At 47.4% G+C, this 72,089-nt stretch overlaps 1 protein-coding gene across 1 annotated transcript; it reads left to right on the plus strand.

Moving 5' to 3' along the window:
- The first annotated feature begins 8,116 nt into the window (after positions 1 to 8,116).
- Positions 8,117 to 53,474, plus strand: trap1 (TNF receptor-associated protein 1). The gene is made up of 18 exons (XM_068056669.1): positions 8,117 to 8,270; positions 22,858 to 23,022; positions 25,297 to 25,379; positions 25,556 to 25,696; positions 27,344 to 27,415; positions 28,348 to 28,508; positions 28,676 to 28,785; positions 29,434 to 29,507; positions 29,834 to 29,989; positions 30,732 to 30,852; positions 34,619 to 34,688; positions 35,899 to 36,046; positions 38,393 to 38,578; positions 39,511 to 39,649; positions 41,231 to 41,316; positions 45,406 to 45,551; positions 47,309 to 47,381; positions 50,236 to 53,474. The coding sequence occupies exons 1-18, from the start codon at positions 8,150 to 8,152 to the stop codon at positions 50,335 to 50,337; spliced, it is 2,154 nt and encodes a 717-aa protein (XP_067912770.1). The 5' UTR covers positions 8,117 to 8,149; the 3' UTR covers positions 50,338 to 53,474.
- Positions 53,475 to 72,089: the final 18,615 nt, after the last annotated feature.

The following is a 72,089-nucleotide window of genomic DNA, read 5'->3' on the forward strand; positions in this document are numbered from 1 at the left end:
AATTCCAAAGACTCTCTGTCTTAAATGGGCGACCCCTTATTTTTAAACAGTGACCCCTGGTTCTAGATTCTCCCACAAGGAGAATCATCCTGTCCACATCCACCCTGTCAAGACCCCTCAGGATTTTATATGTTTCAATAAAGTCGCCTCTTACTCTTCTAAACACCAGCAGATACAAGCCTAGCCTGTCCAATCTTTCCTCGTAAGACAGTCGACCCATTCCAGGTATTAGTCTGGTAAACCTTCTCTGTACTGCCTCCAACGCATTTACATCCTTCCTTCAATAAGGAGACCAATACTGTACACAGTACTCCAGACATGGTCTCACCAATGCCCTGTATAGCTGAAGCATAACCTCCCTACTTCTGTATTCAATTTTCCCCGCGATAAATGATAACATTCTATTAGCTTTCCTAATTACATGCTGTACCTGCATACTAAACTTTTGCGATTCATTCAGGGGGTAGGCGGTGGCGTAGTGGTATTATCACTGGACTAGTAACCCAGAGACCCAGGGTATTTCTCTGGGGACATGGGTTCGAATCCCACCACAACAGAAGGTGGAATTTGAATTTAATTAATAAATTTGGAATTTAAAAAAACTAGTCTAATGATGGCCATGAAACCATTGTCGATTGTTGTAAAAACCCATCTGGTCACTAATGTCCTTTAGGGAAGGAAATCTGCTGTCCTTACCTGGTCTGGCCTACATGTAACTCCAGATCCACAGCAATGTGATTAACTCTTACATGCCCTCTGAAATGGCCTAGCAAGCCACTCAATTGTAACTAACCGCTACGAAGTCAATAAAAAGGAATGAAACCGGACGGACCACCCGGCATTGACCTAGGTACCGGAAACAACAACGGCAAACCCAGCCCTGTGGACCCTGCAAAGACCTCCTTACTAACATCTGGGGGCTTGTGCCAAAGTTGGGAGAGCTGTCCAACAGACTAGTCAAGCAACAGCCTGACATAGTCATACTCATGGAATCATACCTTACAGACAACGCCCCTGACACTGCAATCACTATCCCTGGGTATGTCCTGTCCCACCGGCAGGACAGACCCAGCAGAGGTGGTGGCACAGTGGTATACAGTAGGGAGGGAGTTGCCCTGGGAGTCCTCAACAATGACTCCGGACCCCATGAAGTCTCACGGCATCAGGTCAAACATGGACAAGGTAACCTCCTACTGATTACCACCTACCGCCCTCCCTCAGCTGATGACTCAGTACTCCACCATGTTGAACACCACTTGGAGGAAGCACTGAGGGTGGCAAGGGCACAAAATGTACTCTGGGTGGGGGACTTCAACGGCCATCACCAAGAGTGGCTCAGTAGCATCTCTACTGACCGAGCTGGCCGAGTACTAAAGGACATAGCTGCTAGACTCAACCACAATCTGTAACCTCATGGCACAGCATATCCCCCACTCTACCATTACCATCAAGCCAGGAGACCAACCCTGATTCAATGAAGAGTGCAGGAGGGCATGCCAGGAGCAGCACCAGGCATACCTCAAAATGAGGTGTCAACCTGGTGAAGCTACAACACACGACTATCTGCGTGCCAAACTGCGTAAGCAGCATGCGATAGACAGAGCTAAGCGATCCCATAGCCAACGGATCAGATCTAAGCTCTGCAGTCCTGCCACATCCAGCCGTGAATGGTGATGGACAATTAAACTACTAACTGGAGGAGGTGGCTCCACAAATATCCCCATCCTCAATGATGGGGGAGCCCAGCCCATCAGTGTGAAAGATAAGGCTGAAGCATTTGCAACAATCTTCAGCCAGAAGTGCCGAGTTGATGATCCATCTTGGCCTCCTCCTGAAATCCCCAGCATTACAGATGCCAGACTTCAGCCAATTCGATTCACTCCGCGTGATATCAAGAAATGACTGAAGGCACTGGATACTGCAAAAGCTATGGGCCCTGACAATATTCCGGCAATAGTACTGAAGACCTGTGCTCCAGAACTTGCCGCACCCCTAGCCAAGCTGTTCCAGTACAGCTACAACACTGGCATCTACCCTGCAATATGGAAAATTGCCCAGGTATGTCCTGTACACAAAAAGCAGGACAAATCCAACCCGGCCAATTACTGCCCCATCAGCCTACTCTCAATCATCAGTAAAGTGATGGAAGGTGTCATCAACAGTGCCATCAAGCAGCAGTTGCTTAGCAATAACCTGCTCAGTGACGCTCAGTTTGAGTTCTGCCATGGCCACTCAGCTCTTGACCTCATTACAGCCTTGGTCCAAATGTGGACAAAAGAGCTGAACTCAAGAGGTGAGGTGAGAGTGACTGCCCTTGATATCAAGGCAGCATTTGACCGAGTATGGCATCAAGGAGCCCTAGCAAAACTGAGGTCAATGGGAATCAGGGGGAAAACCTCCGCTGGCTGGAGTCATACCTAGCGCAAAGAAAGATGGTTGTGGTTGTTGGAGGTCAATCATCTCAGCTCCAGGACATCACTGCAGGAGTTCCTCAAAGTAGTGTCCTAGGCCCAACCATCTTCAGCTGCTTCATCAATGACCTTCCTTCAATCATAAGGTCAGAAGTAGGGATGTTCGCTGATGATTGCACAATGTTCAGCACCATTCGTGACTCCTCAGATACAGAAGCAGTCCATGTAGAAATGCAGCAAGACCTGGACAATATCCAGGCTTGGGCTGATAAGTGGCAAGTAACATCCGCGCCACACAAGTGCCAGGCAATGACCATCTCCAACAAGCGAGAATCTAACTATCTCCCCTTGACATTCAACGGCATTACCATCGCTGAATCCCCCACTATCAATATCCTAGGGGCTACCATTGACCAGAAACTGAACTGAAGTAGCCATATAAATACCGTGGCTACAAGAGCAGGTCAGAGGCTAGGAATCCTGAGGCGAGTAACTCACCTCCTGACTCCCCAAAGCCTGTCCACCATCTACAAGGCACAAGTCAGAAGTGTGATGGAATACTCTCCACTTGCCTGGATGGGTGCAGCTCCAACAACACGCAAGAAGCTCGACACCATCCAGGACAAAGCTGCCCGCTTGATTGGCACCCCATCTACAAACATTCACTCCCTCCACCACAGACGCACAGTGGCAGCAGTGTGTACCATCTACAAGATGCACTGCAGCAATGCACCAAGGCTCTTTAGACAGCACCTTCCAAACCCGCGACCTCTACCAACTAGAAGGACAAGGGCAGCACATACATGGGAACACCACCACCTGCAAGTTACCCTCCAAGTCACACACCATCCTGACTTGGAACTATATCGCTGTTCCTTCACTGTCGCGTGGTCAAAATCCTTGAACTCCCTTCCTAACAGCACTGTGGGTATACCTACCCCACATGGACTGCAGCGGTTCAAGAAGGCAGCTCACCACCACCTTCTCAAGGGCAATTAGAGATGGGCAATAAATGCTGGCCTGGCCAGTGACACCCACATTCCATGAATGAATATAAAGAAAAGAAAAATGCACTTGGACCCCAAATCCCTCTGCATCTCAGAGCTCTGCAATCTCTCACTATTTAGAGAATATGCTTTTTTATTCTTTTGCCAAAATGGGCAGCACAGTGGAGCAGTGGTTAGCACCGCATCCTCACAGCTCCAGCGACCCAGGTTCAATTCTGGGTACTGCCTGTGCGGAGTTTGCAAATTCTCCCTGTGACCGCGTGGGTTTCCACCGGGTGCCCCGGTTTCCTCCCACAGCCAAAGACTTGCAGGTTGATAGGTAAATTGGCCATTGTAAATTGTCCCTAGTGTAGGTAGGTGGTAGGAGAATGGTGGGGATGTGGTAGGGAATATGGGATTAATTTAGGATTAGTATAAATGGGTGGTGTTGGTCGGCACAGACTTGGTGGGCTGAAGGGCCTCTTTCAGTGCTGTATCTCTATGACTATGAAAATGGACAATTTCCCACTTTCCCACATTATACTCCATTTGCCAGGTCTTTGCCCACTCACTTAATCTAGCTATATCCCTTTGTAGCCTCCTTAGGTTCCTTCCTATCTTTGTGTCATCAGCAAATTTAGCAACCATACCTTCGGTCCCTTCATCGAAGTCATTTATATAAATTGTAAAAAGTTGAGGCCCCAGCACAGATCCCTGTGGCACCCCACTCGTTACACCTTGCCATCAGAATATGACCCATTTATGCCTACTCTGTTTCCTGTTAGCTAGCCAATCTTCTATCCATGCCAATATGTTATCCTCTACACCACTACACCATAATCTTTTATTTTCTGCAATAACTTTTGATGTGGAACCTTACCAAATGCCTTCTGGATATCTAAGTACAATACATCCACCGGTTCCCTTTATCCACAACACATGTAACTCCCTCAAAGAACTCCAACAAATTGGTTAAACATGATTTCCCTTTCACAAAACCAGGTTGGCTCTGCCCTATTACCTTGAATTTTCTAAGTGCCCTGCTATAACATCTTTAATAATAGCTTCTAATATTTTCCCTAAGACAAATGTTAAGCTAACTGGCCTGTAGTTTCCTGCTTTCTGTCACTCTCCCTTTTTGAATAAAGGAGTTACATTCGCTATTTTCCAATCTGACAGAACCTTCCCCGAATCTAGGGAATTTTGGAAAATTAAAACTAACACATCAACGATCTCACTAGCCACTTCTTTTAACACACAAGAATGAAGTCCATCAGGACCCGGGAACTTGTCAGCCCGCAGCTCCAACAATTTGTTCAGTACCACTTCCCTGGTGATTGTAATTTTCTTGAGTTCCTCCCTCCCTTCCAGTTCCTGACTAATTCTGGGATGTTACTTGTATCCTCAATAGTGAAGACCGATGCAAGATATCTGTTCAATTCATCTGCCATCTCTTTATTATCCATTATTAATTCCCAAGATTCACTTTCTATAGGACCAACACTCACTTTGTTAACTCTTTTCTTTTTAAAATATCTACAGAACCATTTACTATCTGTCTTTATATTTCTAGCTAGCTTTCTCTCGTACTCTAATTATAACTTCCTTATCAATCTTTTCGTCATTCTTTGCTATTTTATACGTTCTGTCCAATCTTCTGACCTGCCTCCCATCTTTGCGCAATTATATACTTTTTCTTTAAGTTTGATACTATCTTTAACTGTTTTAGTTAACCACGGATGGCGGGTCCCACCCTTAGTATTTTTCTTTCTCATTGAAATGTATCTATTCTGTGTATTCTAAAATATCCCCTTAAATGGGCAAACAGCCACAATACCGTGTGACGCAGATGATGAGGCTGTTAATGGATCGATGTGGAAATGATCCCAGGTCTCCGGGTCCAAGGACATTCTGTACCATTGAATTACTCAATTGAGGAGAGATAGGGTGAGGCTAAAATATTGACAGGTGCTTTGAAGCTTTAAACTCAGTCTTATTCACAAACATTTGGACCAATTGAACTTGGTGTTTTATAGCAGAGTTTTGGATGTGCCAGAGTTTATGGAGGGCTGAAGATTTTTTTTTTATTTCCAAAATATACTTTATTCATAAAAATCTGTAAAAATTACATTCCCAAACAGTTTAAAACAGCATCAAGTCAAAAAATACAAACAGTGCAAAGATGATCAGTTTCCTTCTATACTATCATGAGTTGCCTCACAACCCTTCCATTTCATTGTCATGCCATTAACATTTTACATTTTACAGCAAAACAAAATTTTCCCGATACTGTTCGAGGGGTTTCCCATGGATCCAGCCCCTCAGTTCAGATTGGTGGGGGGACCTTACACTGTGGTCTTTCCCCATTGAGCCTTTGCTGCGGCTGCCCCAAGCTTTAGTGCGTCCCTCAGCACGTAGTCCTGGACCTTGGAATGTGCCAGTCTGCAACATTCGGTGGTGGACAACTCTTTCCGCTGGAAGACCAGCAAGTTTCGGGCAGACCAAAGGGCGTCTTTCACCGAATTGATAGTCCTCCAGCAGCAGTTGATGTTTGTTTCGGTGTGCGTCCCTGGGAACAGCCCGTAGAACACAGACTCCTGTGTTACAGAGCTGCTTGGGATGAACCTTGACAAAAACCACTGCATCTCTTTCCACACCTGCTTTGCAAAGACACATTCCAGGAGGAGGTGGGCGACCGTCTCTTCCCCACCACAGCCACTGCGGGGGCATTGTGCAGAGGGGGCGAGACTTCGGGTGTGCATGAAGGATCTGACGGGGAGGGCCCTTCTCACCACCAGCCAAGCTACGTCTTGGTGCTTGTTTGAAAGTTCTGGTGATGAGGCATTCCGCCAAATGACTTTGGCGGTCTGCTCAGGGAACCATCCGACAGGATCCACCGTCTCTTTTTCACGTAGGGCCTTGAGGACATTCCGTGCAGACCACTGCCTGCTGGACCGGTGGTCAAAGGTGTTTTCCCGCAGAAACTGCTCCATGAAGGATAGGTGGTACGGCACGGTCCAACTGCATGGAGCGTTCCATGGCAATGTGACCACGCCCATCCTTCGCAACACCGGGGACAGATAGAACCTCAGCACGTAGTGACACTTGGAGTTTGCGTACTGGAGGTCTACACACAGCTTGATGCAGCCGCACACCAAGGTGGTCATCAGAATGAGGGCCACGTTGGGTACATTTTTCCCGCCCTTATCCAGAGGTTTGAACATTGTGTCCCTCCGGACCTGGTCCATTTTAGATCCCCAGATGAAGCGGAAAATGGCTTGGGTGACCGCCACCGCGCAGGAGTGGGGTATGGGCCAGACCTGCGCCATGTACAGCAACAACGTGAGCGCCTCCAACCTGATGACCAGGTTCTTACCCACAATGGAGAGAGATCGCTGCCCCCACATGCCCAACTTTTGTTGTACCTTGGCTACTCGCTCCTCCCAGGTTTTGGTGCACGCCCCGGCCCTTCCAAACCATATCCCAGCACCTTCAGGTAATCTGACTTGACGGTGAAGGGGACAAAGGATCGGTCAGCCCAGTTCCCAAAGAACATGGCCTCGCTCTTGCTGTGGTTAACTTTGGCCCCCGAGGCCAGTTCGAACTGGTCACAGATGCTCATCAGTCTGCGCACGGACAGCAGATCCGAGCAGAAGACAGTGACGTCATCCATGTACAGGGAGTTTTTAACCTGAGTGCCTCCGCTGCCTGGGATTGTCACCCTCTTATGCTCACATCCTTCCTAATAGACTCCAGGAGTGCTGTATTGTGAGAAGTGCAGTCTTTCCGATGGGGCATTGAGTCAAAATCCCATTTGTCCTGTCAGGTGATTGTATCATGAGATAAGTATCTGAAGAGAGGTAGTGACTGCTCGGTGTACAGCCAACATCCCCTCTCGTTCCATATCAAGAGAAACAGATTTACCCATTCATTCATGTCAATGTTGGCTGTGGGCTCTTGCTATGTGTACAATGTCTTATATGTTTGCATACAAAATAATAACCTAGCCAATTATCCCTCATCCAGCATTCCTAAAGCAGATTATCTGGTCACTATTGCATTGCTGTTTGTTGTGCACAAATTTGGCTGCCGTGTGCACTGTAAAGAGCTTTGGGATGTCCTGAGGTTGTGAAAAATATCACAGAAATGCAAGTTTTTTTTTCCCAACAGTGGCTGCTCACCAAAAGGAATTCATTGCTTAAAGCATAATTTGAAATGTGTGAGAAAGGGGACACAAAAATGATTATTTGTGATTAAAGTTAGTTATTTTTTTCTTAAAGTCTATAAAGGACTGTTGGCCAAGCTTTTAAAATAACCGTTACTGCTTTTCTAACCTTTACCTTGGTTCAGGTTTATGAGTAGTTTGATCAAATCTTCCCGCATCCACCTCTTAAAAATATTTTGACAGTTTTCCTCATTAAAAATATAGAAAAAGGAGGATTTGTGTTGAATGTTTTTGCAGCTTAGTGACCTTGCGGATTCAGTGATAATAAATCTCAGTGACTCAGCTCTTTTCCTTTAGGTGAATTAAACCTTGAAGAAATGTTTTAGAAATTAAAATACTGAAAATAAAAAACAGTTCATTATAAAATGCGGGCTCAGGACCTTCACTGCAGGTTTCTTTATAATTTCTCCTCCGATTAAATTAACTTTTTCATGTCAGGTTTCCAATCAGGCGCGGAGCGGGACAGCCGGAACCGCGCCGCAGCCCAAGGAGGACCCCGTCTCCCTGACGTCACAGGCGCGACGAGCATGGCGCTGATGTTAGGAGGTCGCGGCTTCTCCGTCCTCCGGGCGGTGCAGCGGGCCCGGCGCTCACCCCGGGCCCAGGACCTGGCTCTCGAGCGGGGGTTGTGGAGCAACGCGGCACCGGGTGAGAGGGTGTGGGGGAGGAGATGCTGGGAAGGGGAGCGAGCAATAGGCGCTGAGTTAAACCTGCATTCGGAGCCGGAGGAGACCATTCGGCCCCTCGAACCTGAACAGCCATTCAGTAAAATCATGGCTGATCTGATTTTTAGCCTCAACTACTTTTCTGTCTACCCCCTATAATCATTGACTCCCTTGGCAATCGAGAATCTAGCTAACTCAGCCTTAAAAATATTCAATGACCCAGCCTCCACTGCTCTTTAGGGAAGAGTATTCCACAGACTAATGACCCTCCGAGAAAAAAACATCTCCTAAACTCTGTCTTAAATGAGAGAGCCCTTATTTTTAAACTGTGTCCCCTGGTTCTAGACTCCCCCATAAGGGGAAACATCCTCTCAGCATCCACCCTGTCAAGACCCCTCAGGATTTTGGATGTTTCAATAAGATCACCTCTCATTCTTCTAAACCCCAGTGGATACTGACCCAACCTGTCCATCCTTTCCTCATAAGATAACCCTTTCATCCCAGGAATCAGTCGAGTGAATCTTCTCTGCACCATTAAAGCAATTAAATCCTTTCTTAAGTAAGGAAACCAAAACTGTACAAAGTACTCCAGATGTGGTCTCAACAACGCTCTGTATAACTATAGCAAAACTTCCCCACTTTTATATTCCATTCCCCTTGCAATAAATGATAACATTCAATTTGCCTTCCTAATCACTTGCTGTACCTGTATGCTAACTTTTTGTGATTCATGCACCAGGACTCCCAGATCCCTCTGTACAGCAGACTTCTGGAATATGTCTCCATTTAAACAATATTCTGCTTTTCTGTTCTTCCTGCCAAAGTGGACAATTTCACATTTTCCCACATTATACTCCATTTGCCAAATTTCTGGCCACTCACTCAACCTATCAATATCCCTTCACAAACTCTTTATGCCCTCTTTACAATTTACTCTCCTACCTATCTCTGTGTCATCAGGGAATTTAGCAACCATACATCAGTCCCTTCATTTAAGTCAATGATGTAGATTGTAAATAGTTGAGGCCCAGCACTGATCTCTGTGGCACTCCACTAATTACAGCTTGCCAACCTGAAAATGCTCCATTTATTCTTACTCTCTGTTTTCTGTTACCTAACCAATCCTTTATCCATGTTACCCCCACACCATGAGCTCTTATTTTGTGTAGTAACCTTTGATGTGACACCTTATTAGAAATCCAAGTACACCACATCTACAGGTTCCCCTTTACCCACCTTGCCTGTTACTTCCTCAAAGAACTCTAATAAATTAGTCAGGCATGATTTCCCTGTCACAAAACCATGTTGACTGTGCCTGATCACATTAAGAGTTTCTAAGTGCCTTGCTATAACCACTTTAATAGATTCTAGCATTTTTCCTATGACAGATGTTAGGCTAACTGGCCTGTAGTTTCCTGCTTTCTGTTCCCTCTTTTCTTGAATAGAGGAGTTACATTTGCTATTTTCCAATCTGATGGGACCTTTCCAGAATTTAGGGAATTGTGGAAAATTACAACCAATGCATTTACTATCTTAGGAGCTATTTATTTTAAGACCCTAAGATGCAGGCCATCAGGTCCTGGGGACTTGTTAGCCTTTAGTTCTAATAGTTTTCTCAGTACCCTTTCCCTTATGATTGTAATTTCTAGGTTGTTACTTGTGTCTTCTACAGTGAAGACAGACACAAAATATCTGTTCAACGCTTTTGCCATTTCCTTATTTCCCATTATTAATTCCCCAGTCACACTCTAGAGGACCAACTAAATGGGGGCAAGGGATCAAGGGAGGGAGAATGTGATAATTTAGAGAGAGAGGAGAAAGCAACGTGGTAGTAAGAATTAGAATTAGAATATTACAGCGCAGTACAGGCCCTTCGGCCCTCGATGTTGCGCCGATCATCTGACCTACACTATTCCATTTACATCCATATGTCTATCCAATGACCACTTAAATGCCCTTAAAGTTGGCGAGTCTACTACTGTTGCAGGCAGGGCGTTCCACGCCCCTACTACTCTCTGCGTAAAGAAACTACCTCTGACATCTGTCCTATATCTTTCACCCCTCAACTTAAAGCTATGTCCCCTCGTGTTTGCCATCCTCATCCGAGGAAAAAGACTCTCACTATCCACCCTATCTAACCCTCTGATTATCTTGTATGTCTCTATTAAGTCACCTCTCCTCCTCCTTCTCTCTAACGAAAACAACCCCAAGTCCCTCAGCCTTTCCTCGTAAGACCTTCCTTCCATACCAGGCAACATCCTAGTAAATCTCCTCTGCACCCTTTCCAAAGCTTCGACATCCTTCCTATAATGCGGTGACCAGAACTGCACGCAATACTCCAGGTGCGGCCTCACCAGAGTTTTGTACAGCTGCATCATGACCCCGTGGCTCTGAAACTCGATCCCCCTACTAATAAAGGCTAACACACCATATGCCTTCTTAACAGCCCTATTAACCTGGGTAGCAACTTTCAGGGATTTATGTACCTGGATACCAAGATCTCTCTGCTCATCTACACTACCAAGAATCTTCCCATTAGCCCAGTACTCTGCATTCCTGTTACTCCTTCCAAAGTGAATCACCTCACACTTCTCCGCATTAAACTCCATTTGCCATCTCTCAGCCCAGCTCTGCAGCCTATCTATGTCCCTCTGTACCCTACAACACCCTTCGACACTATCCACAACTCCACCGACCTTCGTGTCATCCGCAAATTTACTAACCCACCCTTCTACACCCTCATCCAGGTCGTTTATAAAAATGACAAACAGCAGTGGCCCCAAAACAGAACCTTGCGGTACACCACTAGTAACTAAACTCCAGGATGAACATTTGCCATCAACCACCACCCTCTGTCTTCTTTCAGCTAGCCAATTTCTGATCCAAAGCTCTAAATCACCTTCAACCCCATACTTGCGTATTTTCTGCAATAGCCTACCGTGGGGAACCTTATCAAACGCCTTACTGAAATCCATATATACCACATCCACGGCTTTACCCTCATCCACCTGTTTGGTCACCTTCTCGAAAAACTCAATAAGGTTTGTGAGGCACGACCTACCTTTCACAAAACCGTGCTGACTATCGCAAATGAACTTATTCTTTTCAAGATGATTATAAATCCTGTCTCTTATAACCTTTTCCAACATTTTACCCACAACCGAAGTAAGGCTCACAGGTCTATAATTACCAGGGCTGTCTCTACTCCCCTTCTTGAACAAGGGGACAACATTTGCTATCCTCCAGTCCTCCGGCACTACTCCTGTCGACAATGACGACTTGAAGATCAACAACAACGGCTCTGCAATCTCCTCCCTGGCTTCCCAGAGAATCCTAGGATAAATCCCATCTGGCCCAGGGGACTTATCTATTTTCACTCTTTCCAAAATTGCTAACACCTCCTCCTTGTGAATCTCAATCCCATCTAGCCTAGTAGGCTGTATCTCAGTAATCTCCTCGGCAACATTTTCTTTCTCTACTGTAAATACTGACGAAAAATATTCATTTAACGCTTCCCCTATCTCCTCTGATTCCGCACACAACTTCCCTTGATTGGCCCTGTTCTAACTCTTATCATTCGTTTATTCCTGATATACCTATAGAAAGCCTTAGGGTTTTCTTTGATCCTATCCGCCAATGACTTCTCGTGTCCTCTCCTTGCTCTTCTTAGCCCTCCCTTTAGATCCTTCCTGGCTAGCTTGTAACTCTCAAGCGCCCTAACTGAGCCTTCACGTCTCATCCTAACATAAGCCGCCCTCTTCCTCTTGACAAGCGCTTCAACTTCTTGAGTAAACCACGGCTCCCTTGCTCGACAACTTCCTCCCTGCCTGACAGGTACATACTTATCAAGGACACGCATTAGCTGCTCCTTGAATAAGCTCCACATTTCGTTTGTGCCCATCCCCTGCAGTTTCCTTCCCCATCCTACACATCCTAAATCTTGCCTAATCGCGTCATAATTTCCTTTCCCCCAGCTATAATTCTTGCCCTGCGGTATATACCTGTCCCTGCCCATCGCTAAGGTAAACCTAACCGAATTGTGATCACTATCGCCAAAGTGCTCACCTACATCTAAGTCGAACACCTGGCCGGGTTCATTACCCAGTACCAAATCCAATGTGGCATCGCCCCTGGTTGGCCTGTCCACATACTGTGTCAGAAAACCCTCCTGCACACACTGGACAAAAACAGACCCATCTAAAGTACTCGAACTATAGTATTTCCAGTCAATATTTGGAAAGTTAAAGTCCCCCATAACCACTACCCTGTTACTCTCGCTCCTGTCGAGAATCATCTTCGCTATCCTTTCCTCTACATCTCTGGAACTATTCGGAGGTCTATAGAAAACTCCCAACAGGGTGACCTCTCCTCTCCTGTTTCTAACCTCGGCCCATACTACCTCAGTAGACGAGTCCTCAAACGTCCTTTCTGCCGCAGTAATACTTTCCTTGATTAACAATGCCACACCCCCCCCTCTTTTACCCTCTTCTCTGTTCTTTCTGAAACATCTAAATCCCGGAACCTGCAACATCCATTCCTGCCCCTGCTCTACCCATGTCTCCGAAATGGCCACAACATCAGGATCCCAGGTACCAACCTATGCTGCAAGCTCACCCACCTTATTCCGGATGCTCCTGGCGTTGAAGTAGACACACTTTAAACCAAGTTCTTGCTTGCCAGTGCCCTCTTGCGTCCCTGTAACCTTATCCCCTACCTCACTACTCTCAACAGCCTGTACACTGGCACTGCAATTTAGGTTCCCATTCCCCTGCTGATTTAGTTTAAACCCCCCCGAAGAGCACTAACAAATCTCCCCCCCAGGATATTGGTACCCCTCTGGTTCAGGTGAAGACCATCCTGTTTGTAGAGGTCCCACCTACCCCAGAAAGAGCCCCAATTATCCAGGAAACCAAAACCCTCCCTCCTACACCATCCCTGCAGCCACGTGTTCAACTCCTCTCTCTCCCTATTCCTCTCTTCGCTAGCACGTGGCACAGGCAACAACCCAGAGATAACAACTCTGGTTGTTCTCGCTCTAAGCTTCCACCCTAGCTCCCTGAATTTCTGCCTTAAATCCCCATCTCTCTTCCTACCTATGTCGTTGGTGCCTATGTGGACCACGACTTGGGGGTGCTCCCCCTCCCCCTTAAGGATCCCAAAAACACGATCGGAGACATCACGTACCCTGGCACCTGGGAGGCAACACACCAACCGTGAGTCTCTCTCGTTCCCACAGAACCTCCTATCTGTTCCCCTAACTATGGAGTCCCCAATGACTAATGCTCTGCTCCTCTTCCCTTTTCCCTTCTGAGCAACAGGGACAGACTCTGTGCCAGAGACCTGCACCCCATTGCTTACCCCTGGTAAGTCGTCCCCCCCAAACAGTATCCAAAACGGTATACCTGTTGTTGAGGGAAACGGCCACAGGGGATCCCTGCACTGCCTGCTGGTTCCCTTTCCTTCCCCTGACGGTAACCCATCTACCTACTTCTTTTACCTGAGGTGTGACTGCCTCCCTATAACTCCTGTCAATAATCCCCTCCGCCTCCCGAATGATCCGAAGTTCATCCAGCTCCAGCTCCAGTTCCCTAACGCGGTCTGCGAGGAGCTGGAGTTGGGTGCACTTCCCGCAGATGCAGTCAGCAGGGACACTCTTGGCGACCCCTACCTCCCACATTCTGCAGGAGGAACATACAACTGCCTTTACCTCCATTCCCACTATTCTAGATTCCCAATAAATCTACTGAAAAACCAAACGAAAAAAAAAAGTCAAAACTTGTTCGCTTAGCAATCCGACGGACTGAAGTTTTAAATAAAAAGCTTACCTTATCAACACCCTAGAGTCCTTTTTTTTTGGTTAGAGGAGGAGGGTGGGTGGGAGACACTACACGTGTAGTGTCTCGGGTACTGCCACTGCCCAAATAAATAGTTTTCCCCTACCCAGCAGTCCCCGGTCCTCCGAAACAAAAAAGGGATTAACTTGTAACTTACTGAAATTGACCGCTCAGCTGAAAGTCCGCTCCGCACCCCGTTCTATCAAGGCTGCTCCTCGCAAAAGACAAAGATTTTAAAACTGCCCAAATAAATAGTTTTCCCCTACCCAGCAGTCCCCGGTCCTCCGAAACAAAAAAGGGATTAACTTGTAACTTACTGAAATTGACCGCTCAGCTGAAAGTCCGCTCCGCACCCCGTTCTATCAAGGCTGCTCCTCGCAAAAGACAAAGATTTTAAAACTGCCCAAATAAATAGTTTTCCCCTACCCAGCAGTCCCCGGTCCTCCGAAACAAAAAAGGGATTAACTTGTAACTTACTGAAATTGACCGCTCAGCTGAAAGTCCGCTCCGCACCCCGTTCTATCAAGGCTGCTCCTCGCAAAAGACAAAGATTTTAAAACTGCCCAAATAAATAGTTTTCCCCTACCCAGCAGTCCCCGGTCCTCCGAAACAAAAAAGGGATTAACTTGTAACTTACTGAAATTGACCGCTCAGCTGAAAGTCCGCTCCGCACCCCGTTCTATCAAGGCTGCTCCTCGCAAAAGACAAAGATTTTAAAACTGCCCAAATAAATAGTTTTCCCCTACCCAGCAGTCCCCGGTCCTCCGAAACAAAAAAGGGATTAACTTGTAACTTACTGAAATTGACCGCTCAGCTGAAAGTCCGCTCCGCACCCCGTTCTATCAAGGCTGCTCCTCGCAAAAGACAAAGATTTTAAAACTGCCCAAATAAATAGTTTTCCCCTACCCAGCAGTCCCCGGTCCTCCGAAACAAAAAAGGGATTAACTTGTAACTTACTGAAATTGACCGCTCAGCTGAAAGTCCGCTCCGCACCCCGTTCTATCAAGGCTGCTCCTCGCAAAAGACAAAGATTTTAAAACTGCCCAAATAAATAGTTTTCCCCTACCCAGCAGTCCCCGGTCCTCCGAAACAAAAAAGGGATTAACTTGTAACTTACTGAAATTGACCGCTCAGCTGAAAGTCCGCTCCGCACCCCGTTCTATCAAGGCTGCTCCTCGCAAACGACAAAGATTTTAAAACTGCCCAAATAAATAGTTTTCCCCTACCCAGCAGTCCCCGGTCCTCCGAAACAAAAAAGGGATTAACTTGTAACTTACTGAAATTGACCGCTCAGCTGAAAGTCCGCTCCGCACCCCGTTCTATCAAGGCTGCTCCTCGCAAAAGACAAAGATTTTAAAACTGCCCAAATAAATAGTTTTCCCCTACCCAGCAGTCCCCGGTCCTCCGAAACAAAAAAGGGATTAACTTGTAACTTACTGAAATTGACCGCTCAGCTGAAAGTCCGCTCCGCACCCCGTTCTATCAAGGCTGCTCCTCGCAAAAGACAAAGATTTTAAAACTGCCCAAATAAATAGTTTTCCCCTACCCAGCAGTCCCCGGTCCTCCGAAACAAAAAAGGGATTAACTTGTAACTTACTGAAATTGACCGCTCAGCTGAAAGTCCGCTCCGCACCCCGTTCTATCAAGGCTGCTCCTCGCAAAAGACAAAGATTTTAAAACTGCCCAAATAAATAGTTTTCCCCGACCCAGCAGTCCCCGGTCCTCCGAAACAAAAAAGGGATTAACTTGTAACTTACTGAAATTGACCGCTCAGCTGAAAGTCCGCTCCGCACCCCGTTCTATCAAGGCTGCTCCTCGCAAAAGACAAAGATTTTAAAACTGCCCAAATAAATAGTTTTCCCCGACCCAGCAGTCCCCGGTCCTCCGAAACAAAAAAGGGATTAACTTGTAACTTACTGAAATTGACCGCTCAGCTGAAAGTCCGCTCCGCACCCCGTTCTATCAAGGCTGCTCCTCGCAAAAGACAAAGATTTTAAAACTGCCCAAATAAATAGTTTTCCCCTACCCAGCAGTCCCCGGTCCTCCGAAACAAAAAAGGGATTAACTTGTAACTTACTGAAATTGACCGCTCAGCTGAAAGTCCGCTCCGCACCCCGTTCTATCAAGGCTGCTCCTCGCAAAAGACAAAGATTTTAAAACTGCCCAAATAAATAGTTTTCCCCTACCCAGCAGTCCCCGGTCCTCCGAAACAAAAAAGGGATTAACTTGTAACTTACTGAAATTGACCGCTCAGCTGAAAGTCCGCTCCGCACCCCGTTCTATCAAGGCTGCTCCTCGCAAAAGACAAAGATTTTAAAACTGCCCAAATAAATAGTTTTCCCCTACCCAGCAGTCCCCGGTCCTCCGAAACAAAAAAGGGATTAACTTGTAACTTACTGAAATTGACCGCTCAGCTGAAAGTCCGCTCCGCACCCCGTTCTATCAAGGCTGCTCCTCGCAAAAGACAAAGATTTTAAAACTGCCCAAATAAATAGTTTTCCCCTACCCAGCAGTCCCCGGTCCTCCGAAACAAAAAAGGGATTAACTTGTAACTTACTGAAATTGACCGCTCAGCTGAAAGTCCGCTCCGCACCCCGTTCTATCAAGGCTGCTCCTCGCAAAAGACAAAGATTTTAAAACTGCCCAAATAAATAGTTTTCCCCTACCCAGCAGTCCCCGGTCCTCCGAAACAAAAAAGGGATTAACTTGTAACTTACTGAAATTGACCGCTCAGCTGAAAGTCCGCTCCGCACCCCGTTCTATCAAGGCTGCTCCTCGCAAAAGACAAAGATTTTAAAACTGCCCAAATAAATAGTTTTCCCCTACCCAGCAGTCCCCGGTCCTCCGAAACAAAAAAGGGATTAACTTGTAACTTACTGAAATTGACCGCTCAGCTGAAAGTCCGCTCCGCACCCCGTTCTATCAAGGCTGCTCCTCGCAAAAGACAAAGATTTTAAAACTGCCCAAATAAATAGTTTTCCCCTACCCAGCAGTCCCTGGTCCTCCGAAACAAAAAAGGGATTAACTTGTAACTTACTGAAATTGACCGCTCAGCTGAAAGTCCGCTCCGCACCCCGTTCTATCAAGGCTGCTCCTCGCAAAAGACAAAGATTTTAAAACTGCCCAAATAAATAGTTTTCCCCTACCCAGCAGTCCCCGGTCCTCCGAAACAAAAAAGGGATTAACTTGTAACTTACTGAAATTGACCGCTCAGCTGAAAGTCCGCTCCGCACCCCGTTCTATCAAGGCTGCTCCTCGCAAAAGTAAGGGAATTGATAATCTGAGTGTGGCAAGAAGGGAAGATTGGAGGGAAGCAAAACTGGTGAGAGAAAGTAGAAAAGTAGTAAGCAAAATTAGAAGCCAGATGAAGTGAAGGCAAGCATCAAATAGGATCAGAATGCAGAATAATGTTAAAAAGGCAAAGTTAAGGGCACTCTATCTGAATGCACACAGCATTCGTAACAAGATAGTTGATTTGAAGGCACAAATAGAGGTAAATGGGTATGGTTTAATTGCCATTACAGAGATGTGGTTACGGGGTTGTCCTCAGTACCTTGCTCTATGGCAGCGAGGCCTGGACAACGTATGTCAGCCAAGAGCAACGTCTCAATTCATTCCATCTTCGCTGCCTCCGGAGAATACTTGGCATCAGGTGGCAGGACCGTATCTCCAACACAGAAGTCCTCGAGGCGGCCAACATCCCCAGCTTATACACACTACTGAGTCAGCGGCGCTTGAGATGGCTTGGCCATGTGAGCCGCATGGAAGATGGCAGGATCCCCAAAGACACATTGTACAGCGAGCTCGCCACTGGTATCAGACCTACCGGCCGTCCATGTCTCCGCTTTAAAGACGTCTGCAAACGCGACATGAAATCCTGTGACATTGATCACAAGTCGTGGGAGTCAGTTGCCAGCGTTCGCCAGAGCTGGCGGGCAGCCATAAAGACGGGGCTAAAGTGTGGCGAGTCAAAGAGACTTAGTAGTTGACAGGAAAAAAGACAGAGGCGCAAGGGGAGAGCCAACTGTGTAACAGCCCTGACAAACAAATTTCTCTGCAGCACCTGTGGAAGAGCCTGTCACTCTAGAATTGGCCTTTATAGCCACTCCAGGCGCTGCTTCACAAACCACTGACCACCTCCAGGCGCTTATCCATTGTCTCTCGAGATAAGGAGGCCAAAGAAGACAGCGATGTGGTTATGGGGTGAACAAGACTGGGAACTGAGTATTCAAGAATATTCGTCATTTAGGAAGGATAGGCGGAGGGGAAAAGGAGGTGGAGTAGCGCTCTTAATAAGGGACAAGATCAGTGCGTTAGTGAAAGAGGATCTTGGGATCGCAAGTGCAAGATGTAGAATCAGTTTGGATGGAGCTAAGAAACAGCAAGGGCAGCAAACATTGGTGGGAGTTGTTTATAGGCCACCAAACAGTAGTCGTAATATTGGGCATGGTATAAATTAGGAAATTAGGGGTCTGTGTAACATGGGTAATATAGTAATAATGGGCAACTTCAATTTACATGTAGACTGGGTAAACCTAATCACTAATGCTGTGGAGCTTGAATTCCTGGAGTGTGTACGAGATGGGTTTCTGGAGCAGTACGTTAAAGAAGCAACGAAGGATCAGTCTATTTTAGATTTAATATTATATAATGAGAAAGGGCTTGCTGTAAAGGAGCCTTTGGTAAATACTGACCATAATATGATAGAATTTTACTTTAACTTTGAAAGTGTTTTATTAATTCTTGGGATGTGGGCGTCACTGGCCAGGCCAGCATTTATTGCCCATCCCCAATTGCCCTTGAGAAGGTGGTGGTGAGCTGCCTTCTTGAACCACTGCAATCCTTGGGGTGTAGGTACACCCACAGTGCTGTTAGGAAGGGAGTTCCAGGACTTTGACCCAGTGACAGTGAAGGAATGGCGATATAGTTCCAAGTCAGGATGGTGTGTGACTTGGAGGGGAACTTGCAGGTGGTGGTGTTCCCATGCATCTGCTGCCTTTGTCCTTCTAGGTGGTAGAGGTCGCGGGTTTGGAAGGTGCTGTTGAAGGAGCCTTGGTGAGTTGCTGCCATGCATCTTGTAGATGGTACACACTGCTGCCACTGTGCGTGAAGTGGAGTGAATGTTGAAGGTGGTGGATGGGGTATCAGTCAAGCAGGCTGTTTTGTCCTGGATGGTGTCGAGCTTCTTGGGTGTTGTTGGAGCTGCACCCATCCAGGCAAGTGTGGAGAGTATTTCATCATACTCCTGACTTGCGCCTTGTAGATGGTGGACAGGCTTTGGGGAGACAGGAGGTGAGTTACTTGCGACAGAATTCCTTTCCTCTGACCTGCTCTTGTAGCCATGGTATTTATGTGGCTGGCCCAGTTCAGTTTCTGGTCAATGGTAACCCCCAGTATGTCGATAGTGGGGTTTCAGCGATGATAATGCCATTGAATGTCAAGGGGAGATACTTAAATGGTGCGAATGTACCTGGACCACTTATCAGCCCAAGTCTCAATGTTGTCCAGGTCTTGCTGCAGTAATATAGTTCATTCTGAAACTAGGCTCTTAAACCTGAACAAAGGAAACTATGAAGGTATGAGGGGCAAGTTTGCTATAGTGGATTGGGAAAATACACTAAATGATTTGACAGTAGTTTAGAGATACAGCACTGAAACAGGCCCTTCGGCCCACCAAGTCTGTGCCGACCATTAACCATCCATTTATACTAATCCTACACTAATCCCATATTCCTACCACATCCCCACCTGTCCCTATATTTCCCTACCACCTGCCTACACTAGGGGCAATTTATAATGGCCAGTTTACCTATCAACCAGCAAGTCTTTGGCATGTGGGAGGAAACCGGAGCACCCGGAGGAAACCCACACAGACACAGGGAGAACTTGCAAACTCCACACAGGCAGTACCCAGTAGACAGGCATTGGTTAGTGTTTAAAGAAGTATTACATGGTCGACAACAAATATACATTCCTCTAAGGCACAAAAACCCAAAAGAAACGATGAATCAACCGTGGCTAACAAAAAAAGTTAACGATAGCATTAGATCAAAGGAAGTGACTGATAAGGTTGCCAGAAAAAGTGGTAAGTCCAAGGATTGGGAGCAATTTAGAATCCAGTAAAGGAGGACCAAGAAACTTATAAAGAAAGGGAAAAGAGAATGTGAATGCAAGCTAGCGAGAAACATAAAGGTGGAGTGTAAAAGCGTCTTTAGGTATGTGAAAAAGGAACTGATCAGCAGGACAAATGTGGGTCCATTGCAGGCAGAGACAGCAGAATTTATAATGGAGAATAGGGAAATGGTGGAGAAACTAAACAATTACTTTGTGTCTGTCTTCACTGAGGAAGATACAGAAAATCTCCCAGAAATACTAGGGAACCAAGGGACTTGTGAAAATGAGGAACTGAAAGAAATTTGTATCAATAAAGAGGTAGTACTCGAAGAATTAACTGGATTGAAGGTTGATGAATCCCCTGGACCAGATGAGCTACATCCCAGAGTATTGAAGGAGGAGGCTATAGAGATAGTGGATGCATTGATGGTTATCTTTCAAAATTCTATAGATTCTGGGAAAGTTCCTGCAGATTGGAAAGTAGCAAATGTAACTCCATTATTTCAGAAAGGAGGAAGAGAGAAAATGGGGAACTACTGACCTGTTAGTTTGACATCAGTAGTCATGTGTCACCTTTGGCATGTTTCCGGCAGTTCCTGCAGCCATACTGGTGCCAAACGTCGTGTCCTGCACTCCTTTGGACCCCACCAGAAAGGCCGAGAGGGGGGTTTTGACGACTGGGCAACTCTCAACCTCCATAAATTTGCCCAGGCATGCGCCATGGAGAGGTCACTCCATAACCACTGACCACCTCCAGGCGCGTATCCATTGTCTCTCGAGATAAGGAGGCCCAAAAGAAAAGAAAGAACGAAGAAGTAGTAGGGAAATGTTAGAATCTATTATAAAGGATGTGATAACTGAACACTTAGAAATTAATGATATGATTGGGTAGAGTCAACATGGATTTATGAAAGGGAAATCATGTTTGACAAACCTATTGGAGTTTTTTTGAGGTGTTACTTGTCGCATAGATAAAGGAGAACCAGTGGATATGGTGTATTTGGATTTTCAGAAGGCTTTTGATAAGGTCCCACACAGGAGGTGTTAGTAAACAAAATTAGAGTACATGGAATTGGGGGTAATATACTGCAATGGATTGAGAATTTGTTAACAGACAGAAAATAAAGAGTAGGAATAAAGTGTCATTCTCAGGATGGCAGGTTGTTACTCATGGGGTATCGCAAGGATAGTGCTGGGGCCACAGCTGTTCACAATCTATATAAATGATTTGGATGTGGGGACCAAATGTAATATTTCCAAATTTGCTGATGACACAAAACTAGGCGGGAATGTAAGTTGTGAGGAGGATGCTAGGAGGCTTCGAGGGGATTTTGACAGGCTAAGTGAATGGGCAAGAACATGGCAGATGGAATATAATGTGAATAAGTGTGAAGTGATTCACTTTGGTAGAAAAAACAGAAAGACAGAATATTCTTAAATGTTGAGAGGTTGGGAAGTGTTGATGTCCAAAGGGACCTGGGTGTCCTTGTTCATGAGTCACTAAAAGCCAGCATGCAGGTGCAGCAAGTAATTAGGAAGGCAAAAGGTATGTTGGCCTTCATCACAAGGGGATTTGAGTACAGGAGTAAAGAAGTCTTGCTGCAATTGTACAGAGCCTTGGTGAGACCGCACCTGGAGTATTTTGTACAGTTTTGGTGGTCTCATCTAAGGAAGGATATACTTGCCAAGAATGCAACGGAGGTTCATCAAACTAATCCCTGGGATGGTGGGATTGTTTTATGAGGAAAGATTGAGGAAACTGGGCCTGTATTCTCTCGAGTTACGAAGAATGAGAAGTGATCTCATTGGAACTTACAAAATTCTTATAAGGTGTGACAGGGTGGATGTAGATAGGATGTTTCCTCTGGCTGATGAGTCTAGAACCAGGTGACACAGTCTCAGAATAAAGGGTAAGCCTTTTAAGACTGAGATGAGGAGGAATTTCTTCACTCAGAGGATGGTGAATCTTTGGAATTCTCTACCCCAGAGGGTTGTGGAAGCTCAATTATTGAGCATGTTCAAGACAGAAATCGACAGCTATCTGGATACTAATGACATCAAGAGATATGGAGATAGCACAGGAAAGTGGCATTGAGGTAGATGATCAGCCATGATCTAATTCAATGGTGGAGCAAGCTCGACGGGCTGAATGGCCTACTCCTGCTCCTGTGTTACTAACATTCACTTTAGTTATTTTCCTATTTAAATACTTGTAGAAATTCTTACTATCTGTTTTTATATTTCAGCTAACTTTCTCTCATACTCTGATTTCTGCCTCCTCATTAAAATGCAGCAAAGATTGATGAAAAAAAATTCTGTCCAATCTTCTGATCTACCACTAATCTTCACAGAATTGTACACTTATTTGAACTGAGGTTTGTGTAGTTACAGATTGGATGAGCAGTGTTTGGAATCAGCAACAAGCCAACATTACTATTTAATCTTGAAACTTGTTGCATTCTGCAGCCTTGGTTGTGGAGCTGAGCAGTCAGACAGGGTGACGGGAGGGGAAATCAAAGTTAGAATTTGTTCTGCCTGTAGCAGAGGAAGTTAATTGAGATTTCTTCATGGATAGAAATTCTCTTTTTTTTGCTAACATCTCATTTCTGGTCATTTTTGTAGGAAGAGAAACTTCCAGCCTCCGGTGTTCAGTCTTTTTGAGTCACCACCAGGTCCGTGCCCCTCTTACTGTTTCTCTCTCCTGGTGCCCTTACAGCACGCAGACAGCACAGAACCAGGAGGAGGAGTCATTACATAACATCATCACTGATTCTGAGAATGTGGAAGGTAGGTGGAATAGATGTCTCTGCAGAGTTCCAAAGCTTACAAGCTTGCCTTCTGTGACTTACAAAGTCATTTCATAGAATGGTGCAGCATAGAAGGAGGCCATTTGGCCCATCGTGCCTGTGCTGGTTCTTTGGTAGAGCTATCCAATTAATCCCACTTCTCTGCTCTTTCGCCATAGCCCCGTAAACTTTTCCTTTTCTTTTTCAAGTATTTATCCAATTCCCTCTTGAAAGTGTTACAACCTCAGAGGCTGTTAACTTTAAACCAAGCGATATGAACTCCCCAGACCTATTAAAGAATTATACAACAAGATTTCACATTTTAAGTCTTTTACTATAACAATTAAACTAAAAAATCAACATTAACTAAACAGTACTTGGGTAGCTAATGCACTAAATTTCAGAGAAAGTTATTTCCCATCAACTTATTAACACACTCGGGGGTGGGGTGTCGGTTAGCTCAGTTAGCTAGGCGGCTAGCATTTGATGCAAAAAAGACGGCAACAGCACAGCGTACTGCCTGTGGTAGTTCATGGAGGCCTGCCTCCTCACCATGCCCCATGCTTGCGGAGTGGTGACCCTCAAGCTATATTGTCGTTTCCTAATGGAGAGAGATACTTATGGCCCTTTGGGACTATGGCTAGAACACGATTAACACACTCAAAAACCCCACACTTGGAATATTGTGTTCAGTTCTGGTCGCCTCATTATAGGAAGGATGTGGAAGCTTTAGAGAGGGTGCAGAGGAGATTTACCAGGATGCTGCCTGGACTGGAGGGCATGTCTTAGGAAGAAAGGTTGAGGGTGCTAGGGCTTTTCTCATTGGAACGAAGAAGGATGAGAGGTGACTTGATAGAGGGGTACAAGATGATGAGAGGCATAGATAGAGTGGATAGCCAGAGACTTTTTCCCAGGGCGGAAAGGGCTATCACCAGGGGGCATAATTTTAAGGTGATTGGAGGAAGGTTTCGGGGAGATGTCAGAGGTAGGTTCTTTACACAGAGAGTGGTGGGTGCGTGGAATGCACTGCCAGCGGTGGTAGTAGAAACAGATACATTAGGGACATTTAAGCGACTCTTGGATAGGTACATGGATGATAGTAGAGTGAAGGGTATGTAGGTAGTTTGATCTTAGAGTAGGTTAAAGGTTTGGCACAACATCGTGGGCTAAAGTGCCTGTACTGTGCTGTACTGTTCTATGTTCTATGTTTTTGTTCTATAGTGTTCTCATCGAAAAGGTATCCTTGCAGTTAAAAGTTTCAAACTCCTCCCAGTTGCAATGGGTTGATCTCCTAGTGTCCTTTTCAAAGCCAATATCCTCTTCGCTCACTACTTCTGAGCACATTTGGCTGGACTTCTGTTAATAAGGTAATCTCTGGTGACCCTGTTGGTCTTTTCTCCTCTGCAAACCCCGACTTTCGAACTTGGTTGGTTAGAGCAACCTTTTGCTGTATCGGTGATCTGAGAGTAGCTGATTTCTCCAAAAACCCCATTGGTCTGTCTGTCTCTCTATCTTTTGGCTGCACAGCTTTGCTTGCTGGTCTTTCATTCAACCTCCAGACAGAGGAAAGCCCCTCGAATTTATCCAGATCAAAAGTTACAATTGTACAATTCTCAGAGAACATAAGTCTAACCATAGCAAAACCACTTGGGCCTTCCTTTGTTCCCAGATGTTAAACATTGCAACTTGAATTTGCATTTTAGCGCCCCTGGCTTCCTGTTTAAAATCAATGAATCTGAGAGGGTGAAACCTATTATCCTTCAGTTTTACAACCTTGCACCCTGCTTTCAAAAGGGTCTTTGATCTGGGTTCCTTGTTTTCATGGTAACCAAGATCCCTGGCTTGTCTCTGGGCAGAGTAAGAGGTCACATGGTTCCTCCATTTTACACTGCACTCAAGATCACAGATTTTAAAATATAACCATATTACAAAGACCAACATTTAGAACAAAAGTTACTATTGAATCTGCTTCCACTGCCATTTCAGGCAGTACATTCCAAATCGTAACAACTCGCTGTGTTAAAAATCCCCTTTGTCTCCCCTGCCCCCGATTCTTTTTCAATGACCTTAAATCTGTCCCCTAAGGTGAGCGGTCTGCGTTACAGTAGCAGCAGTTTCTCCTTTTTTACTTTTAAAACTCCTCATCATTTTTATCAAATCTCCCCTTAACCTTCTCTGCTCTAAGGAGAACAATTCCAGCTTCTCCAGTCTCTCCACTTGTGCTTGTAATCTGTTTGCTCCTCGACTTCTCTTAAATATTGTGCTCTTTTTGCAGGATCTTTTTCCAAGTATGAGTTTCAAGCAGAGACAAAGAAGCTTCTGGATATTGTTGCCCGGTCCTTGTACTCTGAGAAGGAGGTAAGAAATGAAAAATCTCCCTTCTTTCCTAAGATTAAAAAAAACTCAGTAGCCAGCAGTGCTAAGCTGGTTTTATTGCTGCAAATTCAGATTGTCTCAAGCATGTTGTGGGTCTCTGCACTGCCTCAGCTTAAATGCTTCTTTATCCTGTTAATTTGTTCCCTAACCTTTCCTAGGTATTTATTCGCGAGCTGATATCCAATGGAAGTGATGCCCTTGAGAAGCTCCGCCACAAACAGGTGAGCTGTGGCCAGGACCAGGGACCACTGGAACTTCACCTGCAGAGTGACACGGAGAAGGGAACCCTAGCCATCCAGGTAGGGCCACTCACTGCTTCCTTTTAAGTAATGCTTCAGTGAACACAGCCTTGATGAGACTCCATCTCGTGTACAGCTTTCAGCTCTGGGCACCCAACCATAGGAAAAATGTATTGGTACAAAAGCAAAATACTGCAGCTGCTGGAAATCTGAAACAAAAAACAGAAAATGCTCGAAATACTCAGCAGGTTAGGCAGCATCTATGGAGTGTTACAACCGAGGCGGGAGGAGTGCACTTTCTTTTCTAGTTCCATTTCTCCACGGGTCACGACATCTATTTAAATGTTTACCCAGTTACCGATCAATCATATACTCTACTTTTTATCCCAGAATAAAATCAACCAGGTTTTTTTAATAAACAACAAAATTATCAGTTTATTATAAAACAAGACTTAACCAGTAACAAAGCAAAGCATTAACACACAGATTGAAATATGAAAGTTCCCTTTTTAAATACTCCACACAAAAGCTCACACAGAAAATAAAGAAATTCTCTCTGCAGAGGTTTTTTACAGAAAATGAGACAAAAAAACTTTGGCCAAATACTTGCTAATTCTTGAGGGGAAAAAAAAGAGAAAATATGTAAGGATGTCAGCTGTCCTTTTTGGTCTGGCGTTCGGGTATACGGAGATGGGTCACTGGGATCTTTTCTGGAGCAGTTAATTCTGGAGATGTCGGAAAATAGTCTGATAGGCTTTCCAGGAGAAATGTGGCGTTAGGGAGTTTCAGCTATCACACTCTGGATTCGCAGGGTCTTTTTAAAAAGGTAGAGAAAGAGATGAACTGGGTGTTTTTCTCTTGGCAGGTGGATCTCTAGCTGCTTTCAAACACAGTCCGCACCCCAGCTGAACCAAAACAATATCTCAGAAGTGAAACCCCAAACAGTAGGTCAGAACCTCCTGATCACTCATAAATCTTGACATGTCACTTCTCTGTAAATATCTCCCCCAAATCACCAAGGCTTCTGTTTATTTATCTTAAGGCATGTGATGTCCAGTAAAGTTATTTTCAAACACAACATCTCAACTGTCCTCTCAGTGAACTTTCAACAAAAAACAGAGTCCAACATCTATGCAATCTTCGGCCTTCCAAAATGGATCCATTTCCACCATTTAAATGAGTCCTCAAAATATTTAACAAAAAAAAGGAAGCACTTTCATAACAGGAGAGAGAAACAGAGTTAACCTTTCAGTTCGATGACCTTACAGTTCTGACGATAGGTCATCGACCTGAAACGTTAACGTTTCTATCTCCACAGGTGCTGCCCGACTTGCTGAGTATTTCCAGCACTGAAGGATATATTGTTGAAGGATATATTGGCCTTGGAATGGGTGCAGTGCAGGTTCACCAGAATTACACCAGGGTTAAAAGGGTTGAATTATCAGGACAGGTCACAAACTTGGTTTGTATTTGCCTGTTTTTAGAAGGTTGAGGAGTGATCTAATCGAGGTGTTTAAAATGTTACAAGGATTGGAAAGTGTCAGTATGGAGAAAGTATTTCCTCTGGTGGGAAATGGGACTGCTGCACTCAATCTTTCCCAGTGGATTCTGTAAAACATGGTTACTAATGCAGAGTAATACTGAGAAAAGTAATTCTGACACCAAGCCCCTGTTTTAACAGTGTTAATGTATTTCCTCCCGTCACAGGACACTGGCATAGGGATGACCAGGGAAGAACTCGTTCAGAATTTGGGAACAATCGCACATTCCGGATCTAAGGTTGGAAAATCTTGGAGTTGGTTTATTTTTCTTTCGCTCTCTAAAACCATGGCCCATCTCCTTTCTCCTCTCCAATCTTCTCCCCATCTCTCTCAAAGAAACTTGTGTTTGGCTGGGTATTGTTCCACAGCGCTGACTGGTCCCTGTGACCTTACACAATTGGCCGCTTGTGAGCCTGACAGGCCATGTCTGCTATTCAGTTGTGGGGTCATCACTGTCTGGCCTAATCCTGCCTCACTGGTATCACCTAGGTGCGTTTGAACAGGATAGTGAGCAGGGACAGGAATCCAGGCTGCCTCCCCACAACCATTCTGGCCCAGGGACATTAAAGGCAGTGCAGCACCTCTCACTGCTGCTAGGAGCAGCTGCATGAGAAGAACCCAGGAATTGAATCTGGGGCTTTTCTGGTTAAGTCTTAGCTTTTTAATATCACTTTGTAACTTCTGTACAGTCAGCCATGTAACGACAGGCTGGGCTTCTGGAAGTTCACCTGCTTCTGGAATTGAATTCATTATGTACCAATTTTTATATTATCTTTTCAAAAGGAACAGGGAGGAGATGCTATTTTTTTTTTACACAGTGAGTTGTTGTGATCTGGAATGCGCTGTCAGAAAGGGTGGTGGAAGCAGATTCAATAATAACTTTCAAAAGAGAATCGGAGAAACACGTGAACAGGAAATATTTGCAGGACAATGGGGAAAGAGCAGGGGAGTGGGACTAATTGGATAGCTTTTTCAAAGAGCCACTACAGGCACGATGGGCTGAATAGCCTCCTGTGCTGTTTCATTCTATAAATTACAGCTGTTGTAAATGTGATTGCTGTGATTGTCTGTTTGATTCTAGGTATAACATGTTGAATATATTTGGTTGATTTCCTCCTTTGCGAGTAGACTTTCTTTTAACGATTCTCTTTTCTTTCTTGTTGATCCTAGGCTTTCCTGGAGGCTTTGCAGATCCAGTCGGAGACTGGCACTGGAATCATTGGGCAATTTGGGGTTGGATTCTACTCTGTGTTCATGGTGGCTGATAAAGTAGAGGTGTACACACAGGCGGTAGAGAGTGGCAGCATGGCATATAAATGGGCCTCTGACGGGTGAGGAAACTACACTTTCCCACCTCCACAATTTATACAATGTCAGTGAGGGGCGTGTTGGGCGGCGAAGGGCGTGTCGGGCGGTGAGGGGCATGTCGGAGTAGGTTCTCAAAGCAGTGACATGTAATGATGCTGTGTTGCTGACGGTCTGGCCTCTGCATCTGCAGCTCGGGAATGTTTGAAATTGCTGAAGCCACTGGGGTGAAGCCAGGAACCAAGATCGTCATCCACTTAAAGGAGGATTGCAAGGAGTTTGCAAGTGAAGATCGGGTTAGAGGTGAGAGGTGAAAAAATACCAGAACAGATAAACATGGAGAAACCCAAAACTGCTGTTTACAGTCAGACCTGGTGCAATTTCTGCGCCATTTGTTGCCGTTTCTTTCTTCCTGTTGTTCTGCCTTACAGCACTAGGGTAATTTGTACATGTGGCTGTTCTTTGAGACAGAGATTGTCAGTCTGTGAGAAAGTTAAGAGGTAACCTAATAGAGGATTTCAAAATGATGAGATGTTTTGGTGGAGAAAAAGATCTCAAGGGGAGATGAGGAAAAATATGCTCCCACTTGGAAAGTTGTCTGGATTTGGAATGCTTGACTTGAAAAGATGATGGAAGCCGATTCCATAAATAATTTGAAAAGGCAGTTGGGCAGGTACTTGATGAGGAACTTCCGAGGTTATGGACAAAAGCAGGGATGAGAGACTAAGCATGACTGCTCTTGCAAAGAGTCAGCAGAGACATGATGGACCAAATGGCCTCCTCTGTGCTGTAAGTTTCTACAATATTCTGTCATGCGGTTATTGCAGCCGAGTATCTGGCTGGATAGTGATCACAAGTGTAGAAAAGTGCAGAGTGAGTTCCTACCTATGTTGTAATGACTGTGTTGGAGCTGGTGAACAGGTTTAACTCTGCACTTGGTTTGTATTCCAGAGGTGGTGAACAAATACAGCAACTTTGTCAGTTTCCCGATCTACTTGAATGGGCGCAGATTGAACACACTCCAGGTGAGTGGATGAAGCTGCCTCTTTACCCAATGGGAATAGAAAGCAGACTGAGCTGCTTCACAGAGTGATGATTTTGTGAAGCAGACTTTCGCTGTCGAATCAGATGAGAAAATAATGCATGCTGGGGGCTGAGTTGCAAGGTGGCAGTAGCATTGAAGCTGAAACCATTAACTCTGCTGGGAAAGGGAAGGAGATTGGCTGATGGGTTGGTATCAGTGAGTAAGTGAAGGGGTTAATTTTTGGTGGGGAGGGGTGCAGGGAAGTGAGTAATCTGAATGACAGTTTTACCGAGTAGACTAATTTGAGGGAGTGTCTGTCACTCTCAGGCTCTGTGGATGATGGATCCAAAGGAGATCAGTGAGTGGCAGCACGAGGAATTCTACCGCTATGTCACAAAGGCTTACGACAAACCGCGTTACGTCCTCCATTACCGCACTGATGCCCCGCTCAACATTCGCAGCATCTTCTATGTGCCAGACATGGTAAGTGGTGCTGGTCAAAGTCAGGTCAGCTCATAACTCCACTTCTACATCGCGCAGTAATTCCCTCCCCAGTACAGCGAATACCTCCCGCAGTCTGCAACCCTTCACTTCTGTTAAGTATTCTTTTCATTTAATAGCATAGAGCTGGTTAGCCGAGAAAGGCTTGTGTTTATTATAGCACCATTGAGTCTCTTGGAAATGTAGAAGTGAAAAAAGAGTTGCATTTCTATAGCGTCTTTCACAGCCTGAGGATGTCCCAAAGTACTTTACGGCCAAAGAAGTACTTCTTGAACTGTACTGACTAGTAATGTAGGAAATGCAGCAGTCAATTTGTGCACAGCAAGCTCCCACAAAACAACAATATGATAATGACCAGATAATTTTTTTTTGTGATGTTGGTTCAGGACAAATATCGGCCAGGACACCAGGGAAAACTCCCCTGCTCTTCCAGTAGTGTCACAGGATCCTACGCATCCACCTGAGAGGGCAGATGGGGCCTCAGTTTAACATCCTATCTGAAAAACAGCACCTCTGACAGTGCAGCATTCCCTCAGTACTGCACAAGCGCATTAGTCTGAATTATGGGCATATTTATGAAATAAGTAACAGAATAAAAATCATGGCGAATTTCAACTATCCCCAAATAAATTGGCATGAAGAAATCAGAGCAGGTTATCCTGGATCAAGGGGCACAGTGAGAGCCTTTTACTCTGAGGTTTTTTTCTTCCCTTTGGCTGTGTAGAAGCCAAGTATGTTCGATGTGAGCAGAGAGATGGGGTCCAGTGTGGCGTTGTACAGCCGGAAAGTGTTGATCCAAACTAAAGCCAGCGACATCCTGCCCAAGTGGCTCCGATTTCTACGTGGTGAGTGTCGGGCATTAGATTCCGTGCCAGTCTATTACCAGTCACTGTAGTCAGAGCTTCAACAATTGTTCATTGAATAGACCTGTCAGGCAAGAGTATTACCTGTTCAGGTCTGTCTGCCCCTCCCTCGCTTAACCCATCATTGTATTTTCTGCCTTTATCGCCTCAAGGTTGGCCTCCAGTACCATAAGCAGGTCATCATGTGCCTGTCTTGGAGAGAGAGTGCTGACAGCTGTTGTACCATGGGAGGAATCACAGCAGAGCGTTGATTCCAGACAGGTGGATGAACTCTGGGTCTCCAGGGGCATTACCCTGTCCTGGGACCCTCACTGGGGTTTTACCCTGTCCCGGGACCTTCACTGGGGTTTTACCCTGTCCCGGGACCTTCACTGGGGTTTTACCTTGTCCCGGGACCCTCATGAGTTTTACCCTGTCCGGGGACCCTCACTGGGGATTTACCCTGTCCCGAGATCCTCACTGGGGTTTTACCCTGTCCCGGGACCCTCACTGGGGTTTTACCCTGTACCGGGACCCTCACTGGGGTTTTACCCTGTCCCGGGACCCTCACTGGGGTTTTACCCTGTCCCGGGACCCTCATGGGTTTTACCCTGTCCCGGGACCCTCACTGGGGTTTTACCCTGTCCGGGGACCCTCACTGGGGTTTTACCCTGTCCCGGGACCCTCATGGGTTTTACCCTGTCTGGGGACCCTCACTGGGGTTTTACCCTGTCCCGGGACCCTCATGAGTTTTACCCTGTCCCGGGACCCTCACTGGGGTTTTACCCTGTCCCGGGACCCTCATGAGTTTTACCCTGTCCCGGGACCCTCACTGGGGTTTTACCCTGTCCGGGGACCCTCACTGGGGTTTTACCCTGTCCGGGGACCCTCTGGGGTTTTACCCTGTCCGGGGACCCTCACTGGGGTTTTACCCTGTCCGGGGACCCTCACTGGGGTTTTACCCTGTCCGGGGACCCTCACTGGGGTTTTACCCTGTCCGGGGACCCTCACTGGGGTTTTACCCTGTCCGGGGACCCTCACTGGGGTTTTACCCTGTCCCGGGACCCTCATGAGTTTTACCCTGTCCCGGGACCCTCACTGGGTTTTTAACCTTTCCGGGGACCCTCACTGGGTTTTTAACCTGTCCGGGGACCCTCACTGGGTTTTTAACCTGTCCGGGGACCCTCACTGGGTTTTTAACCTGTCCGGGGACCCTCACTGGGGTTTTACCCTGTCCCGGGACCCTCATGGGTTTTACCCTGTCTGGGGACCCTCACTGGGGTTTTACCCTGTCCCGGGACCCTCACTGGGGTTTTACCCTGTCCCGGGACCCTCATGAGTTTTACCCTGTCCCGGGACCCTCACTGGGGTTTTACCCTGTCCCGGGACCCTCACTGGGGTTTTACCCTGTCCCGGGACCCTCACTGGGTTTTTAACCTGTCCGGGGACCCTCACTGGGTTTTTAACCTGTCCGGGGACCCTCACTGGGTTTTTAACCTGTCCGGGGACCCTCACTGGGTTTTTAACCTGTCCGGGGACCCTCACTGGGTTTTTAACCTGTCCGGGGACCCTCACTGGGTTTTTAACCTGTCCGGGGACCCTCACTGGGTTTTTAACCTGTCCGGGGACCCTCACTGGGTTTTTAACCTGTCCGGGGACCCTCACTGGGTTTTTAACCTGTCCGGGGACCCTCACTGGGGTTTTACCCTGTCCCGGGACCCTCATGAGTTTTACCCTGTCCCGGGACCCTCATGAGTTTTACCCTGTCCCGGGACCCTCACTGGGGTTTTACCCTGTCCCGGCACCCTCACTGGGGTTTTACCCTGTCCGGGGACCCTCACTGGGGTTTTACCCTGTCCGGGGACCCTCACTGGGGTTTTACCCTGTCCGGGGACCCTCACTGGGGTTTTACCCTGTCCGGGGACCCTCACTGGGGTTTTACCCTGTCCCGGGACCCTCATGAGTTTTACCCTGTCCCGGGACCCTCACTGGGTTTTTAACCTTTCCGGGGACCCTCACTGGGTTTTTAACCTGTCCGGGGACCCTCACTGGGTTTTTAACCTGTCCGGGGACCCTCACTGGGTTTTTAACCTGTCCGGGGACCCTCACTGGGTTTTTAACCTGTCCGGGGACCCTCACTGGGGTTTTACCCTGTCCCGGGACCCTCATGGGTTTTACCCTGTCTGGGGACCCTCACTGGGGTTTTACCCTGTCCCGGGACCCTCACTGGGGTTTTACCCTGTCCCGGGACCCTCATGAGTTTTACCCTGTCCCGGGACCCTCACTGGGGTTTTACCCTGTCCCGGGACCCTCACTGGGGTTTTACCCTGTCCCGGGACCCTCACTGGGTTTTTAACCTGTCCGGGGACCCTCACTGGGTTTTTAACCTGTCCGGGGACCCTCACTGGGTTTTTAACCTGTCCGGGGACCCTCACTGGGTTTTTAACCTGTCCGGGGACCCTCACTGGGTTTTTAACCTGTCCGGGGACCCTCACTGGGTTTTTAACCTGTCCGGGGACCCTCACTGGGTTTTTAACCTGTCCGGGGACCCTCACTGGGTTTTTAACCTGTCCGGGGACCCTCACTGGGTTTTTAACCTGTCCGGGGACCCTCACTGGGTTTTTAACCTGTCCGGGGACCCTCACTGGGGTTTTACCCTGTCCGGGGACCCTCACTGGGGTTTTACCCTGTCCGGGACCCTCACTGGGGTTTTACCCTGTCCGGGGACCCTCACTGGGGTTTTACCCTGTCCCGGGACCCACACTGGGTTTTTAACCTGTCCGGGGACCCTCACTGGGTTTTTAACCTGTCCGGGGACCCTCACTGGGTTTTTAACCTGTCCGGGGACCCTCACTGGGTTTTTAACCTGTCCGGGGACCCTCACTGGGGTTTTACCCTGTCCCGGGACCCTCATGGGTTTTACCCTGTCTGGGGACCCTCACTGGGGTTTTACCCTGTCCCGGGACCCTCACTGGGGTTTTACCCTGTCCCGGGACCCTCATGAGTTTTACCCTGTCCCGGGACCCTCACTGGGGTTTTACCCTGTCCCGGGACCCTCACTGGGGTTTTACCCTGTCCCGGGACCCTCACTGGGGTTTTACCCTGTCCCGGGACCCTCACTGGGTTTTTAACCTGTCCGGGGACCCTCACTGGGTTTTTAACCTGTCCGGGGACCCTCACTGGGTTTTTAACCTGTCCGGGGACCCTCACTGGGTTTTTAACCTGTCCGGGGACCCTCACTGGGTTTTTAACCTGTCCGGGGACCCTCACTGGGTTTTTAACCTGTCCGGGGACCCTCACTGGGTTTTTAACCTGTCCGGGGACCCTCACTGGGTTTTTAACCTGTCCGGGGACCCTCACTGGGTTTTTAACCTGTCCGGGGACCCTCACTGGGTTTTTAACCTGTCCGGGGACCCTCACTGGGGTTTTACCCTGTCCGGGACCCTCACTGGGGTTTTACCCTGTCCGGGGAGCAATAAAAAGTTTAGTTGAGCTTTGAGCCAGAGTCACAGGGCCCTCGAGATTATTTTCCTCCCTTCTGAAGATTCCACCCTGCAGGTTTTTCCCCTCGCCTTCTTTATTCCCTTTAATAATCCAGGTGCCAGCCTGTGGCCTAAAGCCAATGGATGAAAAGTTCAGAGTGTTTTACAGAGACTGCAAGTGCCTTAACCTGCACTGCCTCCATGCCCCTAACTGCTGTGTTTTCCAATGAGCAGTAATATTAAATGTGTTTTTCATACCACTTCTTCTGCTTTTGTGCTTATTGCAGGGGTTGTTGACAGTGAGGATATTCCATTGAACCTCAGCAGAGAGCTGTTACAGGAGAGTGTACTCATCAGGTATGCAGGGTTAGAATGTGAGACTGAAACTGGAACTAGAACCAAGTGCTGAGTGACTGAAACCTTAAACCTTTCCTTTAGATTCCAGTCTGTAAAGAATTGAAAAAAAACTCACTCCCGGGCATCAATTATTCTATATATAAACCACCCCAACCCCCCGAATCCCTCCTTTAGATTCCAGCCTGTAACTTTTTATTCATTGACGGGATTGGGCCTTGCTGGCTAGGCCAGCATTTATTTCCCATCTCTAATTGCCCTTGAGAAGGTGGTGGTGAGCTGCCTTCTTGAACCGCTGCAGTCCATGTGAGGCAGGTACATCCACGTTGTTGTTAGGAAGGGAGTTCCAGGATTTTGACCCAGCGACCGTGAAGGAACGGCGATATAGTTCCAAGTCAGGATGGTGTGTGACTTGAAGGGGAACTTGCTGGATGATTGTAACCAATACTCAGTCTTTCATGTCAGTAGATACACAATCAGACATCTTGCAGGTGGTGGTGTTCCCATGCATCTGCTGCCCTTGTCCTTTTATGTGGTAGAGGTCGCGGGTTTGGAAGGTGCTGTCAAAGGAACCTTGCTGAGTTGCTGCAGTGCTTCTTGTAGATGGTACACACTGCTGCCACTGTGCATCAGTGGTGGAGGGACTGGATGGGGTGCGGAGCAAGCAGGCTGCTTTGTCCTGGATGGGACTAATTTCTGGGTATTGATTATTCGATGTATAGACCCATGAACCCATTGAGTGGATTTCAGTCTGTAATTCAGTCCAGGGTATCTGTTTTATATATAAGGCTGTGATGCTTCTGCAGATACTGACATTCCCTCTAGTCCCCTCCCCAAGTTACAGCCTTGTTTTGAGACCTATGGAGGGAGAGATGAGATAGTGACGGCCATCTCAGCTAATCCTCGCCCTGTTCTCACCTGATGCCTGATTGTGCACCTTCCGGCAGGAAAGACTGAGTATCGGTTGCAATCATCCAGCTGGGAAAACTAGAGTGTAATTGTATAGGTCTCACTGCTGCCCCCTGCTGGGATCAGCTGCCTCATTGCAGGCTGGTGACTTACCTTCACTGCCTCGTTCAGTATCTCACTAGTCAATGCATTTACAGGGAGAGGAGCTGCAGCTCATGAACCTCCTGGGCCTCTGTCCTGCCTAGATCTGTATAGCTTGTGGACCTGCATTCCTGTATAACCCATTGGTCTGTGTTGTCTGCAGGAAGCTGCGAGATGTTCTCCAGCAACGACTGATCAAATTCTTGCTGGACCAAGGGAAAAAAGAGCCTGAAAAGTTCATTAAGTTCTATGAGGATTACGGATTGTTCATACGTGAGGGGATTGTGACGACTGCTGAGCAGGATGTGAAGGTTTGCTGGTGTGGGAATCTCGATTTAATGGCAGAGAGAGTATGACTGAAATTCCTGATTGGGTTCGATATGGGGCAGAGATCTGTATTTTTTTCTGATTTTTTTTTTCCTCTGTGGTGTTTCAGCCCTGCCTGAGCAGCTCGATCTCTCCATGTGTTCAATGATTTGGACTTGGCTTCAGGGGCTGATATCTCAAAATTACTGATTACATGGAATTTATGGGTTTGTCGGTGAGAAGGGCTGTAAAAGCCTTCAGGGAAGACACACAATTGCGTGGGTCAAGTAGACAGATGGTTAACTGAGGAAAAATCAAGGTTGGATGTGGACACTTAATGGGGAGATGCTGAAGGGTGTAGAGGAGTAGAGGGACCTGTTGGTTCAAATTCCCAATTCCCTGAATGTGCGAGTGCAGCTAGATAAAAAGAAAAGAAAGGCTGCCAGGGTTTTAGGTTTTATAATTGGGGTGTGGTGTTAAAAGGGTAATGAGAGAGTTATTATGATCTGGAACACTTTGCCTGAAAAAGTGATGGTTGCAGATTTATAACTTTCAACATGGAATTGAATAAATACTGAAAAATTTGCAGGGCTGTGGGGATAGAGCAGAGGGAGTGGGTCTAATTGGATAGCTCTTTCAAATAGCCAGCACAGGCACGATGGGCTAAATGGCCTCCTTCTGTGCTATAAGATTCTATGAAATGATAAATTTGGATAAACTGTTAGTGAGACCACAATTAGAGACTTTGCGCTATTCTGGGCCCAGTTTTAGAAAGGGCATTAAATCTGTGGAGAGTGTACAGTGAAGATTCGTCAGGTTGACACCAGGGATGGAGGAACTGTAACTCTGAGAAGAGGCTTAAGATATTTGGACTGTTTCCACTGGAACAGAGATGCCGAAGGGCAGATTCAATCGAGATTTTTAAAATGAAGAGTTTTGATAGGGAAAGGCTGGTTCCTCTGGTTAGTGAACAATTGATATTTATCAGAGAGAATGAGGAGAGAGATTAAGAACATAAGATATAGGAACAGGAGTAGACCATTCGGCCCCTCAAGCCTGCTCTCCCATTCAATACGATCGTGGCTGATCTTTTGCCTCAACTCCATATTCCCACCCACTCCCCATATCCGTTGATTCCCTGAGAGACCAAAAATCTATCTATCTCAGCCTTAAATATACTCAACGATGGAGCATCCACAACCCTCCAGAGTAGAAAATTCCCAAGATTCACAACCCTTTGAGTGATGACATTTCTCCTCATCTCAGTCCTAAATGATCAGCCCCTTATCCTGAGACTGTGCCCCCGTGTTCTGGATTGCCCAGCCAGGGGAAACAACTTCTCAGTGTCTACCCTGTTAACCCCCTTCAGAATTTTGTATGTTTCAATGAGATCACCTCTCATTCTTCTAAACTCCAGAGAGTATAGGCCCAATTTACACAGCCTCTTATCATGGGACAACCCTCTCATCCCAGGGACCAATTTAGTGAACCTTTGCTGTGCCACCTCCAAGGCAAGTATGGAAACCAAAACTGCACACAGTGTCCCAGATGCAGTCTCACCAAAGCCCTGTACAATTATAGCAAGATTTCCTTATTCTTGTACTCTTGCAATAAAGGCCAACATGCCATTTGCTTTCCTAATTGCTTGCTGTACCTGCAGGTTAACTTTGTGTTCCATGTACAAGTACAAGTCTCTCTGAACATCAACATTTACAAGTTTCACATCTTTTTAAAAAAAAAAATTCTGCTTTTCTGTTATTTGAAGGAGTTTCTTTACACAGAGTTGTTGGAATGCTTTGCTGCAGGGAGTGGTTGAAGCAGTGACTGCTTTAAGGGATCACAATAAATATTTGAAGCACAGGGAGATAACAGGCTGTGAGGATGAAAGGGGTGGAGATGGAATTAGTTTTGAATTTCTCTAACAAAGAGCTATCACAGCCATGATGAGCCGAATGGCCTCCTGTGCAGCAACAGCCTCCTGGTCTTACAGAGTGCTTTTTGGATCCAGACCCTGTGCTCCTGCTACCCTGTCTGTGCACTTTGATAGCTGGACCTGGACCTCGCGACACTCCAGGTTTACACTTGGGCACTGCACAGACACACGGCGTGGGACCCAACCCAGCTCAGAATGCTGAGCTCATTCTAGTGCTCGAGATCACATCAGCTAATGAAACACAGACCATGAGTTTAAGCTGAAGTCTTCTGGCCTGCGGGGTTGAGCTCTGTACTGTGCAGTCCAGTCAGTTTTGCGATTGAAATTGTTGAGTTAAGCAGTAAACGAGGCTATTGAGGATGTCTAGTCTTGACTGAGGCTGAGTTCCTACTTTTAATTGACTCTGTTGTGTGTTCAGGAGGATATTGGAAAACTGCTGAGATTCGAATCATCTGCTTTGCCAGCGGGTCAGGTGACCAGTCTAGCTGAGTATGGCAACCGGATGAAAGCAGGGAGCCGGAATATTTATTACCTGTGTGCCCCAAACCGTCACTTGGCAGAATATTCACCATATTTTGAAGCCATGAAGAAGAAGGAAATGGAGGTGAGGAGTGGGAGAGCTTGCAGTCAGCAGTTTGCGAACCATACCTTTACTGTTGCAGCTCATTCTATCTGAAGGTGGGAATGTTGTGAACCCGGGCGTCTGTATTAGATTTCCTTGCTTGCTATTGACTTTACTAATTGAGTTTTTCATTGACACTGTCATTCTGTTCAGCTGCACTGATAGGAGACAACATAAACAGAAACCCTGTGTTCACCTCCAGCAGAGTGATGCTTCGCTGCAGCCCTTCCTTGTAAAGCTCATCTCGGGTCTGCAAAAAAAAAACCCGACAGAACCACATCTGACCCAGCCCGAGACCTTCCATTTTTTCCCGCGCCCGACCCGACCATCAGTTAACCTACCTTCCATTTTTCACTTTGTTGCTGATCTACACAAGCTTAAAAAAACTGTAACAAAACCACCTTTCTAGTCAAAAAATTACATTAACAGTGGAGCCACTTACCTGTGATAGAGCATGTCCGACCCGACCCCGGCCCGAAAGCCGGACCCAGAAGTGCGACCCGACCTAAACCCGACACGTCGTCGGGTCCCATCGGGTTCAGGTCGGGTAGCGGGTCTTTACCTCCTTGTAAGTGAGGCTCACGCTCTGTCCTCACCCAGCAGGCCTCTTAGCGATGCAGCAAATGAGAGTCTACATGACGGTCAGATGTGGACCCTGCCTGATTTTCCTTACCCAGCCCCGCTCACTCCCCAGTCCCTTACCGCAAGAGGTTTAGGCCAATTATATCCTCCCCCGGCCTCCCCACACAATCCCGAGACTGACCAGGTGATTTTCCCAATCCACATGGATCATTACCCACTGAGCCAGCCAGAGGACAGTGTTTGATTTGATATTCAGACTCTCGGTGCTTCCGTATAACGCTTTGTGGGTGTGTTTTAAACTAATCCTCTTCTCTCCTGGATGCTTCTGGTAGGTTCTCTTTTGCTACGACCAGTTTGATGAACTGACTCTGTTACATCTGAGGGAGTTTGACAAGAAGAAGCTGATTTCTGTGGAGACTGATATTGTGGTAGATCATTATAAGGAGGAGAAGTATGAGGAAAGCAGACCAGGTACGGTGCCCGGTAGAAGGGTCACTTGTCTGAAACCCAAATGGTGATTACTGTCCTGGGGAGGTAACACCGGATCTCTCATTTTGTTGGTGTGTGTATGTGTCTTACTCTGCTACTGTGTGTTTGCAGCCTGCGCTGTGTATCTGGGTGGGTGTGTTTGCAGCCCGCGCTGTGTATCTGGGTGGGTGTGTTTGCTGCTCGCGCTGTGTGTCTGGGTGGGTGTGTTTGCTGCCCGCGCTGTGTATCTGGGTGGGTGTGTTTGCAGCCCGCGCTGTGTATCTGGGTGGGTGTGTTTGCTGCCCGCGCTGTGTATCTGGGTGGTGTGTTTGCAGCCCGCGCTGTGTATCTGGGTGGGTGTGTTTGCAGCCCGCGCTGTGTATCTGGGTGGGTGTGTTTGCAGCCCGCGCTGTGTGTCTGGGTGGGTGTGTTTGCTGCCCGCGCTGTGTATCTGGGTGGGTGTGTTTGCAGCCCGCGCTGTGTATCTGGGTGGGTGTGTTTGCTGCCCGCGCTGTGTATCTGGGTGGTGTGTTTGCAGCCCGCGCTGTGTATCTGGGTGGGTGTGTTTGCAGCCCGCGCTGTGTATCTGGGTGGGTGTGTTTGCAGCCCGCGCTGTGTGTCTGGGTGGGTGTGTTTGCAGCCCGCGCTGTGTGTCTGGGTGGGTGTGTTTGCAGCCCGCGCTGTGTGTCTGGGTGGGTGTGTTTGCAGCCCGCGCTGTGTGTCTGGGTGGGTGTGTTTGCAGCCCGCGCTGTGTGTCTGGGTGGGTGTGTTTGCAGCCCGCGCTGTGTGTCTGGGTGGGTGTGTTTGCAGCCCCTGCTGTGTGTCTGGGTGGGTGTGTTTGCAGCCCCTGCTGTGTGTCTGGGTGGGTGTGTTTGCAGCCCGCGCTGTGTGTCTGGGTGGGTGTGTTTGCAGCCCGCACTGTGTGTCTGGGTGGGTGTGTTTGCAGCCCGCGCTGTGTGTCTGGGTGGGTGTGTTTGCAGCCCGCGCTGTGTGTCTGGGTGGGTGTGTTTGCAGCCCGCGCTGTGTGTCTGGGTGGGTGTGTTTGCAGCCCGCGCTGTGTGTCTGGGTGGGTGTGTTTGCAGCCCGCGCTGTGTGTCTGGGTGGGTGTGTTTGCAGCCCCTGCTGTGTGTCTGGGTGGGTGTGTTTGCAGCCCCTGCTGTGTGTCTGGGTGGGTGTGTTTGCAGCCCGCGCTGTGTGTCTGGGTGGGTGTGTTTGCAGCCCGCACTGTGTGTCTGGTTGGGTGTGTTTGCAGCCCCTGCTGTGTGTCTAGGTGGGTGTGTCTACAGCATGTGCTGTGTGTCTGCGTGTCATAGAGTTATACAGCATCGAAACAGGCCCTTCGGCCCATCGTAATGGGTGTGTTTGCAGCCTCTGCTGTGTGTCTGTGTGGGTGGATATTTCTGTTTTCTCACCCACCCCCAAAAGGTGGTGGAATCTACCTCAAACAAGGAATGATACATGAAGGGAATGCATGTAACTTTTTTTAAAAAACACCCGGGGAGTAAACTACAGAAACGTTGTTTCTTTAATAACTGTACTTCAGTAACTTTGTCACAGCGATGGTAATTGTTTCTCCTTTCACAGTGACGGAGCGACTGTCTGAGTCAGAGGCTGAGGGGCTTGTGGCGTGGATGAGGAATGTACTTGGAGAACGAGTGACGAATATTAAGGTGATGAAACTACGACGCAATCCCTGTCTGTCTGTCTGGTCAGCAGCAACAAGCGGGTTGAGTGAATTCCCAGCACTGTTGGTTCTCAACCAGTCTGGTTGTTACAATCCTGTGAATCCCTTTCTGTGACAAGTCACTATTGACATTGTCTATCCAGCAGTTGCTTTGTCCTCCTGGTCATCTTGCTCTGTGTGCACAGCCATAGAAGGTGTTACAGCTTTTTCTGTTCTTCAGACATACCCCAAAAGAGATTACATAAACTACGCTTGTGTTCTTTGGAATATAGAAGGATAAGGGGCAATTTGATTGAGGTTTTTAGTATCTTGAAAGGAATTGACAAGGTTGATAAAGGGAAACTTTTTCTGCTGGCAGGGGAGTCTAGGGCAAGAGGACATAACATTAAAATAGAGCCAGGCCATCCAGGAGAGATGTTAGGAAACACTTCTTCACACAAAGGGTAGATGTGTGGAACTCTGCACTGGTTGTGGTTGTTGGAGGTCAATCATCTCAGCCCCAGGACATCGCTGCAGGAGTTCCTCAGGGTAGTGTCCTAGGCCCAACCATCTTCAGCCACTTCATCAATGACCTTCCCTCCATCATAAGGTCAGAAGTGGGATATTTGGTGATGATTGCACAATGTTCACCATTTGTGACTCCTCAGATACTGAAGCAGCCTATGTCCATATGCAGCAAGACCTGGACAATATCCAGGCTTGGGCTGGGAAGTGGCAAGTAACATTTGCGCCACGCAAGTGCCAGGCAATGTCCATCTTGAACAAGAGAGAATCTAACCATCTCCCCTTGATGTTCAATGGCATTGCCATCGCTGAATCACCCCATCCACATTCTGGCTGTTACCATTGACCAGGAACTTAACTGAATGAGCCACATAAATACCGTGGCTACAAGGGCAGGTCAGAGGCTAGGAATCCTGCAGCAAGTAACTCACCTCCTGACTCCCCAGTGCCTGTCCACCATCTACAAGGCACACGTCAGGAGTGTGATGGAATACTCTCCACTTGCCTGGATGGGTGCAGCTCCAACAACACTCAAGAAGCTTGACACCATCCAGGACAAAGCAGCCTGCTTGATTGGCACACCATCTACAAACATTCACTCCCTCCACCAACGACGCACAGTGGCAGCAGTGTGTACCATCTACAAGATGCACTGCAGCAATGCACCAAGGCTCCTTAGACAGCATCTTCCAAATCTGTGACCTCTACCAACTAGAAGGACAAGGGCAGCAGACACATGGGAACACCACCACCTGCAAGTTCCCCTCCAAGCCACGCACCATCCTGACTTGGAGCTATATCGACGTTCCTTCACTGTCGCTGGGTCAGAATCTGGAACTCCCTCCTTAGCAGCATTATGGTGTACCTACACCAGATGGACTATTAGGGATGGGCAATAAATACTAGCCTTGCCAGTGACACTCCCATCCTATCAATGAAGATGCTAGCCCTGTTATTGATTTTAAACCTGAGATCGATCAGTTTTTGCTGGACAAGGGTATTAAGGAAAATGGAGCAAGGCAGGTGAATGGAACTAAGATGCAGATCAGCCATGATCTCATTGAACAGCAGAACAGGCTCGAGGGGCTGAATGGCCTATTCCTGTTCCTAAATTTGAGCCATCACGGTCACTCCTGGATCTTTTGTAGAAATGTTGTTTAATGTCCAAACCAGGTTCTTGTATCTTTCCTGATTCTCTGTCCTGGATAATCGCAGTATTCCTCTCAACTAACTTTCCTCTGCTGCTTTTCACAGCTCCCATTCTCTGACACGAACCCACCAAGATGTACAAACTTAACCACCTGTTCAGCTGCATCCCCTCTGACTGTAATGTGCACACTTTCCTGTGATGATGAAACCCAGTCAGAGGGTTTAACGATGCAGACTGCTCCTGTTTGACATTGAGCACAGGGACCAGGTCTGAACCCTAAAACAGCAGCAGGATGTAAGAACCAGTGTAAGCGTTAATGCTATTGTTGAGCAGTATCATCTTTCGCTATCTCGATCAGGCAGCTGCTATTCTTCACCTGACCCTGGACAGCGAGTTTGTCAAGCTACAAGACTATAAAAAATTTACAGGACAGAGGGAGGCCATTCAGCCCATCATGTCGGTGTCAGCTGAAAAAGAACTATCCAACCAAATCCCACTTTCCAGCTCTTGGCCCATAGCCCTGTGAACTACGACACCTCAAGGCATATCCAAGTATTTTTTAAATGTGATGGGGATTTTTGCCTCTGTCACTCTTTCAGACAGTGAGTTCCAGACCCACACCACCCTCTGGGTGAAAAACATTCTCCTCAACTCCCCTCTAATCCTTCACCCATTACTTTAAATCTCTGCCCCCTAGTTATTGACCACTCTGCTAAGGGAAATAGCTCTTTCCTACGCACTCTCTCTCGGCCCCTCATGATTTTATACACCTCAATTAAATCTCCCTTCTGTCTCCTGGGTTCCAGCCTATCCAATCTTTCCTCATAGCTAAAATTCTCCATTCCTGGCAATATCCTCGTAAATCCACTCTGGACTGTCCAGGGAGATCACATCCTTCCTGTGATGCATTGAGCAGAACTGTGTGCAGCACTCTAGCTGTGGCCTAGCTAGCATATTATACAGTTCTAGCTAACCTCCCTGCTCTTATACTCTATGCCTCAGCTAATAAAAGGAAAGCATCCCATATACCTTCTGAACTGCCTTATCTACCTCTCCTGCTACCTCCAGGAATCTGTGGACATGCACTCCAAGGTTCCTCTGTTCCTCTACACTTCTCCATATCCTACCATTTATTGTATATTCCCTTGTCTTGTTTGTCCTCCCCAAATGTAGTACCTCACTCTCCTCCAGATTCAACTCCATTTGCCACCTTTCTGTTCACCTGACCGGTCCATTGATACCTTCTTGCAGTCTACAGCTTTCTTCTTCACTATCAACTACATGGCCAATTTTTGTATCATTTGCAAACTTCTTAATCATGCTCCCTACATTTAAATTTAAATCATTGATATAAACCACAGAAAGCAAGGGACCTATAGAACCCCACTGGAAACAGCCTTCCATGCACAAAAAAACCCACTGACCATTACCCTTTGCTTCCTGCCTCTGAGCCAATTTTGGACCAACTTGCCACTTTCCCTTTGTTCCCATGGGCTCTTACTTTTCTGACCAGTCTGTCATGTGGGACCTTATCAAAAGCCTTGCTAAAATCCTTACAGACTACATCAAATGCACGACCCTCATTGACACTCCTTGTTACCTCTTTGAAAAATTCAATCATGTTAGTCAGACACAACCTTTCCATAACAAATCCGTGCTGATTGTCTTTTTGTACCTTTTGAAGTGAAGTCACTGTTGTAAGAAACATGGCAGCCAGTTTACAGACAGCAAGATCCCATACACAGCAGTGTGATAATGATCAGATAATCTGTTTTAGTGATGTTGATTGAGGGATAAATATTGGTCAGGATACCGGGGAGAACTCCCCTGTTCTTTAAAATAGTGCCGTGAGATCTTTAACATCCATCTCAGGGCAGACAGGGCCTCGGTTTAACATCTCACCCGAAAGACGGCACCTCGGACAGTGCAGCACTCTTTCAGTGGGAGTGTCAGCCGGAATTTTGTGCTCAATTCTCTGGAGTGGGATTTGAACCCACAACCTTCTGACTTGGTGAGAGTGCTGCCCACTGAGCCAAGTCTGACACCAATGTGTAACCACATAATGAAAGCACATCATCTTGTTTCCCTCCCTTTATACAGTTCCTGCATGATTCATAAACATTAGCACAATCCCACATAAAAATAGCACTAGGAGTAATACTAAATGATTGTCTGATATCTTAGATTGAAGCTCAGCTGCTTTAGATTGTGTTATGCATTTCTAATGAGATAAATGAGCAGATCATCTGTTTCAGTGATGCTGGTTAGGAGAGGAATGTTGGCAGCGACACTGGGGAAGAGCTCCCCTGCTCTTCAGTTAGTGTGCTGAGAGTGTGAATATTCTGACACGGCCTCGGTTTCTTGTCTAGATTATGTCGCTAAACAAATACAGACTTGCTTCCTTGCTCGTATATTCCCCAGTTGACGCCACGGTTGGACACTCACCCTGCCATGGTCACCGTGCTGGAGATGGGCGCCGCGCGGCATTTCCTGCGCACACAGCAGCTTGCCAAGTCCAGCGAGGAGCGGGCACAGATCCTGCAGCCAACACTGGAAATCAACGCTGGGTAAGTTGCAGCCTGCGCTAGGCCGGGTCATGTGGAGAAGCGAAGCAATGTGCTCAGTGCCTGCACAGGAGAAATCACCCTGAGCGAGGGTGGGGGGTGTCAGGGCCCCCTCCCCCTCCCTCCTTTGTAGTTACAGCCATGTGGAGGCTCAGTGTGCCATTGCTTGCATGGTAGTATCAGCTACTGCACCAGTAACTCATGATACCTGCCAGTAAGATGCACCATATCACCATGCGTACATGTAATGTATGTCTGAACATCATATTGCTGTGTGTGTCTTTCCCTCAGTCTTTCCCTCCCTCCCCACTGCTTCCCAAATTCCCCTTCCCGGTCTCCCTCTCCCATTCCCACTCTCTGCCTTTCTTCCTTGCCCCCACGCCTTTCCTCTCTCTTTCTCCCACCCCCCCATCCACCCACTCCCTCCCCCTCCTTCCCCCATCTCTCTCCCTACCCCTTCCCCCATCTCTCTCCCTACCCCTTCCCCCATCTCTCTCCCTACCCCTTCCCCCATCTCTCTCCCTACCCCTTCCCCCATCTCTCTCCCTACCCCTTCCCCCATCTCTCTCCCTACCCCTTCCCCCATCTCTCTCCTTACCCCTTCCCCCATCTCTCTCCCTACCCCTTCCCCCATCTCTCTCCCTACCCCTTCCCCCATCTCTCTCCCTACCCCTTCCCCCATCTCTCTCCCTACCCCTTCCCCCATCTCTCTCCCTACCCCTTCCCCCATCTCTCTCCCTACCCCTTCCCCCATCTCTCTCCCTACCCCTTCCCCCATCTCTCTCCCTACCCCTTCCCCCATCTCTCTCCCTACCCCTTCCCCCATCTCTCTCCCTACCCCTTCCCCCATCTCTCTCCCTACCCCTTCCCCCATCTCTCTCCCTACCCCTTCCCCCATCTCTCTCCCTACCCCTTCCCCCATCTCTCTCCCTACCCCTTCCCCCATCTCTCTCCCTACCCCTTCCCCCATCTCTCTCCCTACCCCTTCCCCCATCTCTCTCCCTACCCCTTCCCCCATCTCTCTCCCTACCCCTTCCCCCATCTCTCTCCCTACCCCTTCCCCCATCTCTCTCCCTACCCCTTCCCCCATCTCTCTCCCTACCCCTTCCCCCATCTCTCTCCCTACCCCTTCCCCCATCTCTCTCCCTACCCCTTCCCCCATCTCTCTCCCTACCCCTTCCCCCATCTCTCTCCCTACCCCTTCCCCCATCTCTCTCCCTACCCCTTCCCCCATCTCTGTCCTTCTCCCTTCCCCCATCTCTGTCCTTCTCCCTTCCCCCATCTCTCTCCCTACCCCTTCCCCCATCTCTCTCCCTACCCCTTCCCCCATCTCTGTCCTTCTCCCTTCCCCCATCTCTCTCTGCTACCCTTTCTATCCCTGCCCCCCCCACCCAACCCTTGGTCCCCCCCCTCACCTGTCCTCCCCTCTCTCGTGCCCACCCCCTATCTGCCCCGCCACCACCCCTCTCTGCCCCCTCTCGCTCTCTCTCTCCCTCTCTATCTCCACCCCCCCCGCCCCCCCCTATCTCCACCCCCCCCGCCCCCCCTCTATCTCCACCCCCCCGCCCCCCCTCTATCTCCACCCCCCCGCCCCCCCTCTATCTCCACCCCCCGCCCCCTCTCCGTCTCCCCCCCCCGCCCAACCCCCCACTCCCCACCCCTCTCTAGTACGGTGATGTTTGCACAGATTGCAGGTCATGGTCATTTCGGCCTTGTAGAGACTGCATTCATTAATTGACCTGAACCCTGTACTGTTTCAGTCACACTCTGATTAAGAAGCTGAATGAATTACGAGACCGGAATCCAGAGCTAGCTCAGCTGCTGCTTGACCAGGTGAGTGATTGTCCCAGTAGCCATGATCTGCCCAGACCCTGTGGCAAATATGGTGCTGGCAATATTCAGCGGGCAGCACTGAAGGGCATCGGATGGGGAGGGGGTGTGAGCATGATCCCAAAGCAATGCATCCTCCTGAGGGGCTTTTGATGTGGGGTTTTGCTGCGGGCTTTTGGGGGGATTTGCTGCAGGGTTTTGGGGGATTTGCTGCAGGGTTTTGGGGGATTTGCTGCAGAGTTTTGGGGGATTTGCTGCAGGGTTTTGGGGGGTTTGCTGCAGGGTTTTGGGGGATTTGCTGCAGGGTTTTGGGGGTTTGCTGCAGGGTTTTGGGGGATTTGCTGCAGGGTTTTGGGGGGTTTGCTGCAGGGTTTTGGGGGGTTTGCTGCAGGGTTTTGGGGGGTTTGCTGCAGGGTTTTGGGGGGTTTGCTGCAGGGTTTTGGGGGGTTTGCTGCAGGGCTTTGGGGGATTTGCTGCAGGGTTTTTCGCGGGGTTTGGGAGATGGCAGCCTCTGGTTGCTGCCTGGGAAAATGTCTCAACAGGTGGGGAGTGGGACTGAGATGTATAGGAAGGAGCAGATTGAGGCCCGGCTCTCGGTTCTGTACGCTAAATGCAGACAGGCCAAGGCACAGGATTTAACTGGGGCTGGGGAGAAGGTTCCTGTTCCTTTTGTTTGATAATGAAGAGACTGATATCCAACCCAGCAGGTAACACGGAACAATGAAAACAAAGACAGACAGACAGACTTGCAATTCTGTAGAGTCTTTCGCAACCTGATAATGTCCCAAAGCACTTTAACCAATGAAGTACTTTATAAGATGTTATTTAGGAAACTCAGCAGCCAATCTGCGCATAGCTAGATTCTACAAACAGCAGTCTGCGTCCATATGCAGCAAGACCTGGACAATATCCAGACTTGGGCTGATAAATGGCAAGTAACATTGGCATCGCACAAGTGCCAAGCAATGACCATCTCCAATAAGAGAGAATATAACCATCTCCCCATGATGTTCAATGGCATTACCATCGCTGAATCCCCCACTATCAACATCCTAGGGGCTACCATTGGCCAGAAACTGAACTGGAGTAGCCATATAAATACCATGGCTACAAGAGCAGGTCAGAGGCTGGGAATTCTGCAGCAAGTAACTCACCTCCTGACTCCCCAAAGCCTGTCCACCATCTGTAAAGTACAAGTCAGAAGTGTGATGGAATACTCTGCACTTGCCTAGATGGGTGCAGCTCCAACAACACTCAAGAAGCTCGACACCATCCAGGACTAAGCAGCCAGCTTATTTGGCACCCCATCCACAAACATTCACTCCCTCCACCACCAACGCACAGTGGCAGCAGTGTGTACCATCTACAAGATGCACTGCAGCAACTCACCAAGGCTCCTTAGACAGCACCTTCAAAACCCGGGACCTCTACCACCTAGAAGGACAAGGGCAGCAGATGCATGGGAACACCACCACCTGCAAGTTCCCCTCCAAGTCACACATCATCCTGACTTGGAACTATATCGCCGTTCCTTCACCACCACCTCAAGGGCAATTAGGGATGGGCAATAACATTCCCATAAATGAATTAAAAACTGTATGCCATTGTTTCAATGTCGTGCATCACCTGAAGTCATAGAGTTATGCAGCACAGAACAGGCCCTTCGGCCCATCGTGTCTGTGCTGGCCATCCTGTACCCAACTATTCTAACCTAATATTCCTGTACTTGGCCCGTAGCCTTGTATGCTATGGCATTTCAAGTGCTCATCTGAATACTTCTTAAATGTTGTGAGGGTTCCTGCCTCTACCACCTCTTCAGGCAGTGTTTCCAGATTCCAACCACCCACTGGGTGAAAAAAAATTTCATCAAATCCCCCCTAAACCTCCTACCCCTTACCTTAAATCTATGCCCCCTGGTTCTTGACCCCTCCACTAAGGGGAAAATGTTTCTTCCTATCTATGCCCCTCAATCATGTCCCCCCTCAGCCTTCTCTGCTCCAAGGAAAACAACCCCAGCCTTTTCAGTCTCTCTTCGTAGCTGAAATGCTCCAGCCCAGGCAACATCCTGGTGAATCTCCTCTGCACCCTTTCCAGTGCAATCACATCCTTCCTGTACAAATGGCGGGGAATTCAGGGGCAGTGATCTCCTGTCCTAGAATCATTGAAACTTATAGCACAGAAGGAGACCATTCAGCCCATCATGCCTGTGCCGGCTCTATAAAAGAACAGCAGTGCTTCCTCCCACATTTTTGTCCGTAACCCCGTAGTTCCTCATCCTCCTGTATCTGTCCAACTTCCTTTTCAATGTTTTTATGGAATCTGCTTCCAGCACCTTTCCAAGTTGAGCATTCCAAATCCCGATAGCTAGTTTCAGTCACCCAGATGGGTTGGACAGGGATTTCCCGGATATTTTCCCCAAATTGGCCTGTGTTTTTATGTTTTTAATGCTTCTCCCAGGCGATTACATGGTTTTGGATCAGGTGGCAGGGTGTATATTGTGATACACAATTATGTGGGACGGGCTGGATGTCTTTACCTGCCCATCATTGTTCCTATATCATTGCACTGCTTTTCAGTTTATTGCTTTGTTCAGTGTCACCCCACAGGCACACCCATCTTATCCAGGAAGGCAGCTGACCTCAGTGTAACTCAGCTGTGACCAAGGTGAACCCCTTCAAAGAGCAGCCATCGGCGGATTTCCCCAGGGCTGTGTGATTGATCGCGTTACGCATTGCGTTTGAAAACTGGTGGTGGGGGTGGGGTGGGGGGGGGTGGGTGGGTGGAGGGGTAATGGAAGATTAAACGTGAGCGATTGCTTGAGATCTGATCGAACCGTCACATATGCTGTTTCTTTCAGATTTATGATAACACCATGATCGCTGCGGGATTAAACGATGACCCCCGACCTATGGTCAGCAGATTGAACAAGCTTCTAACCAAAGCGCTGGAAAACCACTAAAGACTTGGGGGAGAGGCCCTCGTGCCCCGGTCACTGTGTGTGGAGTCCCAGAACCAATGAGAAAGATCCAATAATCAGTCCCTGCTGAACCTGTGTTTGACATGGTGGCTTATTCCACAACATGCCTCGTAATTTCTCCACACTGTTGACACAAATGTTAAATTGAGATAAAAGATTCTGCAAGTAAAATATTTCCGAATGATAACTTTGCTCAGTCTGAGGGAGCTGCAGTGATCTCTGTCGATGACTCGTGTTTCTAGGCCGTTTTACTTGATCGGTGCAGGCGGACATAGTCCCGCTTGTTTCTGTAAATTTCAGGTTTTCCTGGCAAAATAATTAGTCAACGGCCTGGTGAGTTCACTCAGTTCCAGGATATAGGATGGGCACTAGGCTTCCTTCAAACAAGAGTCACATGCTCCTTGTTCACTTTGCTGCTGTCTATGTGCAAATGAGAGCCTCAGAGGTTGAATTGAGGTGGTTGGAGGTGAGATGTACGGGGGGGGGAAACATTGTTTAAAAATAAAACATGTTGACTGCTTTCAGTGTTGGGACTCAAGCTGCTGTGTGTAGGTGGAAAGGTGTTGTTTTGTATATGGGTGTTGGAAGTAATTTGCCTATTTATGGAGCTGTGTCTGGTACAGAATACTAGGCTGCTGTTTCACTCAAGGTTTAAAGAAAAATCACTGAATTATAAAGAGGGATCTTGGTGTTTTTCAGAATATTTTGGCACTCACACATAGCCTGTGAATTGTATTGTTTACTGAGAATATTGGTGGCAGTCTCCTAGAAGAAATAGTCTGTAATGCTGTCCTCACTGGGGTCTAATTTCACAGGTACCAGGCTGATTTGGTTTCCCTCCCCACTCTCCCCCACAATCCAGGGAGGGTGAGGCAAGAGCTTGTCATGGGGAAGCGCAAGCTGGGATCAAAACTGGGACTCTGAGTCCATGTGAGATTTGTGCTGCAGGATGTGAAGATTGAATCGATAATACTCACCCTTTTACACATAGGAAAGGAATTGACGGCAACGGTTTCTGGAGCAGGAATTTAACAAGTCCCTGTTTGTGTAATAGTTGTCAATAACTTCCTACTGTCTGTGAAACATTGAAATATTAATGAGACACCCAGGTGCAGGAGATTTTGTCATGGCAATCTAAAACATTGCATTAATGAGTTTCAGAAGCTGAGGGAGAGTATAAGGCAGGAGCAGACCAAAGAAATTGGGCAACACATTGGGTTCCTGGTGAGTGGCTGTGGTGTCCTGGCTTTTCTCTTTAGAGTACCCCCCTCCCCACCCTGAAAGCTGATGGCTTTTCCTCACTCGGTTGCAGTTCCACAGCTACTGACCGCCCTCCAGCGCCACACCTGGACAGACAGTGTTGGTGGGATATTCAACCATGGACAGTGTCGCAGCGGATCAGCCATGGACACCATTCAAATCTAAGGGTACTGAGGCAAGTTCTGCAGTCTGAGCTCTGATCCAGTTCTGAGCAGGTGACTCAGCAAAATGCCTGGCCCTTCTAGAAATCCCAACCTTGCGACATTTTAACCTTCACAGTTTGGTAGACTTTTCCTCCCCTCTTTAGGGACCTGCACACTTTTCTTCCTCCTCCACTTTCACAAGAGGGGTCTCTATATGTAAAACTGTATGCAGGCTATCTCTGAACACGTAGGAAACACTGAGAAACTACACTGTAAAAATCAAATCAGCAAGGTGCTAAAATTATCCAATTTGAGGAAACTTCTAAGAAAAACAGAAAATGGCCTTTTTTGAAAATGCATTTTCAGGATGTGGGTGTCTTTGGCATTTATTGATTTTGATACAACTGAGGGGGACTTGCCAAGCCACCCGAGAGTCAGCCACTGGAGTCATATAGATGAAGACTGGATAAGACGGCAGGTTTCCTTCCCTAAACGAGTAAATCAGTTGGTTTTTACAACATTCCAACAGTTTCACGGTCATTTTTATTGATCCCAGCTTTTTAATGCCAGATTTTTTGAAACTGAATTCACATTCTTATTGCTGTACAAGGGTTTGAACTTGCATTCTCTGTGTCCCAGCCGGTGTGGATGTAGAGTGTCAATCCCTCTACCCTGCCCCTATTGTACCAGTATGATATTCAACCATTTCTACATCATTCTTCTGAGTTCTGAATTGGAGGCATTGGACAGAAACCCATGTTAGACAGAACCGACAAGAGTTTATCCAATCAGTCTAACCTGGATTTGAATCCAGGTTCCAGGATAGAAATGCTGGTGTCTAGCCCTCTGTTATGAACGCTGGACTTTGTAACATGATTATGTTTTAAATATTGTGCTTTTTAAAAGTTTAAGATGGAGTCTGGAAGGTCAGGTGATCTCACATCCACTCTGTTAAAGGACACGACAGACCAAAGATTTTTTTAAAGAAAAAGAGACTTCGGCGGGTAACACCTGAAGAACCGTTTCACCCTCCCAGACTTTCGGGTCGTAAAACAAGAAGTCAGTGATTCTGAAGATGCAAATGTACCAAGCAGTTGTTACCACCTGGGAACAATGGAAGGTCCAGGTGGCTCTGTGAAACCAGACTTCTGGACTTTGCATATTGGAACAGGACAATTATTGACTTTTGAGTCCAGATAAATTTAACCGATTTTCTGAAGGCAGGCAGGCAGTGAGAGAGGAAACCAGCGGTTGCAGCCTTAAGACAGGCTGTAAGAAGGGAACCCACTGTTGCAGCCTTAGAGCAGGCTGTAAGGAGAACAACCGGTGGTGGCGGCTGAGAGAGGGGCCACCTACTCTCAGAAGCTAGATACAGAAAAAGGCTGCGAAAACTGGAACCTGCTCTTGAAACTTGAAGGTTGCAGAGAAGTTGAAGAGCAGCAAGATCACCAGGAATCACCTTATTCACGGACATCCAGGTCGGAAGTGCTCTGAAAAGTGAGTGAAGAGAACATTGATTTTTGAAAAGTCTGGGAGATGCAACCCATTGCTACTGGGAGGAGTTTGGGACTTTTAACTGCAAAAGGATCTCGCCAACAAGGAGGACTGTGTAACGTATAAGCGTGATGTGAGGTTCTCAAGTATTTTAATGAGTAAAGAAAATATCTTTCTTTGTAATCTGGGATATCCACTACTTATAAAGTACAATTTAGTTAATTGGGGATTTCTTTTAGTTATAGAATCATAGAGAGATACAGCACTGAAACAGGCCCTTCAGCCCACCGAATCTGTGCCGACCAACAACCACCCATTTATACTAATCCTACATTAATCCCATATTCCCTACCACATCCTACCATTCTCTTACCACCTACCTACACTAGGGGCAATTTATAATGGCCAATTTACCTAGCAACCTGCAAGTCTTTGGCTGTGGGAGGAAACCGGAGCACCCGGCGGAAACCCACACGGTCACAGGGAGAACTTGCAAACTCCGCACAGGCAGTACCCAGAACTGAACCCGGGTCGCTGGAGCTGTGAGGCTGTGGTGCTAACCACTGTGCCGCCCAGTTGTTGTATAATGAAAGCCCTAAAATGTGAAGTCTTGTCATGTAATTCTTTAAATTGGGCTGGGGGTTCATATCTCATATTTTAACATTAATAGTCTCACTGAGGTCGTAACACCCACTGTGTCACTCATTCCATCACTCCGTGCTCACTGACCTACATTGGCTCCCAGTAATGCCTCAATTTTAAAATTCTCATCCTTGTTTTCATATTCCTCCATGGCCCCGGCCCTCTTAATTATATAAACTATCACTGGCAACCTCTGTCCTCACTGATTGTAAACTCAATCCCGTCTCTACCACAGATTCATGCAATGTTTTTCTGAAGGAGTTATTTGCCAGGTTGGTTGCTTTTGCTGTGAGTCTGGTTTGAGTCACTTCTGTACTTCTAAGTGTTGCGTCAGTCCTGTTAATTACTCTGCACCATGTACTGTGCACTGTGAGATCCGTCCAGTTTGTGTGTGTTATAAATGACACTCTGCATTCCAGTGTGCTCAGATCAATGTATAACAGCAAAATCAAGGTCAGTATCAATCCCCTTGATCTGTACTGACCCTGGGGCCACACTGGCCACTGCCTCTTACTGTGGTACGCAGCTGGGAGAGGGCCTCTAATCTGAGTCCCTCTGTCTGGCTGTGGCCCACACTCACCAACTTACATCGAGGGGACTGTAGGTCAGTAAATTTCACTTGATAATTATTCACATTGATGACTATTTGTCATCTATTTTTAGGTTTAGCTGAAAATTGTTGACTAGGAGGGAAAACGAATTTTGACAAACTTTGTGATTTTACTGCCTGAGAAAGATTGGGGTGCGATTTGTGAGATGGCAAAGCCCACTTGGGTGGGTGGGTGATGCCCCTTGCTCCTCACTCCCCCCAGTTCTAATACATGGTATAGGTGAATGGCCACACAGTGGGCTCCTAACACCTCAGCCAAGAGAAGGGCAATCATGGTTTTAAATAGATTGAAGCAACTCTTCCTTATTGGAGTTGCCTACAATCATTCCCACTTGATGGATGGCTGCAGAGGCTGGGCCCGTCTCTCCTTCAGGGACATGGGGCCGGGCACATGCAACAGTATCAGCCTTGGCTCAGTGGGTAGTACTCTCAGCTGAGTCAGAAGGTTGTGTGTTTAAGAACAATAATTTATATTTATCTTGTGCCTTTAACATAATAAAAAGTTCCCACAGGCGTATTATAAAACAAAATCTGACACTGAGCCACATAAGGAGATAGTGGTCAGATGATCAAAAACTTGGTCAAAGAGGTAGGTTTTAAGGACTGTCTTAAAGGAAGAAAGCGAGGTAGAGAGGTGGAGAGGTTTAGGGAGAGTATTCCAGAGCTTGGGGCCGAGGCAACTGAAGGCACAGCCACCAATGGTGGAGCAATTAAAATCAAGGATGTACAAGATGCCAGAAATAGAGTAGCATAGATATCTGAGAGGGTTGTGGGGCTGAAGGATATTACTGAGATAGGAAGGGGCGAGGCTACAGAGGGTGGGTGTAAAAGATCCAATGGCCACTATTTTGAAAAGCAGGGATGTTCTCCTTAGTGTCCTGGTCAATATTAATTCTAAAACTAAAATCACAAATAGTTTCTCTAGTCATTATCACATCATCGTTTGTGGGAGCTTGAGGTGTGCAAATTGGCTGCCGTGTTTCCTACAACAGTGATTACACTTCAAAAGTAATTAAATGCAGTAAAGCACTTTGGGATGTCCTGAGGTTGTGAAAGACAAGGTCTTTCTATTTATTGCTACGGACAGGAGCTGGTCACTCTCATGGTACTCCGGACTGCCCCAGCATCCAGTCAGCAGCTGGGCAGCCCCACTTTCAGCAAGTCTCTTGGTCAGAATTACCGGACAGGGGAATTGCATTACACCCCAGGGAAAATGACCACTTGAACACACAGGCTCACTGCAGGAGAGTGCAAGAAAACAGCTCATTTGATGGACTTCACTGGCTCCAGTCAGTGTTGACTGCTGCATTTTGCAGCCATAACTCAGTCTGCATTGGCATCAGGCCATTAGAACTACTTAATAAATTGCTTGTATAGCCCCCGGTCAATACAGTTCTGTCCCGCCACAGTCCACCTGCTTCAATGGGTGCTTGGAGCTCAGGGTCATTGCCCGAAAAGTGGACTGCAACACCGCACCAAACAACATGGAAAAAGGAAAGAAGGTACCAGCCCTTCGCTTTGCAAGCTGGAACGTCAGAACTATGTGTCCTGGCCTGTCGGAAGACCTTACACAAATCAACGATTCTTGGAAGACCGCCATCATTAACAACGAGCTCAGTGGACTCAATGCAGACATTGCAGCACTTCAGGAGACACGCCTCCTTGCGAGTGGAGCTCCAGCAGAGCAAGACTACACCTTCTTCTGGTAGGGCAGGGATCCTGAAGAACCAAGACAGCATGGAGTGGGCTTTGCCATCAGAAACTCCTTGCTCAGCGTGATAGAGCCTCCCTCAATTGGCTCGGAACGCATACTGTCCATCCGACTGCTCACCACCTCTGGTCCAGTACACCTACTCAGCACCTATGCTCCAACACTCTGCTCCCCACCTGAAGCTAAAGACCAATTCTACGAGGAACTCCATAATATCATTAGTAGCATCCCCAACACCGAACACCTGTTCCTGCTGGGGGACTTTAATGCCAGGGTTGGAGCCGACCATGACTCATGGCCCTCCTGCCTTGGGCGCTATGGCGTTGGAAGGATGAATGAGAATGGGCAGAGACTGCTTGAGTTGTGTACCTATCATAACCTCTGCATCACCAACTCGTTCTTTCACACGAAACCCTGTCACCAGGTTTCATGGAGGCACCCAAGATCGCGTCGTTGGCACCAGCTAGACCTCATCGTCACAAGGCGAGCCTCCTTAAACAGTGTTCAAATCACACGCAGCTTCCACAGTGCGGACTGCGACATCGACCACTCCCTGGTGTACAGCAAGGTTAGACTCAGACCAAAGAAGTTGCATCATTCCAAGCAGAAGGGCCACCTGCGCATCAACACGAGCAGAATTTCTCATCCACAGCTGTTACAAAAATTTCTAAACTCACTTGTAACAGCCCTTCAAAACACTCCCACAGGGGATGCTGAGACCAAGTGGGCCCACATCAGAGACGCCATCTATGAGTCAGCTTTGACCACCTACGGCAAACGTGTGAAGAGGAATACAGACTGGTTTCAATCTCATAATGAAGAGCTGGAACATGTCATAGCTGCTAAGTGCATTGCACTGTTGAACTACAAGAAAGCCCCCAGCGAGTTAACATCCGTAGCACTTAAAGCAGCCAGAAGCACTGCCCAAAGAACAGCCAGGCGCTGCGCAAATGACTACTGGCAACACCTATGCAGTCATATTCAGCTGGCCTCAGACACCAGAAACATCAGAGGAATGTATGATGGCATTAAGAGAGCTCTTGGGCCAACCATCAAGAAGATCGCCCCCCTCAAATCTAAATCAGGGGACATAATCACTGACCAATGCAAGCAAATGGACCGCTGGGTTGAGCACTACCTAGAACTGTACTCCAGGGAGAATGTTGTCACTGAGACTGCCCTCAATGCAGCCCAGCCTCTACCAGTCATGGATGAGCTGGACGTACAGCCAACAAAATCGGAACTCAGTGATGCCATTGATTCTCTAGCCAGCGGAAAGGCCCCTGGGAAGGACAGCATTACCCCTGAAATAATCAAGAGTGCCAAGCCTGCTATACTCTCAGCACTATATGAACTGCTATGCCTGTGCTGGGACGAGGGAGCAGTACCCCAGGACATGCGCGATGCCAATATCATCACCCTCTCTCAAAACAAGGGTGACCGCGGTGACTGCAACAACTACCGTGGAATCTCCATGCTCAGCATAGTGGGGAAAGTCTTTGCTCGAGTCGCTTTAAACAGGCTCCAGAAGCTGGCCAAGCGCGTCTAACCCTGAGGCACAGTGTGGCTTTCGTGCAGAGATATCGACCGTTGACATGCTGTTCTCCCTTCGTCAGATACAGGAGAAATGCCGCGAACAACAGATGCCCCTCTACATTGCTTTCATTGATCTCACCAAAGCCTTTGACCTCGTCAGCAGACGTGGTCTCTTCAGACTACTAGAAAAGATTGGATGTCCACCAAAGCTACTAAGTATCATCACCTCATTCCATGACGATATGAAAGGCACAATTCAACATAGCGGCACCTCATCAGACCCCTTTCCTATCCTGAGTGGCATGAAACAGGGCTGTGTTCTCGCACCCACACTTTTTGGGATTTTTTTCTCCCTGCTGCTTTCACATGCGTTCAATCTTCAGAAGAAGGAATTTTCCTCCACACAAGATCAGGGGGCAAGCTGTTCAACCTTGCCCGTCTAAGAGCGAAGTCCAAAGTACGGAAAGTCCTCATCAGGGAACTCCTCTTTGCTGACGATGCTGCTTTAACATCTCACACTGAAGAGTGTCTGCAGAGTCTCATCGACAGGTTTGCAGCTGCCTGCAACGAATTTGGCCTAACCATCAGCCTCAAGAAAACGAACATCATGGGACAGGACGTCAGAAATGCTCCATCCATCAATATTGGCGACCACGCTCTGGAAGTAGTTCAAGAGTTCACCTACCTAGGCTCAACTATCACCAGTAACCTGTCTCTAGATGCAGAAATCAACAAGCGCATGGGAAAGGCTTCCACTGCTATGTCCAGACTGGCCAAGAGAGTGTGGGAAAATGGCGCACTGACACGGAACACAAAAGTCCGAGTGTATCAAGCCTGTGTCCTCAGTACCTTGCTCTATGGCAGCGAGGCCTGGACAACGTACGTCAGCAAAGAGTGACGTCTCAATTCATTCCATCTTCGCTGCATCCGGAGAATCCTTGGCATCAGGTGGCAGGACCGTATCTCCAACACAGAAGTCCTTGAGGCGGCCAACATCCCCAGCATATACACCTTACTGAACCAGCGGCGCTTGAGATGGCTTGGCCATATGAGCCGCATGGAAGATGGCAGGATCCCCAAGGACACATTGTACAGTGAGCACATCACTGGTATCAGACCCACCGGCCGTCCATGTCTCCGCTTTAAAGATGTCTGCAAACGTGACATGAAGTCCTGTGACATTGATCACAAGTCGTGGGAGTCAGTTGCCAGTGATCGCCAGAGCTGGCGGGCAGCCATAAAGGCGGGGCTAAAGTGTGGCCTTGAAAATCATTCCCACAGAAAATGTTCAATAAATGTAGGCTAAACCTCCGATTCTGTTTTAAAGTACTTTTACACCAATGAAAGGCAGAACTTGCATTTATGTACCACTTTTCAGGATGTCTCTAAGTGCTTTGCAGCCAATGAACTACTTTTGAAGTGTCATCACTGTTAGAATGTAGGAAATGTGGCAGCCAGTTTGCTCCCACAAACAGTAATGTGATGACAGGATAATCTGTTTTAGTAATATTGGTTAGCACATTAGTGTATGTTGGTTGAATCAGTACATTAATGAGAGAGGATCTTGGATCGAACGATGAAGATGTAGAATCAGTTTGAGTGGAGTTAAGAAACAGCAAGGGGCAGCAAACATTGGTGGGAGTTGTTTATAGGCCACCAAACAGTAGTGGTAATGTTGGGCATGGTATAAATCAGGAAATTAGAGGCACGTGTAACATGGGTAATACAGTAATAATAGGTAACTTCAATTTACATATAGACTGGGTAAACCGAATCAGCAATAATGCTGTGGAGGATGAATTCCTGGAGTGTGTACGAGATGGGTTTCTGGAGCAGTACGTTGAAGAACCAACTAGGGATTGGGCTATTTTAGATTTAATATTATGTAATGAGAAGGGGCTAATTAATAACCTTGATGTAAAGGAGCCTTTGGGAAATAGTGACCACAATATGATAGAATTAAGTTTGAAAGTGATGTACTTTATTCTGAAACTAGGGTCTTAAATCTGAAGAAAGGAAACAATGAGGGTATGAGGGGCAAGTTGGCTATGGTGAGTTGGGAAAATGCAGAAAGATTTGACGGTAGACAGGCAATGGCTAGTATTTAAAGAAGTGTTACATGATCTACAACAAATATACATTCCGCTAAGACACAAAAACCCAAAAGGAAAGATGAATCAACCATGGCTAAAAAAAAGTTTAAAAATTGCATTAGATCAAAGGAAGTGACTGATATGATTGCCAGAAAAAGTGGTAAGCCCAAGGATTGGGAGCAATTTAGAATCCAGCAAAGGATGACAAAGAAAGGAAAAAGAGAATATGAATGCAAGCTAGCGAGAAACATAAAGGTGGACTGGAAAAGCTTCTTTAAGTATGTGAAAAGGAAAAGATTAGCAGGACAAATGTGAATCCATTGCAGGCAGAGACAGGAGAATTTATAATGGAGAATAGGGAAATGGCAGAGAAACTAAATTACTTTGTGTCTGTCTTCATGGAGAAGATACAGAAAATCTCCCAGAAATACTAGGGAACCAAGGGACTTATGAAATAAGGAACTGGAAGAAATCTGTGTCAATAAAGAGGTAGTACTCCACCCCCCCTCCCCCCCCCTTTACCCCCCTTCCACCCCCGTCCCCTTCCCTGCTCCACCCTCTCAGCTCACCCCCTCACAACCCCGTCCCAACCCGCCCCCCCCCTCGCACCATCTTCACCCCGCACCCCCTTCCCCTGCACCCCCCCCCCACCCCCTCCCTCTACCCCTCCCCCTTGCATCCCCTCCTCCCACCGGCACCATCCTACACCTGTGTAGGGGCCCCAACAACCCCACTGCCTTGTGGGCGTCTCGGGAGAGACCAAGGCTAAGGGAGTAAACCCTAACAGAAAATCCGGAGCGGAACCCCTAGGCGGTCATGTGTCACCTTTGGCATGTTTCCGGCAGTTCCTGCAGCCATAATGGTGCCAAACGTCGTGTCCTGCACTCCTTTGGACCCCACCAGAAAGGCCGAGAGGGGGGTTTTGACGACTGGGCAACTCTCAACCCCCATAAATTTGCCCAGGCATGCGCCATGGAGAGGTCACTCCATAGTTGCCTCACAGCGACTGAAACAACACGGAAGGCAGCAGTTACGGGTTATAAGTCCAGATAAATTGGCGTAGAAACTGGGCGCCACGGGTTGCCTTTGTCGGTGGGAGAGGTCATTGCACCTCACTGGACAGCTACCGCCCGCCTCAAACCGGGCAGCCCCCGGTCAATAAGGTTCTGTCCCGCCACAGTCTGCCTGCTTCAATGGGTGCTTGGAGCTCAGGGTCATTGCCCGAAAGGTGGACTGATACACCGCACCAAACAACATGAAAAAAGGAAAGAAGGTACCAGCCCTTCGCTTTGCAAGCTGGAACGTCAGAACTATGTGTCCTGGCCTGTCGGAAGACCTTACACAAATCAACGATTCTCGGAAGACCGCCATCATTAACAACGAGCTCAGTAGATTCAATGTGGACATTGCAGCACTTCAGGAGACTCGCCTCCCCGCGAGTGGATCTCTAGCAGAGCAAGACTACACCTTCTTCTGGCAGGGCAGGGATCCTGAAGAACCAAGACAGCATGGAGTGGGCTTCGCCATCAGAAACTCCTTGCTCAGCATGATAGAGCCTCCCTCAAATGGCTCGGAACGCATACTGTCCATCCGACTGCTCACCACCTCTGGTCCAGTACACCTACTCAGCATCTATGCTCCAACACTCTGCTCCGCACCTGAAGCTAAAGACCAGTTCTATGAACAACTCCATAACATCATTAGCAGCATCCCCAACACCGAACACCTATTCCTGCTGGGGGACTTTAATGCCAGGGTTGGGGCCGACCATGACTCTCCTGCCTTGGGCGCTATGGCGTTGGAAGGATGAATGAGAACGGGCAGAGACTGCTTGAGTTGTGTACCTATCATAACCTCTGCATCACCAACTCGTTCTTTCACACTAAACCCTGTCACCAGGTTTCATGGAGGCACCCAAGATCACGTCGTTGGCACCAGCTAGACCTCATTGTCACAAGGCGAGCCGCCTTAAACAGTGTTCAAATCACACGCAGCTTCCACAGTGCGGACTGCGACACCGACCACTCCCTGGTGTGCAGCAAGGTTAGACTCAGACCAAAGAAGTTGCATCATTCCAAGCAGAAGGGCCACCCGCGCATCAACACGAGCAGAATTTCTCACCCACAGCTGTTACAAAAATTTCTAAATTCACTTGTAACAGCCCTTCAAAACACTCCCACAGGGGATGCTGAGACCAAGTGGGCCCACATCAGAGACGCCATCTATGAGTCAGCTTTGACCACCTACGGCAAAAGTGCGAAGAGAAATGCAGACTGGTTTCAATCTCATAATGAAGAGCTGGAACCTGTCATAGCCGCTAAGCGCATTGCACTTTTGAACTACAAGAAAGCCCCCAGCGATTTAACATCCGCAGCACTTAAAGCAGCCAGAAGTACTGCACAAAGAACAGCTAGGCGTTGCGCAAACGACTACTGGCAACACCTATGCAGTCATATTCAGCTGGCCTCAGACACCGGAAACATCAGAGGAATGTATGATGGCATGAAGAGAGCTCTTGGGCCAACCATCAAGAAGGTCACCCCCCTCAAATCTAAATCGGGGGACATAATCACTGACCAACGCAAACAGATGGACCGCTGGGTTGAGCACTACCTAGAACTGTACTCCAGGGAGAATGCTGTCACTGAGACTGCCCTCAATGCAGCCCAGCCTCTACCAGTCATGGATGAGCTGGACATACAGCCAACCAAATCGGAACTCAGTGATGCCATTGATTCCCTAGCCAGCGGAAAAGCCCCTGGGAAGGACAGCATTACCCCTGAAATAATCAAGAGTGCCAAGCCTGCTATACTCTCAGCACTACATGAACTGCTATGCCTGTGCTGGGACGAGGGAGCAGTACCCCAGGACATGCGCGATGCCAACATCATCACCCTCTATAAAAACAAAGGTGACCGCGGTGACTGCAACAACTACCGTGGAATCTCCATGCTCAGCATAGTGGGGAAAGTCTTTGCTCGAGTCGCTCTGAACAGGCTCCAGAAGCTGGCCGAGCGCGTCTACCCTGAGGCACAGTGTGGCTTTCGTGCAGAGAGATCGACTATTGACATGCTGTTCTCCCTTCGTCAGATACAGGAGAAATGCCGTGAACAACAGATGCCCCTCTACATTGCTTTCATTGATCTCACCAAAGCCTTTGACCTCGTCAGCAGACGTGGTCTCTTCAGACTACTAGAAAAGATCGGATGTCCACCAAAGCTACTAAGTATCATCACCTCATTCCATGACAATATGAAAGGCACAATTCAACATGGTGGCTCCTCATCAGAGCCCTTTCCTATCCTGAGTGGTGTGAAACAGGGCTGTGTTCTCGCACCCACACTTTTTGGGATTTTCTTCTCCCTGCTGCTTTCACATGCGTTCAAATCCTCTGAAGAAGGAATTTTCCTCCACACAAGATCAGGGGGCAGGTTGTTCAACCTTGCCCGTCTAAGAGCGAAGTCCAAAGTACGGAAAGTCCTCATCAGAGAACTCCTCTTTGCTGACGATGCTGCTTTAACATCTCACACTGAAGAATGCCTGCAGAGTCTCATCGACAGGTTTGCGTCTGCCTGCAATGAATTTGGCCTAACCATCAGCCTCAAGAAAACGAACATCATGGGGCAGGATGTCAGAAATGCTCCATCCATCAATATTGGCGACCACGCTCTGGAAGTGGTTCAAGAGTTCACCTACCTAGGCTCAACTATCACCAGTAACCTGTCTCTAGATGCAGAAATCAACAAGCGCATGGGTAAGGCTTCCACTTCTATGTCCAGACTGGCCAAGAGAGTGTGGGAAAATGGCGCACTGACACGGAACACAAAAGTCCGAGTGTATCAGGCCTGTGTCCTCAGTACCTTGCTCTACGGCAGCGAGGCCTGGACAACGTATGCCAGCCAAGAGCGACGTCTCAATTCATTCCATCTTCGCTGCCTTCGGAGAATACTTGGCATCAGGTGGCAGGACTATATCTCCAACACAGAAGTCCTTGAAGCAGCCAACACCCCCAGCTTATACACACTACTGAGTCAGCGGCGCTTGAGATGGCTTGGCCATGTGAGCCGCATGGAAGATGGCAGGATCCCCAAAGACACATTGTACAGCGAGCTCGCCACTGGTATCAGACCCACCGGCCGTCCATGTCTCCGTTATAAAGACGTCTGCAAACGCGACATGAAATCGTGTGACATTGATCACAAGTCGTGGGAGTCAGTTGCCAGCATTCGCCAGAGCTGGCGGGCAGCCATAAAGACAGGGCTAAATTGTGGCGAGTCGAAGAGACTTAGTAGTTGGCAGGAAAAAAGACAGAGGCGCAAGGGGAGAGCCAACTGTGCAACAGCCCCAACAAACAAATTTCTCTGCAGCACCTGTGGAAGAGCCTGTCACTCCAGAATTGGCTTTTATAGCCACTCCAGGCGCTGCTTCACAAACCACTGACCACCTCCAGGCGCGTATCCATTGTCTCTCGAGATAAGGAGGCCCAAAAGAAAACTCAAAACAATTAACTGGATTGAAGGTTGATGAATCCCCTGGACCAGATGAGCTACATCCCAGAGTGTTGAAGGAGGAGGCTATAGAGATAGTGGATGCATTGATGGTTATCTTTCAAAATTCTATAGATTCTGGGAAAGTTCCTGCAGACTGGAAAGTAGCAAATGTAACCCCACCATTTAAGAAAGGAGGGAGAGAGAAAATGGGGAACTACTGACCTGTTACTTTGCCGTCAGTAATAGGGAAATGTTAGATTCTATTATAAAGGATGTGATAACTAGACACTTAGAAAATAATATGATTGGGCAGAGTCAACAGGGATTAATGAAAGGGAAATTGTGTTTGACAAACCTGTTGAGTTTTTTGAGGATGTTACTTGTAGCATAGATAAAGGAGAACCAGTGGATGTGGTGTATGTGGATTTTCAGAAGGCTTTTGATAAGGTCCCACACAGGAGGTGTTAGTAAACAAAATTCGAGCACATGGGATTGGGGGTAATATACAGGTATGGATTGAGAATTGGTTGACAGATGGAAAGCAGAGAGTAGAAATAAATTCATCATTCTCAGGATGGCAGGCTGTTACCAGTGGGGTACCGCAAGAATCAGTGCTTGGGCCACAGCTGTTCACAATCTATATAAATGATTTGGATGTGGAAACCGAATGTAATATTTCCACATTTGCTGATGACACAAAACTAGGTAGGAATGTAAGTTGTGAGGAGAATGCAAGGAGGCTTCAAGGGGACCTAGACAAACTAAGTGAATGGGGAAGAACATGACAGATGAAATATAATGTGAATAAGTGTGAAGTTATCCACTTTGGGAGAAGAAAGACAGAGTATTTCTTAAATGGTGAGAGGTTTGGAAGTGTTGATGTCCAAAGGGACCTGAGTGTCCTTATTCATGAGTCACTAAAAGCTAGTATGCAGGTGACAGCAAGCAGTAGATCAGCAGTGTTGAAACCGTGACACTACTCAATCCCTTTGTCAGCCTGCTCACAGGCAACAGCAAAGGGAAACTGGTCACGAATCACTCATTCTGCAATTCACCCCTACCTTGGTAGTTTCCAGATGGCCTGTCTCACCCTCCTGTTGACAACATTAAAATCAAGGACAGCGGGAGAGGAGAGCTTCTGCAAGAGGTGTGGAATTCCATGGAGCTGGGGAATTGCTGCTGTAAAGTCTAGGTGAAAAGTGAGGGTGGGGAGGTGGTGGTGTCAGAAGGTCGTCCTCAGCAAAATTTCAGCCAGGGTGCTGAGACAGATATGCTGCAAGAATAGGAGAAGCAGAGAGATTCAATAGTCAGGATATAGGGCTGTTGCTTGTAGTTGTGAGCCTGGGATACGGGTGGGGGGCCTAATGGTGCATTGCCTCCCTAGAGCCAGGGTGAAGGCCATCATGAAATGGGTGGGTGAAAGACTTCTGGAAAGGGAGGGAGAGCAGCCAAAAATCACGGTCCATGTTGGAAGCAATGACACAGACAGCATTGGGTTCAAGGTCTTACAGAGAGAGTTTAAGGAGTTGGACACCGGAATGGAAAACAAGATCTCAAGGGACGTAACATGTAGATTGCTGCCTGTGCCATGTGCTGAGCAGGTCAAAGAGAGGACAGTCAGTAAGGACTCGCATTCCTGGGGCATCAGAGTTATATTTCTGGAATAAGGGAAGGCAATATCCATGAAAAGGTAAAATAAAAGCAAAATACTGCAGATGCCAGAAATCTGAAACACAAAGAAGAAATGCTGGAAATACTCAGCAGGTCTGGCAGCATCTGTGGAGAGAGAAGCAGAGTTAACGTTTCAGGTCAGTGACCTTTCATCAGAACTGGCAGATATTGGACCATCCATGGAATGGTCTTTGTCTGAACCAAAACTGCAAAACAGTCCTTGCTGAGAGTTATGGGGAGGATGTAAACTAACACAGCAGAGGTGGTAGGATTGAGGCTAGAGAGGGACAGCAGGATTAATAAAGCTGTTGGAATAGAAACAGAAAGCTTATCTGAAATTAATAGTTAATACATATCAGAGGACAAAGATGCTGAATTGCCTTTAATCTTGCGATTAATCCTGCGATTAAAAATGTTAATCTGAGTTTTAATCTCATTTCATTAAAATTAAATCTGATTTGAGGTGGAGATAAACACACTGTAGACCTGACATATTTGGACAGGGTTGGCAACTTAATATTCCTGGTTATAACATTTTAAAGGAAGATCAGGAGCAATAAAGAGGGTGAGGAATTGGTGATTCTTTCACAACAGTAAACACAAGGTCGGCCTTGGGGAACAGGGCATCCTGGGTGAACTTGTATTTTTGCAGCCTTTCAGAATTTACATAGAACCATAGAAAAATTACGGCACAGAAGGAGGCCATTCAGCCCATCGTGTCCGTGCCGGCTGAAAAAACTAGCCGCCCAATCTAATCCCACCTGCCAGCACATGATCTGTAGCCTTGCCGGTTACAGCACTGCAGATGCATGTCCAGGTACCTTTTAAAAGAATTGAGGGTTTCTGCCTCCACGACCATTCATAGCAGTGAATTCCAGACACCCACCACCCTTTGGGTGAAAAAGTCTTTCCTCGTGTCCTCTCTAATTCTCCTTAAATCTGTGCCCCCTGGTAATTGACCTCTCCGCTAGGGGAAACAGGTCCTTCCTGTCCACTCTAACTAGGCCCCTCAACTTTGTACACCTCAATTAAGTCACCCCTCAGCCTCAACTGTTCGAAGGAAAACAATTCTAGCCTATCCAATCTTTCCTCATAGCTGCAACGTTCAAGTCCTGGCAACATTCTTGTAAATCTCTGTAGTCTCTCCAGAGCAATTATGTCCTTCCTATAATGTGGTGACCAGAACTGTATGCAATACTCCAACTGTGGCCGAACCAGCATTTTATACAGTTCCAGCATTACATCCCTGCTTTTGTATTCTATACCTTGGCCAATAAAGGAAAGCATTCCATATGCCTTCACCACTCTATCCGCCTGTCCTGCCACCTTCAGGGACCTGTGGACATGCACTCCAAGGTCTCTCACTTCTACCTTTCTCAATATCCTCCTGTTTATTGTGTATTCCTCGCTTTATTTGCCCTCCCCGAATGCATTACCTCACACTTATCCAGATTGAATTCCATTTGCCACTTTTCCGCCCACTCAACCAATCCATTGCTATCATTCTGGAGTCTATGGCTATCCTCTTCACTATCAACTACACGGCCAATTTTAATATCATCAGCAAATTTCCCAATCATACCTTCCACATTTAAGTCCAAATCATTAATATATACCACAAACAGCAAGGAACCCAACACTGAGCCCTGTGGAACACCACTGGAAACCGCCTTCCATTCGCAAAAACATCCGTCAACTACTACCCTTTGCTTCCTGTCATTGAGCCAATTCGGGATCCAACCTGCCACATTCCCCTGTATCCTATGGGCTTTCATTTTACTGACCAGTCTGCCATGCGGGACCTTGTCAAATGCCTTACTAAAATCCATATAGACCACATCCACTGCAATATCCTCATCAATCCTCCTTGTTACGTCCTCAAAAAACTCAATCAAGTTAGTAAGACATGACCTTCCCTTAACAAGTCTATGCTGACTATCCCTGATTAATCCACGCCTTTCTAAGTCGCAGTTTATCCTGTCCCTCAGAATGGATTCTAACAATTTACCCACCACCAAGGTCAGACTGACTGGCCTATAATTATTTGGCCTATCCCTTGCACCCTTTTTAAACAATGGTACAATGTTCACAGACCTCCAATCATCTGGTACCTTGCCTGTATCTAGTGAGGATTTGAAGCTGATCCTCAGAGCACCTGCTATTTCCTCCCTGGCTTCCTTTAACAACCCAGGATGCAATTCATCCAGCCCTGGTGATTTATCCACTTTCAAGGATGTCAGACCCTCTAGTACTTCCTCACTCATTATGCTTATCGCATCTAATATTTCACACAGCTCCTCTTTAACTACAATGTCTGCATCATCCCTCCCCTTTGTGAAGACAGACAAAAAACTCATTAAGAACCCTGCCCACATCTTCTGCATCCACGCATAAGTTCCCTTGTACATCTCTGATAGGCCTTACCCTTTCCTCAGTTCTTAGTTTCTTGCTCTTAATGTACTGATAAAACATCTTTGTGTTTTCCTTGATTTTACCTGCCCATAATTTTTCATGTCCTTTCTTTGCTTTTCTAATTTCCTTTTTTACTTCACCCCTGCACTTTCTACACTCCTCTAGGCTTTCTAAAGTATTAAGCTTTTTGTGATCGTCATAAGCTTTTTCTGCTTTATCTTACCCTGTAAGCTTCTAGATAACCAGGGGGCTCTGCAGCCCCAGACAACCCGCTTCTACCTTCTTCCTAAAATCCACAAACAAGACTGTCCTGGCAGACCCATCATTTCAGCCTGTTCCTGCCCCACTGAACTTATTCCTATCTTGACTCTATCTTTTCTCCGCTGGTCCAGTCTCTTCCCACCTACATCCATGACTCTTCTGACGCCCTACGTCATTTTGACAATTTCCAGTTTCCTGGCCCCAACTGCCTCCTCTTCACTATGGACGTCCAATCGCTCTGCACCTCCATCCCCCACCAAGATGGTTTGAGGGCTCTCCGCTTCTTCCTTGAACAGAAGCCCAACCAGTCCCCATCCACCACCACCCTCCTCCGCCTGGCTGAACTTGTTCTCACATTGAACAACTTCTCCTTTAACTCCACTCACTTCCTTCAAGTAAAAGGTGCTGCTATGGGTACCCGAATTTAATCCTGAGAAGTGTAAGGTGATGCATTTTGGGAGGACAAACAAGGCAAGGGAATATACAATGGATGGTAGGACCCTAGGAAGTACAGAGGGTCAGGGGGACCTTGGTGTACTTGTCCATAGATCACTGAAGGCATCAGCACAGGTAGATAAGGTGGTTAGGAAGGCATATGAGATATTTGCCTTTATTAGCCGAGGCATAGAATATAAGCGCAGGGAGGTTATGATGGAGCTGTATAAAATGCTAGTTAGGCCACAGCTGGAGTACTGTGTACAGTTCTGGTCGCCACACTATAGGAAGGATGTGATTGCACTGGAGAGGGTGCAGAAGAGAGTGACCAGGATGTTGCCTGGGCTGGAGCATTTCAGCTATGAAGAGAGACTGGAAAGGCTGGGGTTGTTTTCCTTAGAGCAGAGAAGGCTGAGTGGGGACCTGATTGGGGAATACAAAATTATGACGGGCACATATAGGGTAGATAGGAAGAAACTTTTTCCCTTGGTGGAGGTGTCAATAACCAGGGGCATAGATTTAAGGTAAGGGGCAGGAGGTTTAGAGGGGATTTGAGGAAAAAGTTTTTCACCCAGAGGGTGGTTGGAATCCAGAACACACTGCCTGAAGGGGTGGTAGAGGCAGGAACCCTCACAACATTTAAGAAATATTAGATGAGTACTTGAAACGCCATAGCATACAAGGCTACGGGCCAAGTGCTGGAAAATGGGATTACAATAGATAGGTGCTTGATGGCCGGCACAGCCACAATGGGTCGAAGGGCCTGTTTCTGTGCTGTATAATTCTATGACTCTAGTTATGCCTGTCTTTTTGTGGGATATGTGAACATTCCTTGTTCCAGTCCCACTCAGGCCCCCTCCCCTAACACTTTTTCCAGTACATTGATGATTGTATCAGTGCCGCTTCCTGCTCCTACCCCGAACTGGAAAACTATATCAACTTTGCTTCCAATTTCCATCCTTTTCTCAACTTTACATGGTCCATCTCTGACACCTCCCTTCCCTTCCTCGACTCCTCTGTCTCCGTCTCTGGCATCATAAGCCCACCAACTCCCATAGCTACCTCGACTACACTTCTTCACACCCTGCCTTCTGTAAGGACTCCATTCCATTCTCCCAGTTTCTCCATCTCTGACGCATCTGCTCTGATGATGCAACAGCACTTCTGCTATGTCTTCCTTTTTCCTCAATTGAGGATTCCCCCCACTGGTTGACAGGACCCTCAACCATGTCCAGTCCATTTCCTGCACCTCTACCCTCACCCCTTCCCCTCCCTCCCAGAATCGCGACAGGGTTCCCCTTGTCCTCACTTTCCACCGCACCTGCCTCCACATCCAAAGGATCATCCTCCGACATTTCTGCCACCTCCAGCGTGATGCCACTACCAAATGCATCTTCCCCTCCCCTCCCCTGTCATAATTCCGAAGGGAACATTCCCTCTGTGACACCCTGGTCCATTCCTCCATTATCCCCAACACCTCGTCCCCTTCCCAAGCAATCACAGGTGGTGTGATACCCCCTTTCTCCTCACTATCCAAGACCCCAAACACTCCTTTCAGGTGAAGCAGTGATTTACTTGTACTTCTTTCGCTGCTCACAATATGGTCTTCTCTACATTGGGGAGACCAAACATAGATTGGGTGACCATTTTGCCGGTACACCTCCACTCGGTCTGAAAGCATGACCCTGAGCTTCCGGTTGCTGGCCATTTCAACACCCCCCCCACCCCCCTGCTCTCATGCCCACATCTCTGTCCTGGGATTGCTGTAGTGTTCCAGTGAACGTCAATGCAAGCTCGAGGAACAGCATCTCATTTACTGATTAGGCACATTGCAGCCTGCCGGACTGAACAGTGAGTTCATTAATTTCAAAGCATGACACCCCCCCCCCGCCCACTTTTTTATTTTTAGTTATATTTTTACTTTTTTCTTTTTATTTTATTTTGGTTTGTTTCATCATTTTTTTTGCCATGTCCCTGGCCACTGTTTTTTTTTCATGTTTGTGCTTTGGGTCAGGGCTGTTAATTTTTCTGTTATTTAACACCCTCTCTGCACTAACGCTTTGTCTTTCACCACACCATTAACACACCCTTTGCCTTTGCTCCATGACCTTCTTGTCAGTTATTCTCTGTGACCCACTTTTGTTATCTCTTGCCCCACCCCCGCTTTGTTTGCTGAAAGCCTATTACATTTCTAACCTTTGCCAGTTTTGATGAAGGATCACTGACCTGAAACGTTAACTCTGCTTCTCTCTCCACAGATGCTGCCAGACCTGCTGAGTATTTCCAGCATTTTTTTGTCTTTATTTCAGATTTCCAGCATCTGCAGTATTTTGCTTTTATGGCTAGCAGGTCATACATAGGAATTTCTATTTGAGCTGACAATTCATCTGTATTATTGCAAATGCTGCAGGCATTCAGATAATTCAGTTTTTTGTACTTTTTACTGTACATGTAAACTCTGGTCCTATCTGCTGACACATGCTTAAGGTTGTAATCACTTCTTTCCTGCCATCCTCTGATTATTACCTTTATTGCTACCTTGATTTATTGCATTGTCATCTCCCTTTAATTTACTCAAACTTCCCCCACGTGATCCCTTCCCCCCCCCTATTTAAATGTGTCCAGGGGGTTATGTTAAGACAACAGTTCACATTTTTATAGTATCTTAACGTAGGAAATGTCCTGAAGCACTTCACAAAGGATTAAGCAAAAAAATGGACCCCAAGCCAAAGGAGGAGATATTAGGATGGGTGACCATAGGCTTGATAAAACAGCGGGTGCTAAAGGAGCAGAATGATGGAGAGGGAGAGGAGTTTAGGGTGCAAATTCCAGGGCATGGGAGACTAGTTTTAGGTATACAGTAGCACATTGGTTATGATTAGAGATACAGCACTGAAACAGGCCCTTTGGCCCACCGAGTCTGCGCCGAACATCAACCACCCATCCATACTAATCCTACACTAATCCCATATTCCT

This window comes from Heterodontus francisci, chromosome 24 (assembly GCF_036365525.1).
Source record: "Heterodontus francisci isolate sHetFra1 chromosome 24, sHetFra1.hap1, whole genome shotgun sequence".
NCBI lineage: Eukaryota > Metazoa > Chordata > Chondrichthyes > Heterodontiformes > Heterodontidae > Heterodontus > Heterodontus francisci.

Coding starts and splice junctions, on each gene's coding strand:
- trap1 (XM_068056669.1), top strand. CDS start 8,150: ATGGCGCTGATGTTAGGAGGTCGCGGCTTCTCCGTCCTCCGGGCGGTG. Junction 29,990..30,731: donor TCTTCTATGTGCCAGACATG/GTAAGTGGTGCT, acceptor TTGGCTGTGTAG/AAGCCAAGTATGTTCGATGT. Junction 30,853..34,618: donor GTGGCTCCGATTTCTACGTG/GTGAGTGTCGGG, acceptor TGCTTATTGCAG/GGGTTGTTGACAGTGAGGAT.